The sequence below is a fragment of the Mytilus galloprovincialis genome, chromosome 5, assembly GCF_965363235.1.
Source record: "Mytilus galloprovincialis chromosome 5, xbMytGall1.hap1.1, whole genome shotgun sequence".
Taxonomy (NCBI): domain Eukaryota; kingdom Metazoa; phylum Mollusca; class Bivalvia; order Mytilida; family Mytilidae; genus Mytilus; species Mytilus galloprovincialis.
In genome coordinates this window covers 29,551,765-29,623,853 of record NC_134842.1, presented here as the reverse complement: position 1 = coordinate 29,623,853, position 72,089 = coordinate 29,551,765, and the positions used below count along the sequence as shown (strand labels likewise).

Sequence of the window (72,089 nt, the reverse complement as noted above, 5' to 3'; positions counted from 1 at the left end):
AAAATCAGATGTCTGTCTCTAGTTAAAATATGAGTTAAAATCATATGCATATCGCGATGATATAATGCTTCGTAATGTCTTCCCACACATTAAAGCAATGTTTGGAGAAAAAATATAGAAAAATATGATAAGCGATCATTTTTTTATCACAAATTGGTAAATTAAAGTAAACGTGAACTAAACTCGTTCGAAACACTAGCAAAGCAACACACGTAAAAAATGTCAATAAGGTAATCATACTAGTAAAATCTTCAAATGATCAGCAAGCTTTATGTATTTGTCTTTCTTTATCAACCATGATGTTTGTGCTTTTATAAAAACTTATCAATATGGATGAACATTTGCAATATTCCGATAATTAAACGACCGTCTGGACTTCAACATTGTCAGCACTGTCCCTTATAATTACAGATTCAAATCTTATTTCTCGAACTTTATGTTTTTTTTTTATCTTTTGTGTCGCTTACTATTCTATTTTATTTTAAAACGTTGCATGTTTTCACTTTTCTTTTAATTATTGTAGGCGAAACGACATTATTTCCAATGTTCGAGAGGCTGCCCTTGTGGCGTTAAACAAGATTGGAGGACCAAAGGCAAACGAAGCTATCAGAGTAACGGAAGTGCTCGAGAAGGAGATCCGAAGCATGAAATCAGCGTGATTGTCTATTATGGTTCCCTGCCTACAGAATCAGATAGCTTTAGTACAGTACCTATATTGCCAAGGTTATGTGGACCACATCGGTTGAAGGACGGGTTGACCATTCAACACATATTTCATATTTATATATTATTTATTTTAGTATTAAATATAAATGTATAAGCGTCAAGTATTTCTTTGTCACCGAAGACGAGACAGCATGTTCATTCATAGTTTCCAAGAAAGAAGGTATTACTGATCGATTTTTTTAAATACGAACACCCAGATCCTTGTGATCATATCTAAAGGTTTTCATTTGATAACGGTCAAATTTAGTGATGTACGTAAGAGTCCCTTCTTTATATATGATCATTGCGTCATTCTTGTAACTCATTAGTTAAGCTGGTTGGCTTTTTTTTTAAATTGTTGGAACAACTCTACATTTTTTGTATATGGTCTCTATTAAATTGTTGCGGGTATGATTTTAGGTAAATATTTTGTAAACATTACAGTTCGTACAACTTTTAGTTTGAGTTCAATCTATAGATATCACTAGGTAATAAAAGTTCACATCAATGAAGTACACTAGAAAAAATACTAAATTATACCTTTAAAAAATATATTTCATCGACATGGATATGGCAAATTAATAAAAATCACATCTATCTCATCGAAGGTATCATTGCCCCTAGAATATTAATATGATTTCAAGAGGGACCAGAAAAGAAAATGCCAAAGTGGCAAACTGGTGAGTTCAGCAAAAATAATATATAACACCATTTCCATATGAATAACACGAACACCAGATCACAAATTAAAACACAGAACCCTAAGATTGTGCATTGAGATGTTCTGTTAAACAAACAAAAATCCATGTACAATGTTTCGATGCAGAGTTTGAAACGTTTATGAACTTTCTTTTTTCTATAGAAGTATTTTCAATACTATGCCAAATGATTTTTCATCAAAATGTATTAAGAGTTATGATGGAAGAAATTGCTATCGGTAGTCCATACACTCAATCAGAAGACACTCAAATAGGCACTATAACTCCTCATTATGTTGTATACGGTTGTTAAGTGGGAGTACTTTACGAAATCGTAACCATCATCACAGTAGGTATAGTGTCCGGCTAGGATCGTGTTTTTTTCGAGTGATTCGATCGGGCTTTTTCGAGTGTGACCATTTTGTTTTTCGAGTGAATATGATTAAAAATGTAAACAAACAGACTTTTTTTCTAACAAGACGTGATATAGGAGCTTGAGTTTGATAGACAAGGTTATACATGTACATGATATGTTAGTATTTGAGATAAAAAGATATTATCATTCTGACATTGCTTTTCGTTAAAAAAAAAAGTTAAATTTAGTCTTACAATGCTTTTATTCCAAAATACTGAATAAAGCCATTACCATACACATACCAATGCAATTGTCGACGGAAATGCATACATGAAATCTATATATTCTTAGATATACAGACACTTTACAAAAACTATTGTTATTACTTTCAAAACGACATTTTGAGAATAAATTCATTTCTTCATGTCCGAACTTTTTCGAGAGCAGTCCAGGCTTATTAACACTCGTATTTTATAAATAAGTATCGTTCATTTGTATATACTTTTTCTCACATCTTATAAATTGCATGTACAGTATATATTCGTGATGTCAACAATATAATGTAAGCATAGACAATTTGAATTGAGACGTACATCCATATATTGTATAAGGTGAGATATATGTTTGGTTTTTAAAAGAGTATACATCCGAAATATTTCAATAACTATTTATCTTAAAAATGTTTAAATGCTACTACTGTGAGGAGGAGTCTGATTATACATATGGAATAATTGGTCATACAGCAACTAAAAACCATGAAAATTTCATTTCAATAAAAGAAAAGTGCCCAAAATATTGAAAATAAGGATATCGGTCAAGACAATTACTATGTTGTTCCTGATGTCGTTCGAAGCACTGGACAATCTAGCTGGTGATGGCATATACTATACACATTTTTGTCGAGCCTTCGATTTTAGTCGAAAAAGCGAGACATAGCGATCCTACATTCCGTCGTCGTCGGCGTCGTCGTCGTCGTCAGCGGCGTCCACAAATATTCACTCTGTGGTTAAAGTTTTTAAAATTTTAATAACTTTCTTAAATTAAACTATCCTGGAATTGTAAGAAACTTGGCCAGAAGCTTGTTTATGATCAGAAGATAGTATCCAGATGTAAATTTTGTAAAAATAAAATTCCATTTTTCCCGTATTTTACTTATAAATGGACTTAGTTTTTCTTCCAGTTAACATTACATACAGTCTGCAGTTAAAGTATTTAAAACATTTTTAAGATTCTTAAACTAGCCTGGATTTTTACCAAACTTGGACAGAAGCTTCTGACAATCAAAAGATAGTATCGAGAGGAATAATTTTATTGATTTTTTTCATCATTTTTGATGAGTGTGTGATTAACAGCAAAAGTAGGCGAGACACTGGGTTCCGCGGAACCTTTACAAATTTTTTATTTTTGAATCATTTCTAAAGAATCATATTAAGGCTTATGAACTATTCATTTCATTGTTGATTATATATGAAATTGTATTCAAATTTTGTGTTCAATGGCAATAAAAATGGGGTTGATTAAGTGTGTGTGTGTTGTTTTGTTTTTAAATTAATGGATTTTTTTTATTGGGGTGGGGGCAGGCCTCTTTTATTAGAATATCTTTTATTACATAACATAAAAAAATCACAGAAATACTGAACTCCGAGGAAAATTCAAAACAGAAAGTCCCTAATCAAATGGCAAAATCAAAGGATAAAACACATCAAACGAATGGACAACAACTGGCATATTCCTGACTTGGTACAGGCATTTTCAAAAGTAGAAAATGGTGGATTGAACCTGGTTTTATAGCGCTAAACCTCTCACTTGTACGACAGTCGCGTCAAATTTAATAATATTGATAATGCTGCGTGAAGAAAAAAACAGACACAATTGGTAAAAATGTCACAAATAAAGGTAAAAGTCTAATTCGGTAGGTCCGTTGAAAAGGGAACGGAATTGGAGTTACGACATAAGGAACATATCCGATATCATCTATTAAACAGATATTCCAAAACGGTGAACCAACTCGTGATTGCTTCCGTACAATTTACGAAGTGATGATTTCAGCTTCCCAAAACTTCACTATTGGGAAGCCGAAATCATCTCTTTCTTCGTAAAGTTTTGTTTTCAACCGACCCTCATAGTCAATTCATAGATATAAATCCTAATCAAGTGGCAAAATCAAGTGCTCAAACACATCAAACGAAGGGAAAACAACTGTCATATTCCTGACTCGGTACAGGCATTTCCTATGTAGAAAACGATGAATTGAACCTGGTTTTATAGCGCTAAACCTCTCACTGTTATGACAGTCGCATCAAATTCCGTTATTTTTACAACGATTTTTCTGATTCTTCACTGCTGTCTTTTAGGTTTCTTACTTTCTTCTTTATTCTCCGGGGTTCACCACAAGAAATATTATTAACTTCAAAATCAAAAGTAGCATGAAATGAAGTTAGAATGAATATGAGTATCCTGCACTATGTTCTAAACATCGTTTCGTTAAGGTCAAGTAATTTCTAAAGGAACAATTGAATGTATTTGTAGAACGCCATCCGAACAGAAAATTTGAATTAAATTAAATTTCTGTAAATTGAAAAAAAGCTTCATTTTGATAAACGTAGTAATATGTTTTTTGATGATTTATTGGGAATATATGATATTGTCCTTCACTTAATAACAGTTATAAACTAGAAAAAGTCATTTTTTAGAATATAGAATACCTTTTTTCGTTTTCAAATTTTCTGTAAAAAAACACCCGGACCATTTGTTTAAAAACCCGAACGATTTCACAGCTGCTCTCGAAAAACCCGGACAATAACAAATACTGAATTCTTTGGTTAAATACAAGGAAATTGTGCTTCTTTGTTGATCAGAACATATATAGTATACAATATAAGATGGGTAGTAATGTAAAAACTATTATAATTACGAAATAGCATGTAAGTGAACTTATCGCATGTTTTATCACTCGAAAAAGCCCGAACTACATTTGAAAACAATAGACCGATTCACTCGAAAAACCACGATCCTAGCCGGACACTATACCTACGGTGATCTTAGATATGTGAAAATAGAAGGCATCAAAGGTGGTTTGGTCTATATATCCAAAACCTTTAACCCAATTTTCAGAATAGGATTTGTATTCTTAAATATATATGTTTAATACTATTGATGGTGAATAGACTTAGATTAAACAAGAACTTACACGACATTTAATCAACCATATGGAGGAAGCATACAATTTTAAATACGACTTAGTAGAATCATCTGATCTCGTTTTATTTTGATCGTAAAATTTTGTAGCACACAAGGGACACATACAGTAACGGTTCTAGTTTTATCGTCAATAAAACCATGTAATTGATTCCTGCGAGAATATGTAGACTATGAATGGACTACAAATTAACTTTTTATTCGCAATTTCTTAATTGTACAATAATTAAACGTTTTATTTGCAAGACTAAGGAGAATAAATTAACACAAGTGTTTGTTTTACAACACTTGCATTACTAGTGACACTTTCCTACCATGAAATACAATTTTTAAAAGTACACGACATTACTATTGAGTAATTACAATGTATACGGTGAATTCAAATACATGTATATTATTCAGTAGTATACACGATTCGTCAATATCTCCATACGTTTATACTGATACGGACATAATATGTACATGCAATATCAATTACAGGGTTAAAAATCTTCTAAATTAAGTTAGATATTTTTAATGCAAATTGATGTTTCCTTCCAAAAGAAAATAAAACTGACTTGATGTAATTTCCGTGCAGACGATGCAATATTTACGAACCGTTTCAGAAGTAAATTCGTTCTGCATCTATTCAAACTGCATTAGCTCGCAGGCAAATATTTTCATTCCCAAAAACTATAGACTTGGACGTGTTTGGGTAAGATAAATACTGCAAGAGTATTTTTGTTAAAAACTCCTACATAGCTGATTTATTTAGACTTTTAACCGTTGTTATTCAATTTTGATTATTAGATTAAAACGTTTGAATTAAATATAAACTTTGGAAGCAGTTACACTAATGTTATGAAAAGGAAACCTGCATTAACCATAACATGGATTTTAAATGGAGAAATATCAAATACGACTTTCTATAAGGATTAGATTTCCAGCGTAAATGTCAAGAAGATATCAAAATAAATTTATGACGTACTTATATTAAATTGGATGTGTACTGATTGCTATTCTTATCTAGCAAGGCTATTTGAATAATTTGAAATTTGGCTTTGAAATAACTTTCAGCAACTACATGTACTCTTAATGATCACCCATTTAACCTCCAAAGGAGGATATGAAGGTTCTTTTAATTAAGTAAAAACCTTTTTGTGCGCATTTTTTTCCCGACGCTATCAATCAAATTGATTTTTTTCAAAATTAAATATAAGGCCAGGGGAAAATCTGGATTCAAAATATATTTTTTGTTATCTGCTTTTCCACAATATTTTTTTCCATCAAATTAGGGATCAAAATATATTTAGAAAAAAACATACCCCCATCCCTGTTTGATGGTGAAAGATCGTTCCCTTTTATCGTAAATGTGTGTCTTTTGTCTTTGTTAATTGTTAATTAGGACTTTTTATTTTGTGCTAGTATTTTGAGATGTTGCACCATTGTTCTAGTTAAATAGAGAGTTAAGGTCTCACAAATATGTTTAAGTTCGTCACATTCCTTATATATATATATATATATATATATTGTGAAAATGTTCCACGTCAGAAACCTGTCATTCAGGGGTTGTCATTGTTTAGTGTCTGTTATAATTGTTTTCAGTCATTTATATTTGGTTTTAGGTAGCATTAGCTATGCCTTAATTTATCGTTACAATTGTTTCACAATTTTTGTAGGTGTTCTTTGACTTTGTTGCTGGTAGAGAATCTGATTCTCTCTCGTTTAAGTGACGATCATACAACATATCTTTATATAGATATAAGAACATGTGGTATGAGTGCCAATTAGACAACTCACCATATATGTATATTCTTTTCACTTTACACGAATCATCATAGTAATGAAATGGATAAGTAATAAAGGGTATGAGGAATGGTTGAAAAAGTTATATATAATTGTGTGACAGTGCTGCAAAATAACGTTTTCGTAGTTTATCCATACGTACATGTACAACGTTTAAGATATCTTATAACAAATGTATCACGTGCATTGCAAACAACATGTAAATAGGGACTACTTATAAAGGGTGGAATCTTTAAAGCATAACTTAAGTACCATTCTGTGTTTACAGAAACGTATATATGTGTGCAAATCTTAACAAAAATAACCAAATTAAAACAAAACTCGAATTAGACACCAACATAAAAAACAAAACGAAAAAATGTAAAAACAAGACTATTAAACTACTGTAATATTTCCATCATTGCCAAGGTTTTTTTGAAGCAAATAGGTTGGCCATTCTGCACACCAATCATATTTATTTGGTCTTTTTTTTTTTAATTTTAGGATTAAATATCAATGTTATAAGAAAATACGTCAATGATTTCTTTGTGTGTCCCTTTGGGACGACTCTTTTTTATTTTAGGATTAAATATCAATGTTATAAGAAAATACGTCAAGTATTTCTTTGTGTGTCCCTTTGGGACGACTCTGAAGACGAGAAATAAAGTTCATTCATACTTTCCAAGGAAAAAACTAAGAGCTTAATGTTCGATTTTTTAAATATGAAAACTTAGATCCAGATCTAGATCTTAACTTTCCATTTGATTTGATAAATTTCAAATTTCGAGATGAGATTACATCATTTTTACGCCAACTGTATACTATATGTACATATTGTTAGTTTGAAAAAAAAAATGCCAGATAAGACTGATGAATATATTCTGCCATTCTGGTAACTTATGAAAAAGGTATGCCAAATAAGGGTCAGGAATAAATTCTGTATATATGATCCTTATGTCATTCTTGTAACTCATTAGTAATTGCATAGGCTTTTTTAAATTTGTGGATCAACTGTACATTTTTTGTATATGGTATATTAAATTGTTACGGACAATGTATGAGTTTGGTAAATATTTTGTAAAAACTGCAGTTGGTACAAATTTATGTAAGGGTTCAATCTGTCTAGGTAAGATATACATCTAGAAAAAATACTATATTGTTTGTACGTTTGAAATATGTATTATTGACATGGATTTACCAAATAACTAAAACTCACATCTATCTTATAGAATGAATCATTGCCCCTAGAATATTATTATGATTCCAAGAGGGAAAACAGAAATACCAAAGTGGCAAAGTTGTGAGTTCGGCAAAATCCAAAAACATACATACACTGAATACTATATACAAGTAAGATAAAAGGCAGGTATCAAAGTGGGTTTGGTCTAAGTAGCTATTTATCACATAAAAAACCCTTAACCAAATATCCAGCCTAGACTGTGTATTTTTATTTATATGTGTAATATTATTGATAATCAAATTATTTTTAACAGCAACTTACATGACATTTAATCAAATTAATATTGAGGAAACATACAATTTTAAATACAACTTGTAGTAAATCATCGGGTCTCGTTTTATTTTATCATAAAATTGTGTAGCACACAAGGGATACATAAAGTGAAGGTTGCAGTTTTATCGTCTATAATTGATTGATTGTTGGTTGCTTTAGGCCGCATTATTACCGTCTATAAAACAATGTCATTGATTCCTGTGAGAATATAGTTATGATAACTGGACTACAAATATACTTTTGATTCGCAATTTCTAATTCGTACAATAATTAATATTTCTATTTGCAATACAAAGAAAATAAATTAACACAATTGTTTTGTTTACAGCTGTTTCAAAACTAGTGACGCTTTCCTATTCTATAATATTTATGAATTTAAAAGCAGAAGCAATACATAATATATTGGTAAAGTGATAATAATAGTATCTTGAATATTGTCTGTGAATGCACTGCTATTAAATTAGCATATTTAGAGGTACAAAAGTGTATATAAGTTGATAGTCCCCGAAGGCAAAATCCTCCATGCATACGCTTTGGATGATGAAGAGAATTTTTAAGACGACATGTAATAATTTCTTTTAACATTAATATTGAAAATTCAAAGTATCGACAACAGGAAGTGATGATTTATACAGGTGCAAAAAGGAGCTCTTCAAATAATAACCTCTACTCTCTGCTGTCAAAATGTGAAGTCGGTCTGTTTTGTTGTTCCTGTGAAATATGTGACTGAAACATGTGTTGAAAGAACAGACGGACGAGCTTTTTGCAAATTAGCACCCAGTTTGATTGTGTATAACTTCTACAAATTTTCAAAAGTGCACGATATTACTATTGAGTAACTCCAAACTTCAGTGAATTTAAATATATTATTCAGTAGTATACACGATTCGTCAATATTCCCATACGTTCTTACTGATACTGATATTATATGTACATGCAATATCAATTACAGGGTTGAAAATCGTCTAAATTAAGTTAGATCTTTTTAAAGCAAATAGATAGATATTTCCTTCCGAAAGAAAGACAAAACTTACATGATGTAATTTCTGTGCAGACGCTGCGTTTTTATGAACTGTCACAGAGGTCAATTAGTTCCGATATGACAATAACTCCATCTGTTCAAACTTTATTAACCCTCTCAGGCAAATATTTTCATTCACAAAACTATAGACTTGGACGTGTTTGAGTGACATAAATATTGCAAGAGTATTTCTGTTCTGTTTACAACTCATACACAGCTTATTTGTTGTGGTTATTTAATTTTGATTATTAAATTGAAATGTTTGAATTAAATATAAACTTTGGTAGCAGTGTCACGATTTAATGAAATGGAAACACTCATTAATAGGCTTAACAAACCTGCTCGTGCATTTTTTATTGTTATTCAACGCAAATTTATTTTCTAAGATACCTGGGACGATCTTATTTCACAAAGAAAGGATTTTTATTGTCTACTTATTGTACCTCGAACTTATTAACCCGACGTAGGTCTTTAAGTTGAGGTTCAATTCAATTAAAGTTAATCGGGCATGACTTTTTTCATCTATTATTGTTCTAGCAAAAGTCACAAAAATGTTGTTAAAATCAGCCATGCGACTTATTTACAAAGATTAAGCTGACCTTTCTTGTTGTTTACACATTTCAATCATTCAACTCGTGCGTAGATCGTCTTTCCCTCTAATGTTTTTTAAAGTAAAAATAGCGGGGAATTCTCACTGCACCAGTCATCTGATATACATTCCTTTTATATTTTGATCCGACAAAGATGCGTATTTATATAACCAATAAGCCAAACGAACGCACCCATTTAGCAAGGGTATACCGTGGGACGGGAGAGGTCTAGAGATTTCAATTTTATACCCAAGCGAATCTTGGGGATAAAGGTATACATTAATGCCACAGCAACCCAAAGACACAGATAAATAAAGATATTTAGAGTCAACATTCGGTCTATTTTTATAGAACATTCCGTATACAGAATAATAAGCTCAAAACGGACCCATGACTAAATAATAGTTGTACGGAGTGAATTCAATAATATTTTCAGTCAAATATTATATATCCGAAAAGGCACATTTGATTTGATATTATTTACCGTCAAAGAAAATAATCCCAACAATCACAAGTGTTTGAATAGAAAATTTCACCTGCCATTTTTTAATTTTGATTGGTGAAAATTTAAGAAATTTTAATATATACATGTACCAGTAAACGAAAAACACTTCAAAGTATAATAGAATGGTAATGGATGACGACCAGCGGCGAATAAAATTAATATTCAAGACGATTACGTGTAAATATAATAAGAGTATTAACCCCGTTTTTTACTAGACTGACAAGCTGACTCGGTTTTGTTTATCGTGTAAGTTCACAAGATATTAGTTCGCAGGAAGAAAAGTCACCCGACCCGGACAAATTTCCGACCCTGAGCCGGCCAGTCTGTGCTCTTACTCTATGATGCCACGTGTTAAACGTTGAAATAGAATACCAATTTAATTAACGTCTGTTTGACCCGTTCGGGATATTCAAACAAATTTAATGACCTCCCGCTCTCAAGGCGAAAGCCCCCACACGAGACTAACCAGGAGAGCGGTAGTGATCGGTAGTACTGAATATTATACCAAAAACTAAAGTACAATACACAATACAGTGTCACAGAATTCTCACAATTTTCTTAAGCGAGCTAAAAGTATCAAACCTAAATTGGATGCGTGAAATGATATTGTAAACTACACGTAAACATGGATGATCGACTTCAGGGTAAATTTTATGGATCAAATTAAAAACTCTTGCACTTATTATTTGAGTGGTCTAAATATTGCCTGCTGTTTCAAGTCTTAATTTCTGTCCTTATCCAATATACCCTCATTTTCTAGTGGTATTTTAAAGTTTGACCTCCAACCTCACTGTCGACCTCTTATTGTACGACCTACCTATTGTATTTAAAATTTATGTGTTATAGTCATTAACAGGCATGAAATATTTGCTACTGTGCGTAAAGCAAACAACAATCAATCAATTTCTCTGTTACAGTACAAGTACTTAGCACACAAAGACAAGATCTTGTAAAATGCTATTATATAAAATTTCCATTTAAATTTTTATGTTGTTTTATTTTTATTTCATTTTTTGGGGGGGGGGGGGGTCTCTTCAGTTTATCACATAACTGACTGCTTATTCAAAAGTTTTAAATATTTTTTTACTATTGTTCTTTTCTAATGTTTAAATACGATTTATAACATGATTTTTTTTTTATCAGGCAAGGATAAAACTAAGAAAGATAAAAAGTTTTTTCAGGTGTATTTGCTTCATTTAAACATGAAAAGGGAATAACGGACAGCTAAATTATAGTGTTTGTTTTCATATAATATATTGAACTTGCGAATATATCTCACCCAACACGTTTTGATCGGGACAGTGAAGCCTAGTTTAATACGGTTTTACTCATTGAAGTTTGCATGCATATTTCTTATTTAAAAACACACAAATAAAGCAAGATCATTAATTAATTGGACTGAATAGACAAAACTAATTATTTTGCATTCGCATGTATCTTAATGTACGAAAATTACTAAATCAGAAACAAAAGGAACATTTACCGGATGAACATTGTGAGAGACCTTATGCATCTAGGACTGTCCGGTTAGAAGTTCTTAAACAAGCTGTTTAAAAAGCTAATTGTTGGAGGAGTTTACTTACTGTTTTCTAAGGTCTAATCTTTACGGTTCTATTTCATGACTACTGACAGATCAAAAACATCAAGTATATATAGCATGAAATTGTTGGGCATAATATTCATTGGTCAGTTATAAATGAGGTCTGTATGGGGGTCTTGATTGCCTGATTTATTAAATAAGAAATCGTTATTTTGAAAAGCTGGCTAAAAAATATAAGCCCTTCGGGCTCGGGGATCTGAACACCCCTTTCTGTTCGGAGGTCTTTTAATATCAATATTAACTTACCATTGAACTTTTACTACTACTAACATATGTTTTGAATGGAGAAATATAGAATGTGACTTCCTACCAAAATTGGATATTCCACTACTGTAAATGTCAAGAAAATATAAAAATAAATTCATGACGTACTTATATTAAATTGGATGTGTACTGATTGCTATCTAGGAAAACAAGGTTATTTGTATGATTTTAAATTGGGCTTTGAAATAGATTTCAGCAACTGCAAGTACTCTTAAAGAGGCAACCATTAAATGGGGTATGGGTTTTTTTTCTGGGTAAGAAACAGATTCTAAAGGAAAGCGCTTACATTTATTCAGTTATCGACGCTGTAAAACGATTTTTTTTTTAATTTAACACTATAAGGTATAGAAATTATGGAATTATGACATTTTGTTGTCATCTGCTTTACTTTAATAATATTTTGTTCATCAAATTAAGAATATCTTAGGACAAAAAAAAACATAACCCTCACCCTTTCAGGTTTAAAAATTGTCGTTTCATTAGATCGATTCTGTTTGTCTTTCATGTCTGTTATATTGTTTTGTATTTAGGAGTCATAAGGACTGATCTTACATTGTACTTATTTGTATAGTGTGCTCTTATTCTGTGATGTTAACTTGCATTGCCAACATTTAGTTGCAAGATGTTAAAAGTGGTAATTCTTTAAAAAGGTGAAATTTATAAAGTATAATGTTAGTACCATTCTGTTTAACAGAAACTTAAATATGTATGCAAGTCTTTAAATATAACCATTGTAGAAAGGGGAAATAGTTCAAAAACACCAATAATTATTATTCTTAATTTCTTTTTATTTAATTAACACCAGAAAAAAATAAAAATGATGAATTTGACTTTTGAAAAATATGCTACCTTGTTTCTTATCATTCTATATGGTTAGAGTCCTATGATACATGTAAGTTCAATATTTGAAAAATATTAAGCTAGTCATGGTGTTAAATATATATATATATATATATATATATATATATATATATATATATATATATATATATATATATATATAAAAAGAAAATTGAAAAAAAATAAAATAAGAATTACGAAAACATAAATAAAAGAAAAATAATAACCATAGGAAAACAGTGTACATCGTAGCAGCATGTCATTTACTGTTTTAAGAACGTGATTGTGCAGGAGGTAAAATCGTTGAATATTATAAATGTATTTGCTTTTCCACCAAAAAGTTGAGTTTTTAGTGGTGAAGCTGCAAATAAAATTGTAAGTCTGGGTTTTATATAATAACCACCTAGGGATCCACAAAGGAACGTTGTCATCTTCCACACCCGAAGCAAATCCACTACAATAAGATCACAATATGATGATAATAGAAAACGAATGAAATACTAATATGTCATAAAGAGTAATAGTTTTAAGAATAGAAGGGAGAAGTGTGATCTTGTCACAAACATTGTTTGACAGGCTGAATCCCATTGATTTAAATTTCATACTGACTTCTTCAAATAATAAAATACCACTAGAAACCTATTCTACAAATTTATAAAAGCATATGTCCCACGGCTCTAGTGTTAGATGAAAATAATGAACGGACATCTATATGTCAGAAATCAAGTCAGACAAACATCAATAATACAGAATATTTCTTGTTTGTTATGTATCGGTCGGTCAGCATCTCGTATGGTCATTTGTAACACATACAACATAACAGATTTCAGCTAATTGATTTCCATTACATTACTAAATAGTCCATTTTCCAACAAACACGAGGGAATTCTAGGAACTATCAACCTGATTTATGTTAATTAAAACCGTTTCCGTTTTATTTAATACAATAATTTCAATAAGGCTGTAGTATTATGAGTACCGTGTTTAAATAAAACAAAAATACCATGAAATTGAAAACTTATTGATGTAGAGAGCAGCGATGAACAAACTTGACAAGCAATACAATCAATCTGACAGAGGATTCTACACATAATGACTCAATTACATCTAGTGGTGTTCACTGTATGTCTGGTAAGTTATTTTTTGTTTTGTCATAATTTTAGAAATATTTTTTGCTTTCTGTAAAAATTATTTTTTTAATCTAAAACTAGAAAACTTTTTAAATATCGTTGCATCGCTTATTTACCTTTACATACCCTGAAAAGGGACAATACATGTACAATGCTTTGTTCAGTTGTAATAATAGTTGGTCTTTTCAAAAATTACCCTACCGACGTAATTATACTTTTCTGCAACCATTCCCATTTAGTTTAAACAAAAAATGAGGCGTTTTAGATGCTTTACGGTTTTTAGGTAAAATTATGGGCTGTAAAAATATAAGATTCATCATAAATTGAAGGACGACGGACACACATTTGACCAAATTGAAAAATTGAAAATAATTTTCGATCCAAATATGGCATTACAGTCATATAAAACGATTAGCGTTTTCGCAATACAGATTCACTTAAAAATGTGGTAAACTAATTGAATGTTCGTGTGTCTTACTGTCTGTCCAACATCTCTGTCTGTCATTTTGTTCATGACAATTTGAAATACGACAACTCGTATTGAGTGCTAGCTGCGGACCGTAGATTTTATGGATCTTATGATATATTTTTACAGTTTGAAGATCATAGATTCCTAACATTCATATCCCATTCAACCTGGACTATTATAACGGACCTATTATTTATATATTTTATCCAGATTGCCGCTTCCATTTTTACGATGTTTCTCTCTAGTTGTATTTGAAGAAAATTGTCTTCGTGTTTGTGTTTCTTTCTTTCTTTTAATTTCTCTTTTTCTTGACTTCAACTTAGATTTGTGCTTGACCCTTTTGAACTGGTTAGGCTGTAATGAGCTCTGACGTGCACGTTCAAAAAGTATAAGAAACCATATCCTGTCATTTGTTACTTGGCTATAACTTACTTCTTCCTTTCTGGATAAAAAAATGAATTAACAAATCGAAATATCCGTCATATTGTTTTCATGTAAAACTAAAAACCCCGGATTTCAAACGCAATCAAAGATTCAGAGCTCTAAGTGATTTTTTACCGACATATTCAAACTTTACTTTATTTAAAAATATTTTCAATAAATTTCTACAAATCATGTATGCATACTTGAATTTTCGCAACCCCACACCCTGTTTTTTTCGGCTCAAACGTGCACCATTTTCTTCCTAAAATCACACATCTTTTACATAAAGGCAACAGTAGTATACCGCGCGCTGTTCGAAATTCATAAATCGATAGAGAAAAACAAATCCGGGCTACAAACTAAAACTGAGGGAAACGTATTAAATATGAGAGAACTACGACACAACAGAAACACAACACTAAACTGTAACACACACAGAAACGAACTAAAATGTAACAATTGCCATTTTCCTGACTTGGTACAGGGCATTTTAAAATACTCTATTGTTTCAGGGAGTATTATAATATCTACCTCTCTCTATATGTAAATGGTGAGCAGATATCCTACATCTTGTAAGACTTCGTTCTGATCTGTTACAGTATTTAAGCATTGCTTTAATCATGTTTAAATAGAATGGCAGTCTCCTAACTCATTTAACACTGCAAAGTTAGTACTTTTTATAGCTAAATATACAGAATTTGGTATGAGGTTTTTTTAGCAGAGTAAATATTGTCAAATACAAAAACTATTCCATTTATAACTTTGGGTTAAAGGCACCCTATATCTTAGATGGCTTGAAGGTATGATTAAAAACATGAATGCTTGTTTTGAATGAAGGATGCAATGATAGATATTACATGTAATCAAATCACTACAAACCAGTAAAAGTATGAAATGGCCCATATCTTTACTCAACTGTACAAATTTATACTCGACTCGACCAGTCTGAATTGACCTGAATTTTACTTGATGTCCCTCGACCCCAATCTTAACTATACGGTCCGAGACCACAATTGTCGTCCCTTGATTTTTGTGATTTTCGTTGCTTCGAATATAGTCCCTAGTGTTAACAGAGCGTTACTTGCTATTAATTTTTATACCCCTTCCAAATTTATTTCTCCGTGTTTAATACCAAAAATTGAAGGTGGTGAAAAATGTGGGTCCCGAATTTTTAAGGAAAGTAGTGATTTGGTCCAGCTGAAAAAGGTTAAAAATTAGCAGTTCGGAAGCGGTCAAAAGATTTCAAGACGCCCTAAACATAAAATTGTCCATATTTTGAGTTAGAGCCGATGAAGTTTTCTATAATTTTGATATCATTTGTCCCAAAAGTAGTACAACACACTGTTAAAATTTCATTTAGAAAGCGCAGGCGGGATTTTTTTTAATTTTCATTTATGTTCTAAAAGAAATGCACTACGAAATAATTGTAGTCCCGGACCATACGCTACTATACTGATATGTACTTGATCCTTATCTTTGCTATTGAAAATAGTCTGAACTATTACTCGACCAGTCTGAAACAGTCTTAACGCATTGTCGACCAATACTTGACCAGTTCTCGACCTATTTTTGTCAGTCTGAACCATACTCGGTCAAAGGTCTGAACAATACTCGACCAGTCAGAATCATTCTTAACCAAATGACCGCTATTTTTTTTTTTTTTATTATTTTTTTTTTTTTTAATTCTGACTGTTAGAATAACTTACAATTGACATGACAAAAGCCACAATAAAACAGATGTTTTACAACACTCGTAAATTTCAGTTTAACCGATCATACCGTATTCTGTTGTCATAAAATTAGTTTGTCATATCTAAAGCTAAGGTAAATGCTTCGATTACATACACTTTTTACAAGTGTTAACACTAATCATAAAACCAAATTGCAATGAAAACACGATTATTTTATTTTACTGCGGAAAGTATCGAAAAAAAACATCTAAATGGCGATAGATTGAATAGTTATAAAATAAAAACGCAAAGGTAGATTTTTAATAAGGGGAACAAACAAGCTAACAGAATTATCATAATTGCCGGTAATCGTCAGAAAATAAAGTTACCATTTATTTATTCAGACGAAGAAAAATATATAACTGTGTTAGTTGCATAAAGAAAAGGTGTGGATTTCCTTTGCATTTTGTAATAATTTATAGGCTTTAAGGTATTGTGTCACACACAAAAGAGGTTAATACCTTATAACTCCTTAACCATGAATATGAATGTTTTAATCTGCAGACAATTCTAACTTGTGAAACTTTATAAGGTGTCGAAATATTGCTTTTTCAAATTGTTAATTTAACGTCAACACAGCGCTTTTTACGGTTTTGAAAACATTGTAATTCTAAAGAGAAATCTTGGTCAATATACGAGTTTGGATTCAAGTTAAAAGAACACTGCATTCGTTATACATCTATAATTATGTAAATAATTGTACAGAATATATTCTCATAAAAAAGGGAAAGGGTCGATAGAGAAAACGGTAAAGAAAATAGTAAATTTAGGTTAAAAGTACTAGTAGATATTTTACCTTTATAATTTACTTATATTTTCATTCTATATTTTACTGAAATATTCGTTACTTCCATTTAAAAAAAGTCTTACAACTTAAATGATTGAATATTTACCTCGAAGTAAAACACAAAAAATAAATCAAAAGTCGTATCGGGTTTGTAGTCATTGTGATTCAGATCAAAAGCTAAAATCCAAAGAAAATTTAACCCGATCGCGATCCATAGACAAATTAAAGAAAATATGATTCCATTGAGTTAAGCAACCTGTTTCAATAATATACGCTGTTAGGGTTCTCGCTAAGGATTTTTGAAGGCGAGTCCAAGGATTGGTCATTTTTGGCCATGGTGAGTCCAATAGAAAGAAGAAGATTTTTTATTGCAATATAATTTATAATTTTAGTCTCCCAGACCTTATAGAGCAATGCAATGGCATTGAATTCAGATTACTTTAATACTTTTGCTATAAAATGATGATATGTGCGTTCAGTTTATAAAAATATTTCAATCTTGATGCATCTTTGGACTCCCCAGTTTTGAAAATGGTCAGTCAAGACAGATTTTCATGAGTCCAGATCTCATGGACTCGCCTGAGTGAGAACCCTGGGCTTTTTAAGCTACCATTCTGGAAGTTAAATGCGTTTTGTTGTTATATTAAAGTGTATACATCATAGCATAACCATAATCTATTGCTATAAGTGACGCGGATGAAAATGTTTAACAGATATGCTTACCTCTGGAAGACTACTTCCTATAATCGAGTTGATAGAACGTGCCACTGGAAAAAAGGGGCGAAAGATACCAGAGGGACAGTCAAACTCATAAATCGACAATAAACTGACAACGCCATGGCAAAAAATGAAAGGACAAGTCACTTTTTCCAGAAAATATGTGATAAGGTGAGGGGGAAATATCAGAAATATGTTACAGTGGAGATCACTTCTAACCTCTCATTAGAACTGTCAGAATATTCTGTCATAGAACTGTTCTAACCTGTCCTAGAACAGTTCTACCTAGAACTGTTCTAAGTAGAACTGTCAGAATCAGTTCTAGGTAGAACTGACTAAATCAGTTCTAGGTAGAACTGTCAGGATCAGTTCTAGGGTAGAACTGTCTAAATCAGTAGAACTGTCCAAATCAGTTCTAACCGTAGAACTGTCAGCAGAACTGACTAAATCAGTCAGGACTGTAGAACAGTTCTAAATGACGTCACTGCAGTAAGGACACTTTAGAATTTAGAAGAAATAAATCACTTCCAATTACTTTGCTATATAATAGCAGATTTTCTCTATTTTTTACTGATCAAACGTTCCATGTACAAATATCGAAGTGAATAGAAGGTTATCCAACTCATCGGAGAAATATTTTTATAAGATTGCATACGGAAACATCATTGTTTACGTTTGTTCGTTCCCCGTTTTTAACAGTCTCTTCCTAAATATAACTCTACATTTAATTCATGGAATTTTAATCGTAATTTACCTTGTTTGCCTTGGATTTACATTCATTTAAGATTCTGTTTTGACAAATGTTCAAACGGAAATTGTACAGTGGATGAATTATGGGATATTAATGAAAAAAGTGTTGTATAACTTAAAAAAAACTATATACATTTGCACCATCTCGTCAATTTAGCCAGACTTATCCATAACGATTATAAATTATATCTGGGAGTCTGGAACTCAGAAAAATATACTCGATCTGAACATGAATGAAACATTTGCCCCTGGACGTTCGCATCGGCTACAAACAAAGTCATGCATTTTTCTTTGCCTTCTTCAAATTATATTAACAGTAAATTATTCCAAGAAGAGAACTTCCCATACATGTACTTTTTATTTTTAAAATAAAGTATATGAATCAGTCATGTGAGTGTTGGATGATGTCGTTAAATAGTTTTGTTTTAAACAAAACCATCACAAACTACTGACTTAAACATGTTAAAACGTCACTTTAGTGACGGTTCATACACCTTATCGCTATTTGTCCGCATTACTGGATATCACACAGGTTCCCATAAATTTTTGACGTCACAAAACAAAATATCTGACGCCATAATGGAAAAGTGATTGTTGTATGCGTCAAAAGTTCAAGCGGCCGGGTTAGCCTGGGATTTACGATAAGGTGTATTATGGGTACAGAGAGGAAATAAAGGCGTGCTAAATTCTTAGATATGGTATAAATACACCTTGTCGCTATTTGTCTGCCATTACTGGATATCACACAGGTTCCCGTAAAATTTTGACGTCATAAAATAAAATATTTGACGCCACAATGGGAAAGTGATTGTTGTATGAGTCAAAAGTTCAAGAGGCCGGGTCAGCCAGGATTAGCGATAAGGTGTATTGTGTTTCAAAGTTGGTGTCATTTTTATCATACGATCCGTTCTCACATAGAAATATTATTGGTTTACAATGAGGCCATATATATTTACATGATAAAGTAAAAGTGTAAATAAGTTCAGTTTTGGTTAATGCGGTCAAATAATTTTGTTAAAACGACTCAATCTGATATATCGAAACTACTGAAATTTGTTTACAATTCAATATTTTGAATAAAAAGAGGACTTGGTGATACTCTAAATTGATGTGGAAATTTTTTTGTAGCCAATGTGTTCCAATATTCATTGATATTGCTGTCATTTGAATTGTACAATCCATCGTAATATGTATTACTATAAGTGATTAAGTATTCGGCTATATATATATTAAGATTTACATGACAAAGTGTAAATATGGTTAGTTTTGGTTGATGCTATCACATATGGTCAGTTTTGGTTGATGCTGTCAAATATGGTCAGTTTTGGTTGATGCGGACGAATAATTTTGTTATATTCATGAGTCAGTCTGAGATATCAAAACTACTGAAATTAGTTTACAATTCAAAATTTTGATTAAAAAGAGGACATACTGGCACTATAAACTGATGTGAGCATAATTTTGTTTTCCAATATTGCTTTCATTTATATTAAACAATCCACCTGATATAAAAATATAAGTGATTTACTTTGCGGCTATTAAGATTGACATCATGTACATAATAAAGTGCAAATATGGTCAGTTTTGGTTGATGCGGACAAATTATTTTGTTATACCAGTCAGTCTGAGGTATCAAAACAATCAATCTAATTAAAATTAAAGCCTTGATGCGCGACATATCAGAACAGGAGCAATTAAAGGATTTCATTTTAATTAGATTGGAAAACAAAACTGATATTTGTTTATGATGCAATATTTTGAATAAAAAGAGGTCATGCTGGTATTCTTAATTGATGCAAATGAAATTTAGTTAGCATTGTGTTCCAATATTTCTATCATTTGTATTTTCATGATTTTACAATCCATCCTTACATAAAAATATTACAGATTTACTACATGTACTATGCGACTATAAGAGTTCTATAAAAAAGAGCAAATATGGTCAGTTTTGGTTGATGCGGTCAAATATGGTCAGTTTTGGTTGATGCTGTCAAATATGGTCAGTTTTGATTGATGCAGATAAATAATTTTGTTACATGAGTCAGTCTGAGGTATGAAAACTACTGATATTTGTTTCTGATGCGATATTTTGAATAAAAATAGGAAATGCTGGCACTCTCAATTGATGCGAGAAAAAAAATTGTTGTCATTTATTTCCAATATTGTAGTTATTTATATACTACAGTCCCTCTTGACCAAAATTATAACTGAATTACTGTGCAGCTATTTTATAGATTTACATAAAAAAAAAAGCAAATATGGTAAGTTTTGGTTGATGCGGTCAAAAGATTTTATTACACGACTCAGTCTGAAGTATGAAAACTACTGATATTTGTTTATGATTCCATAATTTGAATAAAAAGAGGACATGCTCATTGGCGGATCAAAGGGGGGGGGGAGTGGGGGTCCAGGAGTTGGAGCTCCCTTTTTTTTACGATCAATGCATTTGAATGGGAGCATATAGTTTGAACCCCCCTTTAATCATTGTTGGAACTCCCACCCCCTTTTTATAATGGCTGGATCTGCCCCTGCATGCTGGCACTATAAATTGATGCGAACAAAATTGTTTTCCAATATTGCTGTAACTTGTATAGTACAGTCCCTCTTGACCTAAAATTAAAACTGAAGTACTGTGCAGCTATATAGATTTGCAGAAAGAAAGAGCAAATAATGTCAGTTTAGATTGATGTGGTCAAAAGATTTTTGTTAATCAGGTCCGTCCGAGGTATGAAAACTACTCGTAAACAGAAATTACATTTGATTAATGAGGTCAGATAATTTTGTTATGTGATAACGAGCCATCCTGACTCCCGGAATAACAAATGTAAAACAATTTAAATAATACCCCCCCCCCCCCCCAATAATACTAACGGCCTAATTTATGATCACTGAATTACGGGCTCCTGACTTGGAACAGGCACATACATGCAGAATATGGCGGGGTTAAACATGTTCTCTTGCCGATTATAAATCTGAAATAAAACCGGCAAAATAGTAAAACTCTATATAATATTAATCGCTATTTTGCCGAAGCCTTTATATTTAGACAAATATTTCTTAAAACTTATAAATCAATTCTAGCCGTAGAATTTATAAATCCGACAATTTTAGCCGTAGAACTGTTCTAGAAGTAGAACTGACCAAAGATTTGGTCAGTTCTAGCTAGAACTGACTAAAACTGTTCTAGGGTAGAACTGTCAGGATCAGTTCTAGCTAGAACTGTCTAAATCAGTTCTAGGTAGAACTGACCAAATCAGTTCTAGCTAGAACAGTTCTAACCTAGAACTGACTAAAAGGTGTCAGGCTGACAGTTCTACATACTGTTCTAGAACAGTTCTCCTGACAGATTCTGACAGAATTTATGAGAGGTTAGAACTGATCTCCACTGTATAATGTTAATTAAGTTTCCAATATTTGTTATATGAAGATCTCTGTATTTCCCCTAAACAATATTTCCCCAGCCGTAAGAGTGGCCGTAAGTAAATAATAGGTGAACTGAATTTTTATGTGCATATTGTTCTGCGTTTACTTTTCTACTTTGGCTAGAGGTATAGGGGAAGAGTTGAGATCTCATAATAAAACATGTTTAATCCCGCCGCATTTTTGCGCCTGTCCCAAGTCAGGAGCCTCTGGCCTTTGTTAGTCTTGTATTATTTTTAATTTTAGTTTCTTGTGTACAATTTGGAATTTAGTATGGCGGTCATTATCACTGAACTAGTGTATATATATTTGTTTAGGGGCCAGCTGAAGGACGCCTCCGGGTGAGGGAATTTCTCGCTGCATTGTCTGTTCTATGGTCGGGTTGTTGTCTCTTTGACACATTCCCCATTTCCATTCTAAATTTTAGATAAGAAATGTTAGTCTCAGATCTGATCTCCGACCAAAGGTGATACTTTTAGATTGTGGCGGAATGTGATAATTCTCGAAAATATGGGATTAGGTTACATTTTGTCCTATGCAATATCTGAAAAGGTATAAATTTCAAAAACAAAATAAAATCGAAAAGGATGCGATAAAAAGCTGCACCTCCTATCAATTAAGTTTCGTTCAAACGAGATGCTTACAAATTGGCAAATTACGGTTCGCTTGCTTTCACCAGCTCGACGTCAAATAAATCGAAAAAGAAAAAAACAAATATGGCATTAAGTCCTACTGAATAATTGAAGCAGTAGATATAAACATTATCTCATTCCGGTTAGTTTCATGACAAATAAGCGTGCTAATTTTGTTTAAAATGATAAATGGAGACATTTATTATCGTTTAGATCTAACGTTTGTAAAGGCTATCGAGATCGTGTATTTTCATTAATAAACCTAACAATGGTTTACATTGCAGAAATTTGTGAGCAAGTATTGAAAAATCTATAAAATGAACATAAATATTTGATATTTATTGAATTTCTCATCAAAACATACTAAAACAATGCAAAAATGAAACTATTGTTACTGTTTATGATTTGAAATGATGTATCCTAGATTAATTTACTAGACAGTTAGATTAAAAGTAACGCGCGTAATATAACATAGTCAGCTGGGAATCTGTATTTCGTAATTTCCGCTAAAGGATGCTACGCTTTTCTATCAATTTCAATGTACAAAGCTAGCCGTAATTATACCGTTTTGCATTATCATCATTACTGAACTATTTGCAATCAATGTTTAAGGAAATCATACACCAGCGCAGGGATGTTATAAATTTTACACGTGGGCTATAAATGAAATTTTATTATTGTTTTTCATGTTAATATTCCATTGTATAAAATTCCCGTAAACAATCTGCGTTTTAGATGAGTACTGGAACATATCGATACATAAATACACAAAAGCATGAATTTGAAGATTTTTGGTTTATTGCTTCAGTTCACAGTTTGCTTGGTAAGAATACTATTTTAGTAATTTATAATTAAAGTACTTTTCTATGTACTGATAATAGAACCAAGTAGTACTGTCAACGTAATTAGGGGTGAGTTATTAGAGAATTTTTGTTAGAAAAATCATTTGGGATCTGACCTTAAATGTAATTGCCTAGTGACGGAATTTTATTAGATTTTGACAGAAATGTTACATTATAGAAATATATGTACAAGAACTTATCGTAAATTGTGTCATTAATGAATATTGACGGCCCTATATTCTTTTCGTTTCTTTCCCAGAGGCTTGGTGACAACAATTTAACTAATAGTTAAACAAAATCAATTATGTTTCCGAAAAAAGAGATACATATAGTTTAACTTCAACCATGTCATATTATTTCAATATCTATTTCACTCATAATTAAGTTTAAACAGTTTAAACAGATAACATTGCTTTGCACACGATGATTATATTGAATAATTGTTGTTTGTTTAATGTCTAGTGGCAGATAGTTCATGGATGTACCGAAAGACAAGACAGTGTAAGACATTTTGGTATTTAAAACAGTATTTAACCAGATAAGAGGAAATGTAGTTCCTTTAACAGGATCCGTCTACAAAAGATTTTTCTAAGACGGTCATACTCGGAGACGCGTTTTATCTTCAAAAGATTTTTCAAAAACAGTCAAATCCAAAACCCGCGTTTTGTCTACAAAAGGTTGTTCAAAGACGGTCGAAGCCAAAACCCGCGTTGTGTTTTATCAAAAAAGTTAAAAAGGTCAACTTGATAAAGTACAAAATCGTATAGCACTGAGGACCCGAAATTTCAATGTGAATATCTCTAGTCAGTGTAGTAATCTCGAATAAAGTTCATATAAAATCTGATTTATTATCATGCAGATCATGCAGTGGATTTTTAAAAAAAATTTTTTTCTTTTTTTTTGGTTTTAACTCACATATACATGTATCTCAAAGAAAAATGTGCCTTGTTGTCTCATTTGGGTTAATTTCATCAGACAAAAAAAAGAACAAAGCGGGTGGTATTTAGTGATTAGAGAGTCTACCTCTGTCTCGCTTTTGTATTCGTACTAGACTGCACATGAAACGATTCACAGAAATAAGAAAAAATACTTTAACATAATCTTCTTTTGCACTTTTTTTCTTTTTATAAATTGGGGTTTAAAATTTACTTTGGGATGACATTGACACAGTCATATTTGCATTCATCCGTTTACATGAAGCACATTTGTATTCCCTCAGATTCTTTACCATACTATGCCATTGTTAATCTTTTGATTTGTTATTCGGTCCATTTATTTTTATGGGTTCCTCTTGCAAAAAGTCATGAACCTTCAAATTGCTTTGTTTAGAGGTACATGAAATCACTTTGTATTTTAATTCACAGCTTTTCGAAAACCCCATTATCCTAATTAAAATTTGTTAACGCTATATATATATATATCTCAGAATCTTCACAATAAAATGTCATTTTGCACATCTAAGTTTTTGTTTTGTATCTTAAGTTTATTTATTGTTACCCTTATCAAAGCATCGCCTTTGCAAAGGGGCAAGGGATCTGAGTACATCTAAAGAAGATATTGCGTTTCTTTTGGAGGCATGCACTGCTCCCATTTGCGTTTCAAACACAGCTAGCTTACATAAACTAGGTCGGGACCTTTTTAAAATATCTTACTATACGGTATATGAGTTTTTCGGTCATAAAAATTTTGAGCACGATTTTTGTACTCAGACTTAAGAATCAACCAATCAAAATACTGGATTTTGTGTTTCGAGCATGATTTTTGTGCTCCGAGCACTGAGCAAAGTTTTATGACTTCAACCCCAGACGTTGACCTATTATTACTTTTATCTTGTATATTTTAGCCCTTGTGAATAGATCACATTGTGTTTCATAGCCTATCAGCAACATCTCTATATATACGCAATATACTTAATATATAAAGTTCTAGTAATTCAGTGTGATTGTAACATTAGAAAGCAGTGGATAAAACTGAGTGTTTGATCTTTGTTTAATGTTGCGTCAAGCTCTTACATTTATCGACAAATGTTTGTTTGATTACGAGTATTTGCATTGTTAAAACGTAAACATATTTCTGAATTATATGACGTAGAACGGTTCCATTTAATTAAAAAAAGAGTCTGCGGTTGTTTTTGCAAATAAACGAAATTGCAGTTCAAATTTGTATATTTGAAGCGTCTGGCTATACGGTGAAATCAATACTGTATGATGTTAAATAAATGTAATTTGTTTCGCTGTGATCATGATGACATTTTTAAAATCAATTAATGTTAGCGAAATGTAGTACTCTCCGGTTTACCTAATATATGTATAATAAAATAATAGCAAAATATGTGCAAACCAAACTTTTCTTGAACAGTAAAATTGAGAATGGAAATGGAGAATGTGTCAAAGAGACAACAACCCGACCATAGAGCAGACAACAGCAGAAGTTCACCAACAGGTCTTCAATGCAGCGAGAAATTCCCGCACCCGGAAGCGTCCTTCAGCTGGCCCCTAAACAAATATATATACTAGTTCAGTGATAATGAACGCCATACTTAACTCCAAATTGTACACAAGAAACTAAATTTAAAAATTATACAGGACTAACAAAGGCCAGAGGCTCCTGACTTGGGACATGCGCAAACATGCGGTGGGGTTAAACATGTGTTCTTATGAGATCTCAACCCTCCCCCTATACCTATTATAGCCAATGCAGAAAAGTAAACGTATAACAATACGCACATTAACATTCAGTTCAAGAGAAGTGCAAGTCTGATATCAGAAGTTGTATTCAAAGAAAATAAACAAAATGACAATAATACATAAATAACAACAGACTACTAGCAGTTAACTGACATGCCAGCTCCAGACTTCGTTTGAATTGTTTTACATTGTCTTATCGGGGCCTTTTATAGCTGACTATGCGGTATGGGCTTTGCTCATTGTTGAAGGCCGTACGGTGACCTATAGTTGTTAATGTCTGTGTCATTTTGGTCTTTTGTGGATAGTTGTCTCATTGGCAATAATACCACATCTTCTTTTTTATATTCAAGTTGTTATCACACATTTGGTCTATATCCTTTTTTTTTTTATTTATATCAAAGAACATATTTAGTACTCGTACAATGTACTTCGTCATACTGCATGTCTCGTGTCAAATGAAAAATATTAAAAATGAAAACAGCAGTTATAAATGTCATGCATCCAAAGAGAACTCCTGTATTTATTTGTATCAAGTACGTTTAAACTTGAACATTTGAAAGCCATTAACCTATAGACAGAAACAGTGGAACAGCTGTATGACTATATGACCAAAAAGGACATAAAACAATAGCGAAATCCAACTAAGGTCTCTTTACATTTCGAGTTTGAAATTTGCATTTTTAAATTTATATTTCTGATCACATGCTATTTAGATGTACTGTAACTATTAATTATGTAAGCTAGTTTTTATATTTAAGAATACTAGTAGATTACCTTAGCCATATTTGGCATAACTTTTTGAAATTTTGGATCCTCAATGCTCTTCAACTTTGTACTTGTTTGGCTTTATAAATATTTTGATCTGAGCGTTTATGATGTAGACGAAAAATATATAGAAATAGAAACCAGCATTGAAAACTTTCTTAGTAATGTTATTAGTTAATGCTTTATAAAAATCGAATTGATTCCCGATTTGATTATTTCATCAAAACTTTGGTCCAAAAGCACGATTAATAAAAGCCCCTCCCCCTCCAAAGGTGTTGTGAGAAGTGTGAAATTGTTAATCCATGTCTGATAGATTGTCTCGGCATGTGTACATACCAGTCAATATATGACTAGGATAATTTCGTGAATTGTATTTTCTGAAATTACAGTTTCTGCCTTTGTCGATTTACATCGTGATATATCTAACGTTACGTCGAATCGAGTTTGCAACTAAAATTGACCATAGTTTAATTCAACGTATTACACTCCTCTCAGTTTTTAATTATTCTGTCAGTATGTTGTCGATGATTAAATTGCTGTTGTTCGTATCGTATAACAAACCAGTGATAATTATAGCTAGTCTCTGAGGAAATCAAAGTACGATCAGCGTATAAGACGTATTAATCATTGCATAAGGATGCCACTTCCCGGATATTGTCCTTTAACAAAGAGAGAACTTCCTGTTTACCAAAATTGACGATCGCCATGTACGTTCGTCTGTACTTTTCAGTAATAAAGGAAAACACATTGCAGCGTTGTATGAGTGGTACATCTGTACTGATTTAAGCACAATGGCATGCATTTTACATTTTCATTTGCTAAATGTTATTTTATGAATAATGTACGTGCTGTACTAAAATAACGTCAATTCATTAACTATTGCTTAATATATTGAAAATGAAAATTTCGTTAATTTTCTTCACATTTGCTCAAATTTGCTATTTTCCTTTTTAAAGGGACCGGATAAGATTTAAAACAAAACGATGTTACTGCATGCATAGTGAAGCAAAACAACAAATACCAATCTACTAGAAATTAATCAAATTCTTTTTTTATATTTAGTTTCAGACATTTATCAATGGACAACAGTATAAAGGTACGTAAATATCTTACGAATTTATGATCAGAACCAATATTGATACTATGCAAACTCGAAGAAAATATCCAAACATCATCATTTTAAAGCAAATTCTAGCAAAAAATATATGTCTCGTTTAAGATGTGTTCATTGTCTCAACGTGAATTTGAAAGAAAAGAACAAATAGAACAAGAAAATAATATCAAAAATGTCAAAAACTTGTTATTTTCAGTGTTTGCAAATGTTTTTGTTAAGTTTTATGAACGGAAAGAACCATGTCATTTTGCATACAAGGATGTCATGACGTCTATTACAACAGTTCGCTTATGAAGACACAACAGGAACATACATTGTATAACCCTTTTCTCATAACACAAATGTTCTTAAATGGCACGTGGTATATCTCTACCTTCAGAAACAAGCGTATTTCTGTGAAAGAGTTGAATAATAAGATATACAGTAACTAGTCTAATCAAGCCATATATTATATATTAATATATATATAAGTTCCTTTATCCAAAAGCTTTCCCGAACCTGTCGCTGGGCATCACTCCAGTGAATGTTCTGTTCAATTACTAGAATTTTCATGCGGTTAAAGTCATCAGGTTTGTGACCCGACTGTCTGAAGTGCTGAGAAACTGGGAGAAGTGGCTTCTTAGAGATATCACTCCTATGGCCATTGAGGCGTTTGTGGAAAGGCTGCTTTGACTCACCAACATATTGGAGGCCACAAACCGAACATTCTAGTATGTAAATAACATTCATACTTTTGCAGGTAACATTGCAAAATATCTTATAGTTATTTTCGGTTGCCTTACTGTGAAATGTTGATGAATGCTGCATCTGTAGGCAGCATTTGCAGCGTTTTTCTTCTCCCAGTTTCTCAGCACTTCAGACAGTCGGGTCACAAACCTGATGACTTTAACCGCATGAAAATTCTAGTAATTGAACAGAACATTCACTGGAGTGATGCCCAGCGACAGGTTCGGGAAAGCTTTTGGATAAAGGAACTTAATGTACATCATCCAAACGGCATCAATAAAAAATACTAACAGTTTTGTTTTTCACTCATTTTATTGTTAATATACACAGTCACGTATATTGAATTATAGTGTTTTGTTTATATTATTATATTCAGGATTTTGGACTAAAATCAATCGACCAAAACTTACCTGTATTATTACTGATCGATTTTTACACCATATACATTATGTATCAGTATTGTTAAAACTTATGACACAGAAGAAGGCCATTTGTTGAGCCGAAATATTTGTCAACACGATTTATAACAACATTTTCGTATAATAACATCTTATATCAGTACCGTTGTTCAAATTTTTAGACTGATATATTTTTTTCCTTATCTGCATAGTATCGCCTATTCTAGACGATCCGGTACGTAGTAAATTTACTGGTTGGTCTGTTATTAAATCGTGTTGACAAATATTTCAGCTCAACAAATGGCCTTCTTCTGTGTCATAAGTTTTAACAATATATCAAATATTTCGGCTCAACAAATGACCTTCTTCTGTGTCATAAGTTTTAACAATATATCAAATATTTCGGCTCAACAAATGGCCTTCTTCTGTGTCACAAGTTTTAACAATATTTTGAAAACTTGTGACACAAAAGAAGGCCATTTGTTGAACCGAAATATTTGTCAACACGATTTAATAACAACATTTTCGTATAATAACATCTTATATCAGTACCGTTGTGCAAATTTTTAGACTGATATATATATATATATATATATATATATATATATATGTGTGTGTGTGTACTTATAACTATATAACCACACCATGTTTTATCGTATTCATTGTTTATTCTTAGGGGATTAAAGAAACATTTTTATCTGGTAACTCTTATACTATACCATTAAGACTTTTAAAAGAATAAGTTAGCACATGTCAATTGCAAAGACCAAATGTTGACCTCTATTTGACTTTTTGTTTCGTTGACATATACCCCACATATTTTGTCATTCATACACAAATACAAACACTTCTTCAGCTATAGACTACATCATTATCAATATATATGCGATGTATAAAGTGACTGTATCATTCTCCTGTAATTAGATCAGCATTTGACAAGTGCTCGAAAATCAACTGTCATCTACAAAATATGACCTTGAGTACCACCTTTCTTGTTACTTGTCTATTTATTCCTTTACTATAACAGCCTAACAGGTCACTTGTCGTTATGTTATATCGGATTACAATTCATAAGAGAGCCTGCAGATAACATATACAAGGCCATTATACAAAACTGTACGAATTTACTGTAATATATAAAGCTCTTCAGCATGTGTTGAAATATATACATAGAATGTTGTGTTTTTTGTGTCTAACATGATTTTCGTGGAAGCATCAACGCAAAAACATGGGAAAAAGAGAAGAAAATAACAATTGTAATAGCTAGGATATTGTCTAAAGGTTTCGCAGTCTTAATTTTAAACAATTGAATAATTCATAAACTGACATTTTATATATTCAAAATGTATCATTTACATGGAAATAATGTATGTCTATACAATACAACGGTTTCTGTCTTACTGCCAAGAAATAATTTAAAGTAGTTTCCGGAGGGATACTACACAAATGAATGCATTTTCCCCCCTATATATTACTTAAAGCCTCTATTTGATACGAACTGATCGGGTTTAACTACTACATTATGCAAGACGTATTCAATTCATGTTAGGTTGGATGAATGGAGCAATCGATTTACATATTGGTAGTTGCACTATTATAGATACATCAAATTCCAAAAGGTGAATCGCTCTTTTAAAATTCATCTTTCGATGTAGATTTTTAATAATATTCAAAATTTTAAGCTAAAGATTATAGTGTTGACTTTTCATTGAAGAGATTTATTTTCACATTCCTTCTTATATCTACAAACTCAGTGTCCTTTTTGAATAGCTACATGTAATCTATAAACTTTAAGATTCCATCAATTGATTTCATTACATAAGACCAGGTGTTAAATACTGATTTTTTATTTATTGTAGAATGTGGCGGCAAGCCAGCAGATATCATGTTTGCCCTGGATTCGTCTGCCAGCATTTCATTCAAGGATTTCCAGAAAGAAATAAACTTTACACAGAACTTAATAAAGATATTTGATATTGGCTCAGACAAAACTCGAGTTGGGCTTGTCACATTTAGGTACGTTATGAATTTGTCAAATACAATATATTGATTGAAATAATATATTTGTTATAATTTTCAAATCAAAACAGGAAGTTATTGGGTTACGTATCACGGATAACATCGATTTAAATGTTTACATGATATCAAAGAAATGACAAGTCACTTAAGCCCAGGTAGTATTCCGAAGGCAAACAAACCTTTTGTCTCATTACAATCTGCCATCGTCATATATTTAAATTACAAATAAACTACCTGCAGTGCGTACCTGAAATCAAACTCAACGCAATTTAGTACTGATATCAATTCATGTCATCCTACACTTTATATGCTGATATTCATTCATGGCGTCCTATACTTATATCAAACTCAAAGCATTTTAGTACTGATATCAATTCATGTCATCCTACACGTTAAATCAAACTCAAAGCATGTTAGTACTGATATCAATTTATGTCATCCTACACTTTATATCAAACTCAAAGCCTTTTAGTACTGATATCAATTCATGTCATCCTAGACTTTATATCAAACTCAAAGCATGTTAGTACTGATATCAAATCATGTCATCCTACACTTTATATCAAACTCAAAGCATGTTAGTACTGATATCAATTCATGTCATCCTACACTTTATATCAAACTCAAAGCCTTTTAGTACTGATATCAATTCATGTCATCCTACACTTTATATCAAACTCAAAGCATGTTAGTACTGATATCAATTTATGTCGTCCTACACTTTATATCAAACTCAAAGAATTTTAGTACTGATATCAAATCATGTCATCCTACACTTTATATCAAACTCAAGGCATGTTAGTCCTGATATCAATTCATGTCATCCTACACTTTATATCAAACTCAAGGCATGTAAGTACTGATATCAATTCATGTCATCCTACACTTTATATCAAACTCAAAGCATTTTAGTACTGATATCAATTCATGTCATCCTACACTTTATATCATTAGTACTGATATCAATTTATGTCGTCCTACACTTTATATCAAACTCAAAGAATTTTAGTACTGATATCAAATCATGTCATCCTACACTTTATATCAAACTCAAGGCATGTTAGTCCTGATATCAATTCATGTCATCCTACACTTTATATCAAACTCAAGGCATGTAAGTACTGATATCAATTCATATCATCCTACACTTTATATCAAACTCAAAGCATTTTAGTACTGATATCAATTCATGTCATCCTACACTTTATATCAAACTCAAAGCATGTTAGTACTGATATCAATTCGTGTCATCCTACACTTTATATCAAACTCAAAGCCTTTTAGTACTGATATCAATTCATGTCATCCTACACGTTATATTAAACTCAAAGCATGTTAGTACTGGTATCAAATCATGTCATCCTACACGTTAAATCAAACTCAAGGCATGTTAGTACTGATATCAATTTATGTCATCCTACACGTTCAATCAAACTCAAAGCCTTTTAGTACTGATATCAATTCATGTCATCATCCTACACTTTATATCAAACTCAAAGCATTTTAGTACTGATATCAATTCATGTCATCCTACACTTTATATCAAACTTAAAGCATGTTAGTACTGATATAAAATCATGTCATCCTACACGTTAAATCAAACTCAGGGCATTTTAGTACTTATATCAATTCATTTTATCCTACACTTTATATCAAACTCAAAGCATGTTAGTACTGATATCAATTCATGTCATCCTACACTTTATATCAAACTCAAAGCATTTTAATTAGTACTTATATCAATTCATGTCATCCTACACTTTATATCAAACTCATAGCATTTTAGTACTGATATCAATTCATGTCATCCTACACTTTATGTCAAACTCAAAGCCTTTTAGTACTGATATCAAATCATGTCATCCTACACTTTATATCAAACTCAAAGCATGTTAGTACTGATATCAATTCATGTCATCATCCTACACTTTATATCAAACTCAAAGCCTTTTAGTACTGATATCAATTCATGTCATTGTACACTTTATATCAAACTCAAAGCCTTTTAGTACTGATATCAATTCATGTCATCCTACACTTTATATCAAACTCAAAGCATTTTAGTACTGATATCAATTCATGTCATCCTACACGTTAAATCAAACTCAAGGCATGTTAGTACTGATATCAATTCATGTCATCCTACACTTTATATCAAACTCAAAGCATTTTAATTAGTACTTATATCAATTCATGTCATCCTACACTTTATATCAAACTCATAGCATTTTAGTACTGATATCAATTCATGTCATCCTACACTTTATGTCAAACTCAAAGCCTTTTAGTACTGATATCAAATCATGTCATCCTACACTTTATATCAAACTCAAAGCATGTTAGTACTGATATCAATTCATGTCATCATCCTACACTTTATATCAAACTCAAAGCCTTTTAGTACTGATATCAATTCATGTCATTGTACACTGTATATCAAACTCAAAGCCTTTTAGTACTGATATCAATTCATGTCATCTTACACTTTATATCAAACTCAAAGCCTTTTAGTACTGATATCAATGCATGTCGTCCTACACTTTATATCAAACTCAAAGAATTTTAGTACTGATATCAAATCATGTCATCCTACACTTTATATCAAACTCAAGGCATGTAAGTACTGATATCGATTCATGTCGTCCTACACTTTATATCAAACTCAAAGCATTTTAGTACTGATATCAAATCATATCATCCTACACTTTATATCAAACTCAAGGCATGTAAGTACTGATATCAAATCATGTCATCCTACACTTTATATCAAACTCAAAGCATTTTAGTACTGATATCAATTCATGTCATCCTACACTTTATATCAAACTCAAAGCATGTTAGTACTGATATCAATTCATGTCATCCTACACTTTATATCAAACTCAAAGCCTTTTAGTACTGATATCCATTCATGTCATCCTACACGTTATATCAAACTCAAAGCATGTTAGTACTGGTATCAAATCATGTCATCCTACACGTTAAATCAAACTCAAGGCATGTTAGCACTGATACCAATTTATGTCATCCTACACGTTAAATCAAACTCAAAGCCTTTTAGTACTGATACCAATTCATGTCATCATCCTACACTTTATATCAAACTCAAAGCATTTTAGTACTGATATCAATTCATGTCATCCTACACTTTATATCAAACTTAAAGCATGTTAGTACTGATATAAAATCATGTCATCCTACACGTTAAATCAAACTCAGGGCATTTCAGTACTTATATCAATTCATTTTATCCTACACTTTATATCAAACTCAAAGCATGTTAGTACTGATATCAATTTATGTCATCCTACACTTTATATCAAACTCAAAGCATTTTAATTAGTACTTATATCAATTCATGTCATCCTACACTTTATATCAAACTCATAGCATTTTAGTACTAATATCAATTCATGTCATCCTACACTTTATGTCAAACTCAAAGCCTTTTAGTACTGATATCAAATCATGTCATCTTACACTTTATATCAAATTCAAAGCATGTTAGTACTGATATCAATTCATGTGATCATCATACACTTTATATCAAACTCAAAGCCTTTTAGTACTGATATCAATTCATGTCATTGTACACTTTATATCAAACTCAAAGCCTTTTAGTACTGATATCAATTCATGTCATCCTACACTTTATATCAAACTCAAAGCATTTTAGTACTGACATCAATTCATGTCATCCTACACTTTATATCGAACTCAAAGCATGTTAGCACTGATATCAAATCATGTCATCCTACACTTTATATCAAACTCAAAGCATGTTAGTCTTGATATCAATTCATGTCATCCTACACTTTATATCAAACTCAAAGCCTTTTAGTACTGATATCAATTCATGTCATCCTACACGTTAAATCAAACTCAAGGCATGTTAGTACTGATATCAATTTATGTCATCCTACACTTTATATCAAACTCAAAGCCTTTTAGCACTGATATCAATTCATGTCATCCTACACTTTATATCGAACTCAAAGCATGTTAGTACTGATATCAAATCATGTCATCTTACACTTTATATCAAACTCAAAGCATGTTAGTCTTGATATCAATTCATGTCATCCTACACTTTATATCAAACTCAAAGCCTTTTAGTACTGATATCAATTCATCTCGTCCTACACTTTATATCAAACTTAAAGCATGTTAGTACTTATATCAATTTATGTCATCCTACAATTTATATCAAACTCAAAGCATTTTAGTACTGACATCAAATCATGTCATCCTACACTTTATATCAAACTCAAAGCATGTTAGTACTGATATCAATTCATGTCATTCTACACTTTATATCAAACTCAAAGCCTTTTAGTACTGATATCAATTCATGTCATCCTACACTTTATATCAAACTCAAAGCATTTTAGTACTGATATCAATTCATGTCATCCTACACGTTAAATCAAACTCAAGGCATGTTAGTAATGATATCAATTTATGTCATCCTACACTTTATATCAAACTCAAAGCCTTTTAGTACTGATATCAATTCATGTCATTGTACACTTTATATCAAACTCAAAGCCTTTTAGTACTGATATCAATTCATGTCATCCTACACTTTATATCAAACTTAAAGTATTTTAGTACTGATATCAATTCATGTCATCCTACACTTTATATCAAACTCAAAGCCTTTTAGTACTGATATCAATTCATGTCATCCTACACTTTATATCAAACTCAAAGCATGTTAGTACTGATATCAAATCATGTCATCCTACACTTTATATCAAACTCAAAGCCTTTTAGTACTGATATCAATTCATGTCATCCTACACTTTATATCAAACTCAAAGCCTTTTAGTACTGATATCAATTCATGTCATCCTACACTTTATATCAAACTCAAAGCATGTTAGTACTGATATCAATTTATGTCGTCCTACACTTTATATCAAACTCAAAGCATTTTAGTACTGATATCAAATCATGTCATCCTACACTTTATATCAAACTCAAAGCCTTTTAGTACTGATATCAATGCATGTCGTCCTACACTTTATATCAAACTCAAAGCCTTTTAGTACTGATATCAATTCATGTCATCCTACACTTTATATCAAACTCAAAGCCTTTTAGTACTGATATCAATTCATGTCATCCTACACTTTATATCAAACTCAAAGCCTTTTAGTACTTATATCAATTCATGTCATCCTACACTTTATATCAAACTCAAAGCCTTTTAGTACTGATATCAATGCATGTCGTCCTACACTTTATATCAAACTCAAAGCATGTTAGTACTGATATCAATTCATGTCATCCTACACTTTATATCAAACTCAAAGCATTTTAATTAGTACTGATATCAATTCATGTCATCCTACACTTTATATCAAACTCAAGGCATGTAAGTACTGATATCAATTCATGTCATCCTACACTTTATATCAAACTCAAAGCATTTTAGTACTGATATCAATTCATGTCATCCTACACTTTATATCAAACTCAAAGCATGTTAGTACTGATATCAATTCATGTCATCCTACACTTTATATCAAACTCAAAGCCTTTTAGTACTGATATCAATTCATGTCATCCTACACGGTATATCAAACTCAAAGCATGTTAGTACTGGTATCAAATCATGTCATCCTGCACGTCAAATCAAACTTAAGGCATGTTAGTACTGATATCAATTTATGTCATTCTACACTTTATATCAAACTCAAAGCATTTTAGTACTTATATCAATTCATGTCATCCTACACGGTATATCAAACTCAAAACATGTTAGAACTTATATCAATTGATAATTTAATTTTGGATGTAACGCGTCTTCTGATTGGCTGACGTTATTTTGTTATCAGACTATAGACATAATTTAGTCATGTGACCGTGACGTCATCAACGTTTTCAAGGTTTTCTACGGTTTAAAATGGAATTTAGAATTAAATTATAAGAAATGACTGTAATATTTTTTCTGTCTATTCGAAATAACATAAAAAATGTGGTGCACACTGTTAAATAACCCGCTACGCGCGTTATTCAGTGTGCACCAAATTTTTTATGTTATTTCTTCATAGACAGAAAAAATATTACAGTCACTCCTTAAATGTCATCATCCTACACGTTATATCAAACTCAAAGCATGTTAGTACTGATATCAATTCATGTCATCCTACACTTTATATCAAACTCAAAGCATTTTAGTACTGATATCAAATCATGTCATCCTACACTTTATATCAAACTCAAGGCATGTAAGTACTGATATCGATTCATGTCGTCCTACACTTTATATCAAACTCAAAGCATTTTAGTACTGATATCAATTCATGTCATCCTACACTTTATGTCAAACTCAAAGCATTTTAGTACTGATATCAATTCATGTCATCCTACACTTTATATCAAACTCAAAGCATGTTAGTACTGGTATCAAATCATGTCATCCTACACTTTATATCAAACTCAAGGCATGTAAGTACTGATATCGATTCATGTCATCCTACACTTTATATCAAACTCAAAGCATTTTAGTACTGATATCAATTCATGTCATCCTACACTTTATATCAAACTCAAAGCATGTTAGTACTGGTATCAAATCATGTCATCCTACACTTTATATTATTGTTTGTTCTGTATAGAAGGTGTGTCATACAGCGATATAACAAATAATACGGTTAGACATCTGAGAAATATAAAGAACAAACCGTGTATGTAGGATTCCGATACACACAAAAAAACACATTCGTGGCGTTTGGCTATTGTCTGTTCTATGGTCGGGTTGTTGTCGCTTTGACACATTCCCCATTTCCTTTCTCAATTTTACACTAACCTATTCATCTTGACTATAAGGGACTATAAGTTAGTTCACTATTTCCCAACTTAAATAGATGCAATGGTCGAACAACAATAGTTTAATTGTACTTTTTTATCAATATAAAGTCTCCTATTAAAGCAATAACGAAAATATTTGGAGGATACTGATTTGTAATATGTTATAAGCAATATAAACATTTAGCTGAATGCGAAAAAATAAACCATTGTTTATCAATTTTTGGCAGTGGAATCATATTGATCTCTATATTTGTTGCTAACCGTCAGTAAATGTGTTAACAAAACAACGATTTTTATTTCAATACGTCTTTGAAAAAAAATAGGCTGTGTGAAACACTTTTCTGGTTAAACCTGTCACTCACATTCATTAATATTAGACAGTATGTACTAAATGGACATACTAATATAAATAGTTCGGTCACTTCACTTTGAAATGTAAATAACTAACATTTCCAGATTACTGTATCTTATTTACTGAGAAATTTCATTATTTTGAAACAATTTCTACGAAAGCAGAATGCGGCCATATCAATTATTCACTTTTTTACTTTTTTTTAAATAAATAACTTGAATAATTCTGTGGCCTTTAGCCTCTTTTGCATTGAGCAATCGAAACTACGGTCACCATTATAAACTATTGACCAATACAACGTCTGTGTCTCAACTCAATACCTTTATTCGCTACATTCACCGTCTTACAAATGTAGATCTTTAGATACTATAATACTCGTATTACTATGATTAGTAAATTTATACCTGATTGATCTTTTATTTTATTTTGTTTTGAATGCACGAGGACAAGACATCTATAAAAGGTCTTAATTATACAATTATAAATATGATATTGTGTTTCCGCTTCTCTCTTTTCCCTGTGATTTCTAATTAGGCATTTATCATACTGGTACAACAAACGGCTATGAAACCTATATTAATCTTCCATGTCTTCTGTTGATATAATAAAAGGAGATAAAGAGAAAATGACAATAACTTAAGATAGAAACCCTTATAACACTAACACTAAAAGTCATATAGAGTCTTCGTCAATATACAATGGGCAGGGTCTCTAATCTGTTCAATATTTGTTCTTTCTCTACCAAAGAAAAACTATGATCTTTCACAATGTTTTATAAATCATGTAATATTTGCATTATCTTCGAATTTGTAGTACAACAGTTGTCCCAGTACTCCGAGTGGGAGAGTTTGAAACTAAAGTGGACATTTTGGAAAAGACAAACGGAATACAGTTTCAAGGAGGTAACACCAACACTGCAGAAGCACTAAGTTACATTCGACAGAAAGGTTTTAAAGCCACTGAGTCAAAAGATCGACCTAAGATAGCCATTATATTGACCGATGGTCAGTCCAATGACGTAGTTCGGACAATAACGGAAGCTGCAAAGACAAAGACAGATGGAATAACCGTATTTGTCATTGGAATAGGGTCACAGGTTAGCGTTTACTTCAGATATACGTATACCGGTATGCAAGAAGTAAATACAAAAAGGAAAATGTTGTATGATTGCCAATGAGACAACTCTCAACAAGAGACCAAATTAAATAGAAATAAACAGGTATTATAGGTCACCGCACGGCCTTCAACAATGAGCAAAGTAAACACCGCATAGTCAGATGTAAAGGGCCCAAAATCACAAATGTAAAACAATTCAAACGAGACGTTTATTTACTATAATTGTAACCTTATGGGGGACTGTACGGAGTTTACAGAAAAAAATATTCAATAGTGGTACAAATCAGCAAAAAGGAGAGAGAAAAGAACAAATGATAATCATGATAATGATATGCTAAAATAAAAAAACCGAGAATAATACAAAATATAAAAAGAATGGAGAAATTTAGATTAACCTAGAAAATTAAATCAATTAAAGAGCAGATTGCTCTGAGGGATACGATTGCCATCGTTTTCATTGACACATGTATACATATAGCTGGATAATATTATTTTCAAACTAATTCAACTGCACATGTAAAATGTAATTTACGTAATCTGAATAGTTACAAAATAGCCAATCCCGGATACAAGTGTAACAGTCTGAACAATGTACTTATTGTGTTTTATTTTTTACTATCAATTCCAAGTTTACTTTCCACTGAGACTCAGAGTGAGATAAGGTATTTCACTTCGTATCTTATCACCTATAATTTTTCCTACGTTAATTTTAGGAGGAACCCCATTCCTAATTCTTTAAATATTTAATTTCCTTTGGGTCAGTGGTCATGACTCCTTTCCGTACACATTCCTCGGTTTAAATTGCGATCGTTTTTAATATGATACGACGTTTATCGATAGAACGAGTTAATTTTTCTCGACGTGTTGTATCGTATTTAGATTCAGAATTGACGAAAGTCACTTCCGGAAGGGAGACAACTCGAAACGATAATATGGAAGACTTCATTTCGCCTGAAGGGGTGTTGTTGTTACACCTTTGCGATGTGGACTACATTTATTTTAATTTAAATGATGCATATGATTTAAAATTATGCAACAACAGTAACCCTCAATAGCCGACATACATAGAAAGGACCCCGTGAGTATTAAATTAATCAATTGAGTGGGGAATCCAGAGCAACCATTCAATCTAATACCCCTTGAAGTCAAGAAAACTATACGCATGCACATAATTACCTAGTAAACAAACCCTGAAGCAAGAACGTATATTAAATGTTAATTTAACAACCTAGATGGTTCTCTATTTCTTTATGGACGTACAATATCAAATATCAGTTTCATAACGGTGACATATATAAGAAAAACTCCACTTCAGTTCTTATATGACAGAAATAGATTTATTGGAATTCAGAGAACTCTCGCATTTTTATCAAAACTGGGGAATTTCCTCTGACGTGTTTCTAAATTTATAAAAACACTAAATATAAATACTGCTTACATTTGTAATTCTGATTTCCGTGTTGTTAAAAACACGCATATAAGTCAAGGGAAATATCAAACATGAAGATTATGAAAGGAACATTATAGAAAGTTGTTTAAGTTCAATCCCTTTGTTTGTTTTTACCTTTTAAAGCAAGACAATCATAAGAATCTGAGATGCTCCTTAATGTTTAGAATAAAACGGTTGACGTGAGGGCATGGCCCTGAGCCAATGGTATTAGTCTACAGATTGCTTAATGCAATCGTATCCCCCCCACCCCCCCAAAAAAAATGAAGGACCACCTTGCAGACCCTCCTGTATGTGTTTGTGACATGTTATGTCAGTATGTTCTTTATATTGATTAAAATAAACTTTGTGCCATTCGGGATACAAATTTTCATGCAAATATGGCTTTCGGAAGAGTCAAAATCGAATAAACTACCACTTCTATAATACGACGAAGACGAGGGGGATTTTATACAGATCAGAGATACTTTTCACAAAAATTCTTACAATTAAATTTGATCGTACTAAGTTGTTCGTCATAAACGGAAATTTGCATGACTATTCTGTTATTCCTCAGTAGTACCCGAACGATGCACAAAGAAGTAAGGTTGATTTATTAAGCGGATGGAGCTAATATTTTCACAATCAAACACAATAAAATTATATGACGGAATTAAATGATTAGTTTTTTTCTGTCAATTCAAGATCAGCATCTGTATACATGTACATATATAGCAATGAGTTGTAAGATGATTACCTCTATAGAACCATGGTATTTCACAATTTAATATTCATCATATATGTTTACTTGTTAGTCGACTCGTGCTGCATTTCAACTGTTTTGATTCAGAATTTGATAAGAATTTCTTATATATTCTTGGCTTTTAAAAATTTGGCTTCAGGAGTACCTAATTGAGGTAATTTGAAATCTAGAAAAGCGCATCGGACAATGAAATTGATAAAGTGTTGTTTTTATTTTTAGGTAGATGAACAGGAGCTGGAAGCTATAGCAACCAAACCATTGTCACATTATATGTTAAAGATTGGAAACTTTGATGCATTGGACTCAATCAAAGATGAGCTGGCGATAAAGGCATGTGAAGGTAATGCATCACGTGTTTGTCATCGATTAGATCGCAGTAATGTAAATTAGCCTCGATATGATTTTATATACAAAATGACAGACATTTTTTTCTTTTAAAAGTCAACGGGGATATGAGGCATATGTCAATGAGATAGCAACGTAAAAAAATACCAATATGTATTTTAAAAGAATTGCCGCCTTCAACAACAGAAAAGTGTACATGCAACCTTGAAAGTATTAATTTTATCGTCTAAACAATTTAAACAGAAAAAAAAGTAAAACCACAAAACTTCTGAACTCCGAAGAAAAATCAAAACGGAAAGTCCCTAATCAAAACATTTAAAAAATGGACAACACCTGACTTGGTACAGACATTTTCTTATGTAGAAAATTGTGGATTCAGCCTAGTTTTATAGCTAGCTAAACCTTTAACTTGTATGACTCTCAATGCTCTGCTCGTGCTAATATATGTATTCTATTTCAAATTAACACCTTCAAAACAATATGGAAAAAGGACATACATGTTTAGTCCCCTGCGATCTTATATATGAATGAATAAACCATCAAATTAATTCACCATTCAAGGTACATGTAGCAATGCATCATTCCAATATCAATGAAGCTTTATGTGTCTGAAGATACTTGTCTGCGTAGTTTTTGGATACTAGTATTATTGGCAATGTATCATAAGATAAGTTAACAATTTTGAAAGGTACAATCAAGAAAATTCCATTAAAACACATAACATTGACATTATATTGTTTTTAGTTGTACCCGTGACACCAGCGCCACCGACCGAGCCCATGATGAATGACGACGAAGTACTTTATGGAGAAGGCAGTAAGTTATTTTACTTTGTTAAAATTTATAAAGGAACAGTATGATATAAAAATCAATGCAGTTCAGTAATTTTTAGTAACTTCAGTGGATACTTTTTTTTATAAAAGCAAACTTAAAACATTTTAAAACTGATGAATGCATTTTTTTACTCATAAGTGCTATACACTTACATATATAATTATAGTCTTAATGTTTCATGTCCAAAATTCAATGAATTATGAAGTTCTATAAGTCTTATGCACACTAATTATAATATGAACTATTTTCTATTATGTAGCATGTTCTCCTGCCAAACCTATGAGCATTGCATATGCTGTGGATACGTCATCGATTGGTGCGGAAAATGCGTACTTCGTAATGGTGTTAATAAATAGAATCGCATCGAGGCTCCGAATGGACAAGCAACAAATCAGCTTAAGTGTCTTGACAAGTTCGTGTGGGCTCCAATCACAAGATGGTGGCCTTATAGACCATGTTCATGACCAGAAATCGTTACAGAACAGTCTGGACACCATGACATCAGCCTCGTTTCAAAGCATACTTCGAGATATGAGACAGAAAATTCAATCGGACAAAGGTATAAAGGTTGGCTTCATCTTTCTCAGTCGACCACTGAGCAAGGAAGAATTTCACAAGTCTGAACTGGAATCCAGGCGGGCTAAATTTAAGAAAATTCACATATTTGTAGTGGGGATTGGGTCACGTTTGGATGAGTCGCAAGCAATTGGTTTGACAGTAGAAAAGAATCATTACATGCATACTGATTCGTATGATACCCTGTACGAGCTGGAAGGGCCTATCTTGTACCGCATATGTAAACTTAATTAACATCCAAATTGGATATAGCATACATTAAAATTCCAAGACTTACTGAAGCTAAAATAAACGGTATACAAATATTATGTAAAGATAATCCATCAAAAGAGTGAAATTTTTAGCTTGGGACAGTAGTTTTTTTATTTCTGTTCACCGGCGAAAATCCTAGCTTGGGAGTGTAGTGTACATACAAATTTTATTGAATGAAATGAAAAGAAAAAGATTATTTGTGATAATAAAACAAAAATAAAATCGCAGCTACACCGAAAGACTTGGTGATGTTTCTGTATTTATTGTTCTATTGAATTGTATTTTATAATGACATTTACCTCATATAGTAAGATGGCCTTTGGGATCTGACATTTCAACTAATGAGGCACCAAATGAATTTGAAAAAAAAAATACTCTCATTATACAAAGATCAATGGAAACAAAATAATTATAATCCAGATTAAAACCAAAAAAATAAATACCGCAGACACTATTTAAAGTATCTAGTACTACTGACATTTAAGTCCACAACACGGAAACATTATATAAATATGAATCTTGCATTGTACGATGAATTGGAGACGCTACTTCACTATAAACATCCATCTAAATACATTATTCCGATTCACGAATCAACCATTAAATTAATGTTCTTTCTTCTAAACACCCCCATACCAATTGAACATTTTAGGAATTCAACATTCGTCTTTGAGGGCCCTCATGGGGTTTTTGATTATGTGATTACTTGGCTGTTTTTTTAATGATTATTTGATTATTAAGCCAAATATTTCATGATTATTTGATTACCTAGGACTGTATTTTTAGTTTATGATTATTTGATTACTAAAGATAAGCAAATATTTAATGATTATGTGATTATATTGGCAAAAAAATGGTGATTATGTGATTACTAGGACCCCCCATGAGGGGCCTCGTCTTTGTAAATTGTAAATTATTCATATGCCAATCAAATTGTCAAAAAAAATCATTGACATTCCAATTGTTACCAGTAACAATAATTTGAGCTCACAACTCCAAGATAATCTTCGTATTTTTATTTCTGTTGTACTACATGTATACCAATGTCAAGTTACCTTCAAAAGATTTAGACCCCAAAGGCTGACTGCAGTTATTGGCATACTATATTTCTCCTGACATGTAGCAAAACCCAGTGGCAGATCCAGAACTTTTATAAGGATTACGGCTCTCTGATAGGCCTAAATGGGGGGGGGGGGGGGGGACGCTCCAATCATGTTTCAGTAATTCCCTATATAATCAACCAAATGTTTCCAACAAAAAGAGAACCCGGGTCCCCCAATGCTCCCCCTGGAATTGTCTATGAAACCCTTGGGAAAAAGAGACAAACCTTTGCGAAAGGTATTGATACGCAGCTACAATTTGTACGTCTGGTCGGAATGGGAAAGTTAGATCTGAAGTGTCGTGTAGTGTAATTTTCTCTACTCGTAGAATAATCCTTGCAACAATTCTTTTAGGATTATGTAGTGGAACTCATGCACTTCTACATATACTGTAAATTTGTAGTTACTATCAACATTTACCTCCCTTTACCCCGGTCTACCAACTGCTTAGTATGCTAAACATAGCTATTTGTTGTTATCTTGTTTTCATCTTTAATTCGTATGAAATATATGCCAATAGACGGGACGTTAATAAAGCAGCATTCATCATCAAGAGCAGTTTTTTTAAATAGTATATTTATACATGTCAAATGTACAAATTAGCATTTAATTGAACAACATGATTTCATTGCATATACATATTCACAATCAGTTCATTTTAACACACTATAAGAACAAAGATATAAAGTGGTTTTCTTCTCGTTTTATACATATATCAATCTGGGGTAACGAATTAAGTAAATCAGTGCGTATATGTTTGCTTCAATTGGTCCGTTGCTGTCATCAAACTGTGTTGTTCATCGCTGGATGTTTTGGATGTAAGATCATTTGTGCATGTAAGAACTTTGGCTACAAATAGATTAAGCAAACGACATGAATATACATAATATTATAATTCAGATATATCATTAATTTACATGCAAAAGAAAATTTCAATATGTTTTATTGGGACCTTTTTTCACAACTTTATTACCGAGGTTTAAATGTATTTTAAATGTGTTGCTTACGTCAAGGTATTAGTCTCAACTTAATATGTTTGAAGATTGCACATAGTACCTTGAAGTTCAAAAATATATCGTATGATCATATGGGTTTTATAATAGCATATCACTATTTTCATATCAATTGAAAAGGTAAAGACTAAGATTGGAACTCTACATTAAAGTTTGTGCGTTAGAAAAGCAGATAAATCATGTCTGAAGCATAACAAAGTTTAAATATTTTACAACAACTATGGGACGACATCAAAAGTTCAATGTAGAATAAAAAACTAAATGCATATAGTTTTTTCACTGACCCCTACTCCCCCTTCTTAACCCCTTCGTAAATTTTGCGGACGCCATCACGAGTTGGTTGACCGTTATGGAATAACCGTTTCACAAATGATATCGGATATGTTCCTTACGTCGTAACTACAACCCCCTTCCCTTTCATGAATGTGACCTACCGAATAATCTATTTACCGGATTTGTTATCACATAAGCAACTCGACCGATGCCACATGTGGAGCAGGATCTACTTACCCTTCCGGAGCACATGAGATCACCCCTAGCTTTTTGGTGGGGTTCGTGTTGTTTATTCTTTAGTTTTCTATGTTGTGTTATGTGTGCTGTTGTTTGTTTGTCTTTTTTATTTTTAGCCATGGCGTTGTCAGTTTGTTTTAGATTTATGAGTTTAACTGTCCCTTTCGTATCTTTCGTCCCTCTTTTTTAATTTAATCTGGGAAAAATTGATTGACCAATAAGGATAAATACTGTAAATTCAGAAATTATTGCGTGCATTTATTATTGCGATTTTGTCGTTTACAACTCAGTCGCATTTTTCGCAATAATAAAAACCTCGCATTAATTTCTGAATTTACAGTAAGTTAAAATGTAGATTTTGGCTTATAACTCTGAAACCAAAGCTTTTAAAGCAAATCTGGCATAGTAAAATTGTTGATCAAGTCAAGATCTATCTGCCCAGATGAATCGGATAACTGGTTGTTGGGTTGCTGCCCCTGAATTGGTGATTTTAGGGAAATTTTGCCGTTTTTGGTTATTATCTTGAACATTATTATAGATAGAGATAAACTGTAAAAAGCAATAATGTTCAGCAAAGTAAGATCTACAAACAATTCAACATAACTTAAATGGTCAGTTAACCCCTTAAGGAGTTATTGCCCTTTATAGTCATTGTTTACCAATTTTCGTAAATTTTTGCAATCTTTTACAAAAATCTTCTCCTCTGAAACTACTGAGCAAGATTTTACCAAACTTAGCCACAATCATTATAAGGGTATCGTAATTAAAAAATGTGTGCGGTGACCCAGCCAACCAACCACGATGGCCGCTATCGCTAAAAATAGAACATAGGGGTTGAATGTAGATTTTGGCTTATATCTCTGAAACCAAAGCATTTAGAGCAAATCTGACGAGGTGTTAAACTGTTAATCAAGTCAATATCTATCTGCCCTGAAATTTTTCAGATGAATTGGACAACTGGTTGTTATGTTGATGCCCCCCCCCCCCCTTTGGTAATTTGTAGAGAAATTTTGCCGTTTTTGGTTATCTTGAATACTATTATAGACAAGAGATAAACTGTAAACAGCAATAATGTTCATCAAGTAAGATATAAAAATAAGTCAACATGACCAAAGTAGTCAGTTAACCCCTTAAGAAGTCATTTTTGCCCTTTATAGTCATTTTTTACAATTTACATTAATGTGTCAATGGTAAATTTATGTAAATTTTTACAAAATATTTTCCTCTGTAACTAAAGGGCCTAGTTTATTATAGGTAGAGAAAATTGTAAGTAGCAAGAATGTTCAGTAAAGTAAGATCTACAAACACATCACCATCACCAAAACACAATTTTTTCATAAATCCATCTTTGTCCTTTGTTTAATATGCACATAGACCAAGGTGAGCGACACAGGCTCTTATAAGAGCCTCTAGATTGAGGTTGTCCCTATCATATTCAACATATTGAACTTAAAATCAGACGGTTGCATATCAATTAGAATGCAATGCTTGTGTACATTATGATATTGCACAAATACCTTTTAATTTTCCCCATAATATTATTTTCCCTTATTTAAAAACTTACTTTTCCATCAACTATCTTCTCTTTCATATACATTCCGGTCATCGAGTTGTCGTCCTTACTCTTGAAAATCGTTGTGTTGGTCATTACTTTTGTCCCATTTACGGTTTTGACCTACAACAATATTTTTAATATTCACAATATTTAGATGTTATTGTGTGTTGCCTCGACTGTATGGGTATTGCTCAATATTGAAGGCTGTATGTCGTATGATGACCTATAGTTGCTTAAGTTCACTTCATTTTGAACTCTGTTGGATAGTTGCTTTAGTCCTATTTATGTTTTTGACCTACAAAACAATAGTTACTTTTGTTTGCTTCTTAAGCTTTATGGTATGTGTATGGCTCATTATTGAAGGTCGTATGGTGACCTATATATAGTTGCTTTACTACACAGCATTTTTAGACTCTGTTGGATCGGTGTCTCGTCGTTACTAATTTTTTTTATAAAGAGTAAATATGGTTGTAGGATTAAATATAATTTTATAAAATTGAATATATAAATTAAACACTCAGTGGATGTAGTCAACATTTGCACAGATGAGCACCAAAAAACCTGCCAAAGCATATTTATAGAGTAAACTTTTACCAACTTTTTATCGTGTATCATCTATATCAAGTTTGTGGTGGTTTTTTCACATCTCCCGTCATTACTGTTTTTTAAAACGCACGCACAAAGCGGCATAACTCAATAGTTACTTTAAAAAATATCAAGTATGCCATGTTCAACTTCTGATATTCAAATTGAAGATAAACATCATTGTGCAATCAATATCTACTTCTGATCATAAGAAAACTGCAAATATGCTTACAGACGGTCATCAGAACAGAAGGTGAGGAGTTTTTGGGTACTTATTGTTTATAATTCAGTACGTCAGACGCGCGTTTCGTCTACATAAGACTCATCAGTGACGCTCATATCAAAATACGTCTACATAAGACTCATCAGTGACGCTCATATCAAAATATTTATAAAGCCAAGGAATTACAAAGTTGAAGAGCAATAAGGGAGCTACCATTTGATTTTTATGGGGGGGGGGGGGGGGCTAGGATGAAATTTGAAAAAAATAGGCAGGACAGGAGTTTTGAGTAAAAAAAAAGTCAGGACGACAATTTAGGTAAAAAAAGGTCAGGATAAACTAAAAAAAAAAAGGCAGGACCGATTAGAGTGAAAAATAAAAAGGCAGGACAGAGATTACAGCTAAAAAAAATGCAGGACAGAGATTACAGCTAAAAAAAATGCAGGACAAAATTTTTCATCCTAGCCCCCCTCCCATAAAAATCAAATGGTAGCTCCCTAAGACAGTTCTTCTTAGACAAATGATAAATGCCTAGTCAATGAAGCTCGACTTCAATTTATTTGAACATGAAAATCTTTAATATTCAAATGTTGAAGAGCTGATCATGCTGATCAAACTCAAAAAGAGACCGGACAAGGAACCAAAACTATGCATTAGGGTGAAACATTACTAAATTCAAAATGATTTCCAAATTCTGTGTTATAGTAAATTTCAAATAAACAATCCCCTGTTTCAAGTTAGTACAAAAGTATGATAATCTTAATCCCTAAAGGCGAAAACTTACGTCTGAGAAAGATTTGTTATAATTATCTGGATATTGGTCCAATATTGTATTGATGTGGTTCGAAGACTTCATTTGATTTTGTAGTGTCTCGCTTATTTCATTGCTTATATTCGACATAACCAGAAGAATTACTGTTAAATTTCTATCACCATCTTTCAATAAATTTAGGAAATCTACAATTGTAAACAAAATTCATTAGTTTATTAGAAATTTCGCACTTTAGAAAGTTTGTTTGCAGGTAAAATAAAAATGACAACAGCAACCAACCATGCTTCTCGTTATATCTTTTCAACCAAGTATTTTCTTGTTTTATTGGAAGAAAACACAAAAACGACTCAATGTAAATGCAACTTTAGTATTATATAGGATGCACATAGAATGCCACTTGCATGTGTAATGATAAGTTGCATGCCTGGTTGCTGAGACGGGAGATACATGCTTTCCTGTGTCAACGCCTGTTACAATTTTATCATATGAGTTAGACTTATGTTAAGCATACATTGTGTTGTAATAAAGATGTCGGCAGTTTGTGTTTGACATATCATTAAAATCGGCTTTTGTCTATTATGACAGGCCAGCGGGCGGGATGACATGGTATCTTGTCCTAGTCATATTTATTAATTGATTTATGTCTGCTTAACGTCCAATGGCAAATATCCCATGCATATTTAGGGAAACTCAGTTCATTGTAACGTCAAGTTTTGTCAGTTAAATGAATCATATTCATGGCTGAGCAGGAAGAGCTCATTTTGATTTCTAGATCCTGTCAATCTAATTAAAAACCGATCTCTCATCGCTCCCGTTTTCTGATATGTCGCGTGCTCCGCGTGCTCCCACGCGACATATCAGAAAACGGAAGCGATGAGAGATCTGTTTTTAATTAGATTGAGATTCTGTTTGGGGTGAATTTGATCGGTTATGATATATATTACTTATATAATTATAATATGTATAACGAGTCGCTAATTTTTGAAAGAATACAACAATTTACATAATAAACAAACTCTACGTTTTGTTGAATTTGTTTTAACTAAGCTTTTCTAGATACATCATTCATATACATTTGTGGATGTGGTTTTTGAAACACTTTACTGCACTTTAAAGATCGCTTTTTAAAAGTGAAAAGACCTTTTTCGTTTGGTTGTTGTCTCATATATGTACAGTATATATATGTTACAGTGAATTTGTATAATCAGTGATTATGTAGAATGATCCCTGAATTTTTCAGGGATTATGTAGAATCACTGGCCAGTTTAAGGATTATATATAATCACTAAAATTTTCAGGGATTTGGTATAATCACTAGAAAAAAAGTCAGGGATTATACATAATAACTGAAATGAAGAAATAATTTTAATTTATAAAGAAAATGAATAAAAGTCAAATAATTTATGCTATGAATGCTCATAATAAAACAGCATTACACTGTATAAACATAAACTGTAAAAGGTTAAGCACAAAATATCAAAATGATAACACTATTTTTTTTAAATGTTAGGCACAATATATTAAAATGTTAAACTCAATATATTAAAATATATGCCTCACATCTGTTATTACCACAATATCCACATTTTAGAAACCACTTTCATTCACATATCGAATCAAATTGTATGACCCGCTTAAGAGAAATAAAGTGTTCAGTAAAAACATCTGTAGGTACCCCCCAAAAGGGAATTAGCAATACCGAACTGGTTCGAGCAAGAAACCATGTTTTTTGGCCAGGCGATATCCTTTTTCAGACTTTTGGTGAACAAATATCATTAAGTTTTTTGGTATCCCGTTTCCTTTTTTACCCTGTGGAATCATTTTAAGAGAATATTACACCAAATGCCAGTTTCCTCTTAACTTTTGTTCTAATTGTCAAGCCTTAGTTTTTCTATACATTTAGATGCGTAAGTTCTCTCTGTTTAAATTTCTTGTTCATTTGAACAAAAACAAAACAAAAAAAAAAACAAAAAAAAAAAAACCAGATGTTCCATAATCGTCTTCACCATTTGTTTTCCATGTACTACAAATAACATGCTCTGTGGATTTACAAATAGAACATGAATATCCATTGGACTCTGGCTTTTAATAAACAAACAAACATGTAAAGTTATCGCTTTAAAGTGAATCTTGATAATATTAATTTTGAAAGTCACCAACTTTATCTCTAAACCTTCAGTTGGTTGTATCTTTAAGATCATCCTCTGTGTTTAAAAGCAAAATTACTTCATCTTCAAGGAATATGAAAGTATGATTTACTTGTGTCTAATCCATTTTGCTTTAATTCAGCAAATAAAATATGTTTAAACTAACTATGAAAGTAAAAAATGATGATTAGTCTATATGTAGTTTTCTTTTTTATCAGACAAAGCATCCTTAAATTATTCATAATCCCTGAAAAAATATTAGGGAATTTGTAGAATAATTATTAAAATGTTCAGTGATTATGTAAAAAAATCACTGGTCATTTTCAGGGATTATATATAATTACTAATGAGTTTAGTGATTCTACATATTCCCTGAAAAATCAGGGATTCTACATAATCCCTGATTATACAAATTCACTGTAACATATACACTCAATCTGGCTGCTTTCATTGCTACATGTTTGTAAAGTGAGAATTCAAACGTTCATTTTTTACAATAACTATAGGTTAATAATCCGATTACAAAAATTACAAACATTTATAAAAGTAATCATGAAAACAAACCATCAATCTATACACATTGTTGAAAAAAGCTTCTACATTAAAATTGAAATTGATTTATATATTTAAACAGGGTTTGCAATATACTTACCCGTTAAAAACCCAAACGGATTTTTAGAAAGATCGTCGACTTGATATCTGTTTATATTGGCTCCAAAACTTAATAATATAAATGAAACAAACGTGACGAAAAAGAACATATTCGAAAAAGATACATCCATGTGTATACGAAAAATTATAGAAATGATATCATACAAAATATCAGGACATATGTTACATCTTTAATATACTTACAAACTGGGGATCGACTTATAATAGATCAATATAATATGGAAACACGTGTTCACTAACTGCGTAAATTCTTTTCTGATTGGAAAATACTGTTTATTCATTTTTTTAAGTATCTAATAATGATGACTTGTATAATTTGTAAAAAATACCATTACCACATGCATCGATTCAGAGCTCCAGATAAGCTGCGTATTTGCGTGATCACGCAATAAAAATAATTAAAAACCCAATGCAATTGCCCATTGCAGGGTTCAATAACCCAATTAATTCAAAGGAAAACCCAATTATATGCCAAAACCATGAGTTTTTAACGCTTTTACTCGCTATCGTTTGCGTTATTTACCCTTATCTGATCACAGTCGTAGCGTAAATCTATTTTATAATATTTATAATTGGAAATGTCCTACCGTTCTAAAAATAGAGCCCTGCATCACGTAGCTGAAATGGGTCCCTGTTGGAATTTTCCGTTGATCAACAGGTACACGTGAATATGAAAACATTTCGATCTTCTCGGCGTTTATCCAATTAGCGTGTGTCATGTTGTCATATTTTTTCGAATTGCTTGGGACTTGTCATAACATACATATATGTTATGATGGTATGATACTAAACCCCTAACGGGAAGGATTGTGCCTGATGTTCATATGATGAAATCATAATCTTTCAGTCAGTTTAGTTGAAGTCTGGAGCTGGCATGTCAGTTAACTGCTAGTAGTCTGTTGTTATTTATGTATTATTGTCATTTTGTTTATTTTCTTTGGTTACATCTTCTGACATCAGACTCGGATTTCTCTTGAACTGAATTTTAATGTGCGTATTGTTATGCGTTTACTTTACTACATTGGTTAGAGGTATAGGGGGAGGGTTGAGATCTCACAAACATGTTTAACCCCGCCGCATTTTTGCGCCTGTCCCAAGTCAGGAGCCTCTGGCCTTTGTTAGTCTTGTATTATTTTAATTTTAGTTTCTTGTGTACAATTTGGAAATTAGTATGGCGTTCATTATCACTGGACTAGTATATATTTGTTTAGGGGCCAGCTGAAGGACGCCTCCGGGTGCGGGAATTTCTCGCTACATTGAAGACCTGTTGGTGACCCTCTGCTGTTGTTTTTTATTTGGGCGGGTTGTTGTCTCTTTGACACATTCCCCATTTCCATTCTCAATTTTAATGATTTAAAACGAAAGTAAATGTCCGCATGTTTTCATCTTCTTTCTTTTTGATAGCTTAGGGAAAGTTATGATAATAACAAAATTCAGCTAGTGTTTTTATGAAGCATCCATCAAACGCACGTGCGTGTTTGCATACCTTAACGAGAACATAGCTAGATAGATAAACACGGGGTTACGTCAAAAACAAAATCAGTTGTAAAAAATGAAAGGTATATCTCAAATCTGGGAACTACTTATTATTTTTTTTTTAAAAGTAGGTCTGGCAAATAGGTGAAAGTCCTGGCAAAACTTTCTTACAGCACCTAAATTTCACATAAAAATCTAAACACTTAACCGGCCCACGCCTACCCCAACTAAACTGTAGGGTTATCATATGGGATCTAGAAAGGTAATTAGTTACTGTCCAACTAATGACACCAGTTGCAGTTTATATAAGTTGTGAGAAAATAAAAAACTGGAAGAACGTTTAAAACGGGACATAAATAAAATGTACAATTGCTGGTCAGTGAATAAACTAAATAAAACAGCTAGCACATACTTAAGATGGAAAAACATCTAAGGTTGATATAATGTGATTATGCCTGAATATTCAATATTGTGTTGATGAAAAAAACCCAATACATAAAGGAGCTTAGTGGTTAAAAACCCAATTTGATATTTGCTGAGGGGTGAACTGAAATTGATAATGCAATTAAAAATCTTTATTACCCAATTACGTAAAAAAATGGTGGGTAAAAACCCCAATTTGTGAATTCTTATCTGGAGCTCTGATCGATTTCATGTCTCATTACTTTTGGTATAGGGGTTATTAACCGTGTATAAAAGCTTATTTATATACACTAGTAAACAATGAAGGATTTGACATCGACGACCCATACGGCATATGTCGTGCTTCAACATCCAATCTAAAGAGGCAATGGAAGCAGCCATCATGTCAGAACGGACACTCCGTACCGGTCACAACATCGCAGTCGGAGTAAGTTGAAAGCAAACAGAAAAACAGATCCAAATCTGTAACCAGGGGTGTGGAAATATTTGTTGTGAGCACTTGTCGCTGGGCAAGTAAAACTAAAAATTTAACTTGTCCGGAAAATTTTTTACTTGCCCTGATGATCCCAATAAATATTGAAGTATTTCTTGTTAGCTAATATATGATTCTTACTTAGCACTATTGTGCATCACAAACAAATGAAATTCATTTGTTTATATGTGTCAAAAATTATGAAAAGTAGGAAATGGGTTAACATCAATGGGACAGAAACCTAACAGCAAACCAACCAATGAAATGACATGTAAAGGACAATTTTGCGGCAGTTTTGGAATAAAAATTGTAGCCAGTAGGTACATAATAATTATACTAAATTTGAGGACAGTGATTGAAGAAATGTAAACTAAATAATAGATTAACTATTGATTTTGTGGTGTTTCTCTCAACTGACACACTTGTTTTTTCTTGATTATTTATTATTGTCTTGATGTGCAATTAAAGCGTCCCTTCTATTTACCAGTTTGACAACATATATATTATGTTCACCTTTCATCTATAAATAAGACAAAAACTTTTATTTTCCGAATTTCCATCTATAGATATCCTGGGGCAATCTGATATCCACGATGTCTGAAATTCTCGCTTCCGTTTTTTTTTTTTTTTTTAAATACTCTGTGTCCTCCGTTTGCATTTAAGGTTTTCTACTCGACTCATGATTCTTTTTGCCTTGCTTGCCCAGCTTTTTATTAAGTACATGTTTTTGTCAATCTGAATCTCGATACAAAATTTAAAGAAATGACACTTCCAGTAAATGATGGATGAAACTTAATCGACCATCCCGCCTTACGGGTCAATGGACAAAGCCAATGCAATGTTACGCGACTCTGGTTCGCATACTTATTTTTATTTATTTTGGTAATCGATCTATTTCCGGTATCGTGTAATATTTATCGTCATGAACATTGATCAATCGTAACTACTCGGCCATTCTCGCTACGCAGTACAATAGCCTCGTATGCACTACGGAGAAATTCTTCTTAAATTGTTGGCCGGAATTGTAGTGATCCGCGACACAAAGAAGTTCTATCCTCCAGGTGGCGCTATAATTTGGTTACATATCACAGAGTAATCAAGAACTTTAACTCTGCCAAATATTTTGGCGCGAAAGAAGGAGCAAAGTAAATAAGTAATGGTAAAAAATTTGTACCATTCCAGTCGAAAAAATATAAAATTCAATCGGATCGGAAAATTTTCCGGACAGGAGCAAGTTAAATCAGTAGTGGTAAAAAAAATGTACCAGTCCAGTCGAAAAAATATAATTTTGAATCGAATCGGAAAATTTTCCGGACAATGATTCCTCCGCCTAATGCATACGAGGTTATTTCTTCGTGCAACCAGAAAGGCCGAGTTGTTCCGATTGGAACATTGATGTTTTCACTTGCTGAACATTGGTTTATTTTTCATAAATTAAACATCTTTATACGTTTTGAAATTAATTTTATGTTTTTGTTGGATTTGAAACTTTGTCTTGTATATTTTTTTACTTGCCCACGGGCAACCAAGACAAAAATAATTACTTGTCCGGTTGTTCAAATGTACGAGTCGGGCGAGTCGGGCATAGCATTTCCACACTCCTGGACTAACTTAAGTACATCAGTCTACAATATCCAAAAGAATAGCTGGACGGTAAAACCTTTCATATTATAAACAGTTAAAATAACGCGGTGTTTGTAACAGACCTAACTGGTTTTTTTTTCATTATTTGGTAAAAACTTAACCATAATGGCATTCAATCTTGATGGGGTTTTTTCCCTCAAATTTGAAGCAAATAGATATACATGTATAAGTATAACGTAGTACAATGATCAGCATGTATACAGTCATAGTTGGTCAGATCAAATTGTTTACCCCAGTAATATATTTTTCCTTTTTTTAAATATCTTATTAATCATAGATCAACGTTTAACAATTTAAAAACTTCGTAAGTAAAATTACATGGATTTGTAGGTATAGTATATAAATCCTAGAAAATAACAAAGAAATTAGGTCAGGTCACGTTTCCGGAATATTTTAAAGGGGCACTAGCTGTCAAATTCATGTTAACCGATTTTAATCAAATTCTCATACTTGATTTATAATAATGTAAAACATATAGTCTAGACGCGATCTAAATAATTATCGAGTTGATCTCTAAAGTCATTGGATGACCATATAAGCGATGTAAACATAAATATAGATCTAAATAGATTAAGCAAATTCGTGCTGTTGGGTTATTCTAGGTCTTTTTAATTTCATATTATCAATGAAAAATAAATGTTTATCATCGTTTTTACCTGTGTAAGAAAGATTTTTTTCTGGATCGAATCAGTCAATCAAATGATTTACCTTTGTTTCACTTTTAATGTTGACATTCTTTTCCTTTAAATCACTTTTAATGTGATATGATCTATGTCTGCTGTTTAAGTGTTGACATCCGTCATATTTTTCTACTATATCAAAAAATTCTATATAAATTTTAAAATTTTATTTTAGACTAACTTTTTTTCGGAAATCATAGTTTTCAATCCCCAAATCGATGTAGAATAGACAAAACTTGCAGCGATTTAGATACCTGTGTTCAAATATGTTGGTATAAAGTAATGTAAAGTAATGTAGTTTTTTTAGACAAGTAACAGAGAACCAGTCCCAGGGTATATTATATCCGGTGGTGATGAGTGTACAGTATATGGTATATATAACTCTGACGTATGTATAGTATAGTATATATCTTAACCAATTCACGGCCGTTTGTTAACATAGTTACTTAAATCATCGTCAGGCACTGGTGCTTACGTATATATATATATATATATATAAGTGACTAAGAATGTAACTTTAACACACTAATGAGTGTTATAAAATTAGTTGTTATATTTTATATATTATTCACGCAATATTTCGCTAAACAAATTAGCTTCATCGGGCGTGTGCATCTAACTAGATGAGATCGGATGCATGACAAAAAATATCTTTGCAGCTTGAGCTACACAAAAATTGTGTAAAAGTTTAACATATGAATTTATTGATAGTCTATATAAAACATGTTAATCGAACTCCGAAACAGCGGTTACGTCCTCTTTACTACGCTACGTTGACTTTAACCACTGCCACCAACTCCTAGCGCTAGCGTAGGTTTTTTTCAACATCCTTAAAAAAAAAATATGTCTATTTTTTTTTTATTTGTATGGAATTTTTTTACTATATTAATAATTGAATACAGATTTTAACTACAATATAAGCTACCAGTAATTTTTAGAAAATGATATTTTAAACTGGAGATATATTTTGGTGTATGTATACTTATTTGACCCTTGTCAAATCCAACATGGATGTTACAGAGACGATACGGAACGTACAGTGTCAGCTGTATCCACAGTTGACACTGAAATATGAACAAATTTCCTCCATAGAAAACATTCTCCAGGGAAATAATATTATAGTCAATTTGCCTGTTGGGTTTGGAAAAGTATAATATTCCATGTGTTGCCCAGTGAGTAATTAATTCCACCATCAACTGATCAAACAATGAAACATCGTAAAAATATATATTTTTGTACACTAACTTTTATTATAAGTCGATCTTGACGGCTCTTTTAAATATTTGTCCAGTCCTAAATCGGGTTCGGAACACCACCTAACAAAAAGAATCCCTCAGGCCTGAAATCAGCAACTGTCCCTCGGCTCAGACAAGGGCCAAGTCTGAAAGTGATCATTTATTTTATATTAAAAAGAAAAACATAACTTAAATGTGGAAACATTCATTGTAGATGAGTTCAAATAATTGTGAAGTCTGGCAAGGCTATTTTATCTTCAAAAATACAGATGTGTGCCCTTTTGTAACAAAAATGGGTTTTTACAACAAGATTGAAATGTACCCCTAGTTTAGCGAAGCAACGTCACCACTGTTTCGGAGTTTGAGACGAAATGGGAGATAACTCTTGTCAGTCGGAAACTTCCGGGACTGTAACTAAATGTTTCTAAAATAATGTTTTTGCGAAAGACTTAACAATGACGTCACAGGCAAATATTAAACACGTGCCTAATTTTATAAATGAATTTTCAAACTATATACATGTAAAGAAGATTTACAAAATATAAATAATGGTAATATTTTAGACTGTGGATGTTATCTCATTTGCAATCATAGCTCAACTCCTATTTTTATATTCTACAAATAGAAATAAGATGTGGTACTGTATAAGTTCAAATCAGGCAACTCTATCAGCCAAGTCACAATGTGTTAAAATTAAACCATTATATGTCAAAGTACGGCCTTCAACAAGGAGTCTTGGCTCAGACCGAATACCAAGCCATAAAGGATCAAAAATTGACTTAGTGTAAAGCAATAAAAAAATTCAAACATAAAAACCAACGGTTTAATTTATCAAACAAACGACAGTTGTTTCTTTTTAGTAAATTCACGTGGCTAAACTCATCCAAAAACATACTTGGTCATTATAAAATAAATGGAACAGTTATAACAAAAATAATTTGAATTCTAAATATTTATTTGATCAGTGAGTGATATTACCACTTAGTGTTCATCCTAAAATCTTTCAACCCCACATCGCGAGATAAAAATAAGTTCTTGGGACGACTTTTATTCTTCTAGAATGAAAATGTAAATGCGCATGCTTTCCATTTCTCACAACACTAATAAATGAGGCACCTTTTCTATCTAAGGAGTTGAATATGTCTTGTGCAGTTCTAATGACGTTTCTGTATCCCTTCCACCAATTTCCAACACGTTTTGTCTCGGCTACTGCTTTCAAATTCTTCTCAGCTTTTGCTAAGTTCATGACTGAATGGCTCTTGTCCACACTAGCCACTACTATGTTTCTTCCATTTTTCCTAAATTTGATGTGTCCTCCACCAACCCCTACCCAATGATTGGCACCGCCCCATATGGGGTCATAGGCGAGAACAATCCAGTCCCGCCAGTAGTATTTCCCGCCAAGGAAATTAAATAGTCCAGTGGCAAATTGGCCATTTGTCTGACCACTGTTTGTAGCAGCGTATGCGTCAATATCCTTCCCGGATTGGGGGTGATATTTTAAATTAGCGCACTGGTAGTCAATTTGCTCGAACTTCCGTTTCACTTCTTTTATTCTCTTTTCCCAATCAGATTTCATAAAATTTGCATTGTGGGTAAATCTGTTAACAAAAAGATAGCCCAATTCAACTTTTACAGCTTGCAAGAGAAGTTGCATTACACCGAGTAGAAATACCTGAGTCTTTTTGCGGTCATTTTCGGTATACCGCAAAACGGAAGTACCAAGATCCTCTTGAAATGTACCTTGCTTTTGGACGATGGCTTGATACAATTTTGTGCCACTATTCTGAAAATCACCTTCATAATTCGCAATAAAAATTGTCTTCCTGTTTTCAACAGCAACCTGCGGAACAGCATAAATATATTGAAACTCTCGCGACACAGCATTGATCCTTTGTTCTAGTTGCCCGAAATTGATTGCAACAATATTCCACTTAATCAATCGCTCGATATCGTTAAATCGATTATCCACTCTATCCAAACGATTGTCGATATTTTTCATCATATTTTTCATGAAAGCCAACTCCTCAGACTCTGATGGAATGAACGCCATGACGACCCCTATAAATGGACCTAATGCACCAAGGTAGGGACCAATACCTTTTGCGATCTTTGTTAAAGACATTCTGAATTCCTTCTTTTCAAGCAGTTCCGCTATCCCTTTTGCAAGTTCAAGGCCAGCAGTAACTTGTTGTTTTTCATCCGGAGTCATGTTGTGGATAGGCGAGGGAAACATCAATAGAGTTACCAAGAAGGACCATTTAGATGCGAACTCTGAAAAATAAGGATAAAAGTAAAATGACAATTTAATTAAATAAATACATACAAATGGCGTATAGAGTATTCAATAAATAAATGTTTCAGGAAACTAAAAATCAGCCAACTATATATATACTGTACAAAAAATCAGTTACATAAATACATGGTTGCTTATATGTTGAGCATATGATAATGTGAATATTTCTTTTTGTGCGACAGTTCATTTTGGTTCCTATCCGTAGGATATTGCAATAACAAGCAATAAAACACCCAAGTGCCGGGTGAAAATTGCAGGATTAAAAAAATCTGTGATCTATAAGTTGTTTCAAACTCCTATATCATTTGGTATAGGTGGAATGTTGACTCGTTGTTTTATAAGATTTTAGGCGAAACGCAAGAAAAAAAAGATAAAATATGAAACAACTCTAATATTGAGTAAGTAGATTGACGATTTCAGTTATTTCACTTATTTGAAGATCTCGTCTTGCTGTCAGATCAGTTTTGCCATTTGAAGTTTCTCTATATCTTTTTTATTTTATTTTTGAAGATAATAGGCAAACTGAAAAAAGTAGTGAAATGCATTGTTTAAGGACAATAACTCCTACAAGAAACTGTCGAAGAGTTATCATAATGACGTGAACAGATAATAGTTTTAGCGCAACATTCTGCATATTCCTGTCCTTATCCGATTCTTCATTGATAGCGGTTTTCAAATTAGACAAAACCACATTCCCCCTATGTTCTATTTTGAGCCAGGTTGGCAGGCGGGGTCATCGGACACATTTTGTATAAACTTAATTGTCCCAATGATGATTGTGCACTAACATTAAATTTGAATCGGTTCATAGATGATCTTTCTATAGGAAAATGAACGACGAAAACAGACGACGGACTTCAAGTATTACAATTTTAGGTAAGGCTGCAATCTAGCGGTGTCTGGACATTTTTTTAATCGTTTTAACAATTCAGGTGATGTATGTTTTTGAAAGTGACAGTGTAATAGAATAAATCTATTAGCGAATGAAACAATACATGGTGTGAATTCCGATAAGTTCGTCTAAATTGGCAGAGCTGGTGAAAACATGCCCATCAAAATACAAAAAAGATTTTTTATCTTTCTGAAACTTAAAATGCATTTAACTTTTATATATCTAGTGTACTATGCCAGGCATAATTAAGCAAATATAAATATGGACCAATCCAAGTACACCTTATATGGTGCTTCTAGGGTGCGCTCGACACGAGTGACTCTGCACAAAGTATTTTGGGTCCGTGTAACACTCATCAATTCAAAATTATAACAAGTTTTGAAATTTTGGAATTTTAGACTTTGATCAAAGTTTTAAAATATCAAAATTCCAAATTGTGTAAAAGTTTTGAAATTTTGAAATTTTAACTATTTTAATAATTAAAATTCTAAATATCGTTTTTAAATTTGATAATTCAAAAATTTGACCAAACTTTTAAGACACTAAACGTAACGGCTCTGGTTATAATCATTCTTAGTTAGGAATAAATAGAAAGAAATATATCAAATCATTTTTAATTGTCAAAATTAATAATTAAAAGAAGAGGTCGTTTTTTTATAAAACATATTTGACATCACATGGGATAACAGTATCCTACAATTTTAGGTTGTGCATCTATTATAAAATTCTTTAAACCGGCATTAACTAAGTTGATTTAAATCTCTAATTTAAGGTTAGCGTTTGAAATAACTGTGTCCCCAGTGCCCAACGTTTAGTTATAACAGTGAAAACTGATCAACTCGAAGTAGGCCAAATAGTATTATTATTCGCCTTTTTGACGAAAAAAAGCGCTTCGGTCGCATGCAACTTCAAACGTTTTGTTTTCTTTTTTATCGATTGTATAACGATAATATATTGTCTTTTTTGATTGATTTCAGTTCCAAGTGTTGCTACGGAAGGAATACTTAAGTTACTTCATGGTGTCGCAATGAACGTTGTGCATGCTAGGTGTGCTTCAGCTGGCCCCTAGACAAAAAAGTGTACTGGTTCAGTGATGGTTCAGTGATAAAAGACGTCATACTAAAACACAAGACAAAAAGGTCAGAGGCTCCTTGATTGGGACAGGCGCACAAATGCGGCGGGGTTAAACATGTTTCGCGAAATCACAACCCTCTCCCTATACCTCTAGCCAATGTAGAATAAACAAACACACAGCAATACGCACAGTAAAATGCAATTTAAACGAAACCCAAGTTCTATGTCAGAATAGGAAACAAAAAAAAAACAAAATGGCAATGATAATAAATAAACAAAGAACTACTTTATATCAAAAGAGGGACGAAAGATACCAAAGGGACAGTCAAACTCATAAATCTAAAACAAACTGACAACGCCATGGCTAAAAATGAAAAAGACAAACAAACAACAGCACACACGACACAACATAGAAAACAAAAGAATAAACAACACGAACCCCACAAGTGTCAGTAACTGCTAGCTATATCAAGCTAGCAGTTACTGACATATGCCAGCTCCAGATCTCAATTGAACTGATTGAAATATTATGTCTTCATCATATGAATAACAAGCACAATCCTTCCCTGTTGTGTTTATTGCTAATTTGTTTCTGAACATTCATGAAATATTTGTCACTGGCAACTCAAAATCGTTAATTCAAAACAGGTTCTTTACATACAAATTACAAAGAAACTCATGATTCAACTCCCTCGGGCAAAGTTGCCCTTATAGATGGATTTTGATATGTTTACCTTCACTTTGGCCAAACACCTCTTCATTTGTTTCGTTCTTGTATTAATTACTTCCAAATATTCAGTTTTCAGCGCTCCGTATACGTAGGTGAATGCATTACTTAAAATTCAGCGTTTTCCATTGTACTGGTTTTTCGAGAGCAACATTGGTGTATGGCCAAAAATTGAAAAATCCATCATGCAGCTGACAGCGTGACACTCTCTTAATTTTACACGCCCCATTCTGACTGGACGTACCTGTTCTTTTACTTTTCTCAAAGTTGATGATCGTACAATAACTTAAAAATACACAAATAACAAATGCGGAACAATCATATCCCATAATACAAAAAGCAAATCCTTTTTCCTTTTATTTGCTTTTTAACAGTGGCTGGATTAGGGCCCCTAATTGAGGTACGTATATGATAAATGCATATACTTTTTAAAACGCATAAGTCTAAATGTTGTCTAATACCCTAGTCCCACTAGGCCACGATCGCACTACGATCTGTGAAAAAAATGCAAATTTTGATGATCGTAGTGCGATCGTGTAGATCGCAGTAAGGTCGTATCACGGTCGTGGTGAGGTCTTCAAGATCGTGAAGAGCGTGGCCAACTTTGAACATGTTCAAAACAATCGTGGTGCGGTCGTGGCGAAATCAGGTCGTAGTAGAAGCGTAGTGAGAGCGCACTAAGATCGTAGTAAGATCGCAAAGGTCGCTGTACAATCGTAGCGAGAGCGTAGCGAGAGCGTAGCGAAAGCGTGATTCTATTCGGAGAGACTGCGCTACGATCGCACAGCGACGTTATCACGACCTCACTACGACCATCATGTTCTCACTGCGACCCAACTACGCTTCCTCTACGACTATACCACGCTGTTCAAGACCATAGTACGATTCTAGTACGCCCTTGCCGTCCTCATCACGCTCTTCTTACGACCTGACTACGTTCACACTACGACCATCATTCTCATTGTCATTTTCACATAAAATGTATAAAAAAGCTCCCTAGATTTTGTTTGTTTGAATGTAATTATCCATTTGCTCTAACGGCTCAACCATGCTTCTCGTTTTTATATAGATTAGACCGTTGGTTTTCCCATTTAAATGGTTTAACAATAGTACTATTTTTGGTCCTTTATAACGTGCTGATTGATGCGAGCCAAGGCTCCGCGTTGAAGGCCGTACCTTGGCCTATAATGGTTTACTTTTATAAATTGTTACTTGGATGGAGAGTTGTCTCATTGGATACCACATCTTCCTATATATATTGATACATCTATGTCATCTCTGTTATCGTTCACTAAAATATCGTCATTGAGCTTCATCGACCAGCAATAGGTTGTATTTAGGTTGGATTGGTCGGTCCGACATCTCTGCTTGATCAGGATTCGTTACTTTGCTCCCTCTGCCTCTACATCAACTCCTACCACTATGCCCACGTGTTCTAGTAGATTTTGGTGGCATGACTGTATTGTTTCCGAGAAATCTACGATTCAATCAGAAATAGAAGGAATTGAACTGTATTGATATGGAACACGATGTTGACGTTATTGCTGAGAACGTAGTAAGATCGCGCTATGAGTATGAACGTAGTATAATCGTGGTAAGAACGTGTAATAATCGCAGTAAGATCGTGTTGCAATCGGATAACTCGTGGTATGGTCGTAGTGAGAACGTGAAGAGCGTAGAAAGATCTTGATAAGCGTAGTGAGATCGCAGAATAAGCGCGGTGAGAACGTGGTGTAATCGTAGCGGGATCTTTGTAGAAGCGTAGAGAGGACGTAGTAGCATCGTGAAAGCAACGAAAATTTACATTTTCATGCCGCTCATACCGCGACCTCACCACGATCTAAATTTATTTTAGATCGCGGTGAGCGTGGTGCGATCGTGGTCTAGTGGGACTGGGGCTTAAGGGAGCAACTATTTAACTTCAAAAGTAGGGATATGGTTGTTTTGTCGAAGTGAGAAAACAAAATCGCGCTATTGCTTAAAGTTCAGTAGAAAATATTTGTAAATACTCAACCTAACCATAATATTTGACCTACTGCGAGTTGGTCAGTTTTAACTGTTACTCCTGAAATATGGGTGCTGGGAAAACACACAAGTAAAATGGTCATTATCACAGCCAAGGTCTTGTTTTGAAATGAATTCTCTTCTTTAGAGAAATATTTATTTTGTCATCCAATTTTTCACCGCTTACAACTGTCTGTCTGTGATTTCATTTTATACATTAACTTTTAAGTATCAGTATGTTTTCATTTCATTTTGTTTCGTTTCGTTTTGCAGTTTACAGCTACCCCTCGTTTCAACCCTTTTCTGTTTTTGATATCTTAATCAAAAATCTAAAAAATCAAACTTCCAAAAAGTGGAATAATAAAAATTGCACGTCAGGTTTAGTATTTTTAATATTTGATCAAATTTTTAAATTATCAAATTTAAAAACGATATTAGAATATAATATTTCAATTATTTGGTTAAAATTTCAAAATTTTAAAACTTTTGCGCAATTTGGAATTTTGATATTTTAAAACTTTGATAAAAATTCCAAAAATCTAAAATTTCAAAACTTTTTAAAACTTTGAATTGATAAGTGTTACACGGACCATTTTGTAAATGTAAAGGTTGTTTATGACTTTTGGTAAACAATAAACACTTAGCTAATCAAGGACCTGGACAAACAATCGAGTAATCTTATTTTTAAAATTTTATAACGAAATCTGTTTATATAAGTCTGTGGTTTTTCAGCAAAAATCTTGGATTTATTTGCCCAAAAATACCTGTTTGCTTTGACCGAAGTTTCCCTTTATAATATGTCCAAAAAGGCACATCTCTATTACAATCATTTATTTTTTTTTTGATGCTTTGATAACATTACACTTTGAAATTTTGTAATACAATTAGATACAGAAGGGGGGGTCATAAGCCTCAATTAAAAAATTCCGCAATTTTTTTATGTACAGTAACTCCAGATTATTTTTTTTTTTTGTATTAAGATAACCATGATATTCGTCAATTCCTTCTGAAATGAAGATATGCCTTCTTTTTGATCGACGAAAGATGCAGTGGCATATCCACAGGCGGGGTCCGGGGGTTGAAACCCCACTTCTATTGACGATCAATGTATTTGAATGGGGTCATATAGTAGGACCCCCTTTTATCCTGGGTTTGGACCACCTTTAAAAAATGGCTGGATCTGCCCCTGATTTCCACTATTCTATTATGACCCTATCATATGTAAAGTATATTTTAGTACTTACCCAGTTTAATCTTAACCATTCTGTTATCTGTTTGCTTAGACCACTTTAAATTTCAAGCGTTCGTTGGTTCGCTTGCAATTAAAGCGTCTCTGCCTAATCAAATGGTTTTCCAATGTGAGATTCAATGTTAATAAAAGAATTACACAAAAGAAACTTTTTCCCGCGTTTAAAATTCGTGCAGCATAAGTTCAAACCCGTTACATAACATAAGTTATGGGTTAAATTCGGAGCAATGGTAAATGTTTATAAAAAGACATCAACAAATACGCTTGAGTAACTATCAGAATTAAACTTTTACTCATATTATAGCAAATTTACCTGACGATATCTGGATATGGATCTTAACACGTACTTGTGATTTGTTTAAAACCGGTTTTAACGAAGAAATGTCGAAATGTTCAGAACTTAATTTAATCTGTTTTTGGGTAAGATGGTGCAAGCATACGATTTTTATTGCGTCTTACACTTTGAGAAGCGAATAATCTTTAGCTACTTTATTTAAATATTGTGTAAAAACGTTAATTATGAGCTATGAGAGTCAAGTGGCTCAAGCATTTTACTGAGGAAGTTTTAAAAAAATGCAAATAAATATTTTAACAGTGGGTTAGATTTCATTAGTCTTTACTATCTATAGATTAACAACTTTTGGTTATATTTATAATTTAGAATCATCATTGAAGGGGGAGCGCGATTGCACAGTTAATTAATTATATTGATGTGCCATTTGTATGCAAGAGTGACATTCCGTTGTATTATGTGCCAATTCGAAAAAGTTATGCGAGTATTGTCTCCCTTTAACAGGTTCATTATTTCATAATTAAGTTTAGGTTTCTGATATAAATTTGAATAGTTACAAAATGTATCAATTCAATATATTTCAGTTTTTGTTATTGGTGTATCAAAAACATTGATGTACGAATATAATTTCATAAATTTGAAACGTTTAAAATGATTACATACCAATATAAAGAACCGTTCATCATTTTTTAAAAACACTATGATTCTCATTTGAATTATTTATCTTCCCTTCATGATAGATTGATTGGGAAATGAACCAGAGTTATCTAAAGGTAATCACAGAGAGGGACTAGCAAGCAATTTTTGATTGTAGCATATTTAACGTTAAAACAACTTTCCACTGTAAACAAATGTTACTTTATACAAATATAAGGACCTTGTTAGCTAAATCTACAAATTTTATTAGATATTATGAATTTTTATTACAATAGATTAATATGCTACATATTAGAGAGTGAGCAAAACACCTCGAATTTGGCAAAAATAGTTAATAGCTGGTAACAGTTAGCACCAACTTTAACTGAGAAACATATATCAGGGGTGTAAAATATTTAATAGCACTTAACAATCATATTGAAAAATCAAAAAATGTTAAAGCCACACCAAATAAATTTCCAGTTCTTCGGACACTTTACTTGAAAAACGGAAGCGAGCGAACGATTTTATTTTTTCTAAATTGAAATTTTGGCAAGCGAAAGGGTTTTTTTCACAAACAAGCGTTATTATTTTTTGAAATATTAAAAAAGAAAATTTATGAAAAACACGTTATGCAAGCGAGCGATTAGAAATTTGCACAGTTTTTGATGCTTCTAGTTTTCATATATCTCATATCCTAGTTCTTGTATTACCGTACTTTGCTTCTCAATTTGTTCTTTGGCAATCTGTTGAATCTTTTCACAACATTTCCAAGTATAAAATGGTTAATTTATAACAAACCTACAACTTTGTGTAGCCTTATCAAATAAATATGATCCTGCTAATCATGAAATGTGCAACAGCTTTGAGCAGATCACAGACAATATTTCATATGGAATTTTGAATATTTCATAAGGGACAATGTTTTATGTTACAGTCGCCCCTGCAAATATATATTTATCTCTACCTCGCCACGTTCTGTATGAGTCTGGCCCAAGTCAGGAGCCTCTTATTGAATGGTTGTTGATCATATTTGTTTTTCAACAATTGTTTTGTAATTTGTTCTTTAGTAGTTTTGGTGTACCACTGATTTACAAGTTTACGTGGTAGGGTCGGAAGACCTCTAACTTGTAAAAGCCCGCAACATTATGTATGTGCCTGTTCAAAAAAGGGATCCTGTAATTCAGTGGTAGTCGTGTTTTGCTAACTGTGTGTCGTATCTGTTTTTCAATTTATTACTTTATACATACATTTTTAAAATACGTCGTTTTTCTCGTTTGGATTGTTTTACGTTTGTCATGTCAGGCCTAAGGGGCTATTATAGTTTGCTATGTGTCAAGGGTTTTGCTCATTGTTGAAAGTCATACGGTGACCTATGTAGTTGCTTACACATGTGGGTCGTATTTGGTTTTCATTTATTGCTTTGTATACATTCATTACGTCGGGGTTTTTTCTTGGTTGAATTATTTTACATTTGTCATATCAGGGGCTTTTATAGTGTGCTTTGAGTCATGGGTTTTGCTCATTGTTGAAAGTCATACGGTGACCTTTGTAGTGTCTAACACTCTACGTCATTTGGTCTCTGATGGAGAGGTATCTCATTGACAATCATTTGGTCTCTGATGGAGAGGTATCTCATTGACAATCATGTCTCACCCTATTTTTATACGATCCATTCAAAATGTCTGTGATTTTTGTTTTATAATGTACATTACAATGTCAAGCAATTCTTAAAATTGAGAATGGATTTGGGGAATATGTCAAAGAGACAACAACCCGACCACACAGCAGACAACACGAGAAGTCCACCATCAAAGCAGCGAGAAACTTCCATATCCAAAGGTGTGCTTCAGCTGGCCCCAAAACAAAAATCGTTTTATTGCCATCATAATCATGCTATTCAATAACGAGTAAGAAGCAAAATTTCGCATTATGTGATAGATTTGAAGTTCAAATTGATCAAGTTATTATAAATACTCCATTTTTGAACCTGTATGGAATCAACATGCTAGTCAGAGTAAATTATGATATAAATGATTCTTGAAAAAAAACATTATAGTCTAAACGGTGTTACTATAGACAGAATGTGCTAAGTAATATTTTCTACATAAGAATGAAATAATACTTGTATGCGCCGAGTTTGCTGAGGACAATGCGTTATAGAGCTTTGCTTATGTTTTGCAATCCGCTTATATTTTCATTTTTATGTGTAATCAATGCAAGCTTTACTTTAATAATAAATGATAGAGTTGCAATTAGGTAAGCCTTGTTAACGATACTCTTTAGTTTGAAGTGTAGAATTTTTCGAAATAAACTGTCGCTTTTTTTTCAGATTTCGAGACAGACTAAAGCTTGGAAGAATAATGGTATATTTCAGCAGTGTTCATGACCTTAGAGTGTGTAAAAATTCATAAAACCGTGATTTCCGGTTTAAACTAAGTATGTAGGTAAAGTACTGAACATGTTAAGTACAAAATGTAAGTTTTTATTATAATAACTATTTAAAATATCATTCCACTGCATCTTGTAGATTTATGTCTATAGATTTACAAGTTTCTTCAGCATCACCATATGATTCTTCGTCACTACTGTGTGTTTCAACAGTGCCACCTTCTCCAAGATCTCGTTCGTCTACAGTGCCACCTTCTCCGAGATCTCGTTCTATTACAGTATCATCTGTTGCTTCAGAGCTTGCGTCTGTTTCGGGGTTAGAAAGTCTATGTAACACGGCAAATCCTGATAATGGTCTGTGGTAATCAACGTTTTCATGTTCGGACGGCGGAAGAACGGCTGGATATTCTGGCGGTAAATCATATGTTACTGATTTGAGAGGCGATGGAGGACGAGGTGGCTTTTCCTGTTTGCCTTTGGTTCTAAATTTGAAATCGTTCAGTTCTTTAGCACTGTGACGAATGTTACTATTATAAACTACATCATTGAATCCTGAAAAGTCAACTTCCCATCTCCCGTTACCAGCATCGAATTGTTCTATGCGATCAAATCGATGTCCCCAAAGAAGTTCACATGGCAAATATGATGATCTTGCTTGACAATATTCTCCAGTTGATTCTAATGTTCCCTCTGCATAAATTATAATTTCATACTTTTCATTTGTCAAGTTTGAAGGACGAATGTTCCATAAGGGACTACTTTCGGTAATTTTATGACTAAGAACCATTGGCCACATGAGAACAATTTTGTCGCCCATGTCGTTGGCCTCGAACTCTAGACTATGGAGATACAAAGGATAAGTCTTCCCCTCCTCTGTAACTCGTTTCTTCACTAATACACCGTGCACTTTTGCATCTACTAAATGGCTTTGTCTCATATCACCAATCCGTACCTGTAAAATTAAAGAAAGTTTAAGATTTAAAAAAGATAAATACATGAAATAATTATGCATGTAAACATTTATTTATTTAGATTTTTCACTTTAAGTTATTCTATTTATTGTAGTGCTTATCTTATTGCTTATATTTCACCCCGGCGATAGTATTTTCATGTTGTCTGAATTTGGCTGGTTATGAACTTCTTGATAAGTTTTATACCTGTGATCTATGTCATATAATGTATCTGAAGAACGACTCGAAAGCTGATGAATTTGTAATAAAATTATCAGTTAAATCAGAATATATAACAGTCTATGTAGAAAGGGAGATAACTTACTATTTATTATACCAAAACATATTACAATTTGTTATATTCCGGCTTTCTTTTTGTGCAAATGATTGATGGATTGTGATTGTTTAACGCACTTAGTTGCAATAATATCAGCCAAAGTTTTAACATATGAACAGGTTAACAAATAGTTTTTATCACGTGAAATGAACGGACAGTGAAGATAAAGAGAAGAACGAGTTCGACATTTATCGAACAATTCACCAGAAACACCTGTAAATTACTAATGGTATGGGGTTTTCAGAACAAAGAAGTCCGATAGCAATATCATTTGATAGATAATAAAACCACATGTTGCAAAAGCATATTAAAAAAATAGATATACAGGTTTTACAGCTACTAACTTGTCAATCAATAATTTTTCATATCTATTTTTTATTATTCTAGGAAGATAATAAGGTATAGATTTTGACACATTCCACTTTCAAGCACAAGAATGGTATTAAATATATACCTCATTGAAATATGGCGCCTTGATCAATTTAGTCAAATATAAATGTAGGAATAATGTAAAATCATCTTCCTTTAAATATTTGGAGTAGAGTATATAAGCAATTAAAGAGTTCCCTTGTCTAAAGTTCCATGCTCGTTA

General features: G+C 32.5%; 4 protein-coding genes and 1 long non-coding RNA gene across 6 annotated transcripts in view; 2 read left to right on the top strand and 3 right to left on the bottom strand.

Moving 5' to 3' along the window:
• LOC143075573 (uncharacterized) overlaps positions 1-820 on the top strand; it is a 14,339-nt gene extending 13,519 nt beyond the window's left edge. The window contains exon 10 of the mRNA XM_076251041.1: positions 524-820. Coding sequence (XP_076107156.1) covers positions 524-659 — 136 coding nt within the window. The 3' untranslated portion in view covers positions 660-820. The remainder of the gene's footprint in view (positions 1-523) is intronic.
• A 13,157-nt stretch (positions 821-13,977) lies between these two features.
• LOC143075571 (matrilin-1-like) lies at positions 13,978-44,384 on the top strand. 2 transcript variants are annotated; one of them, XM_076251040.1, is made up of 7 exons: positions 13,978-14,184; positions 28,468-28,501; positions 31,503-31,659; positions 39,647-39,929; positions 42,358-42,478; positions 43,228-43,299; positions 43,577-44,384. In XM_076251040.1, the coding sequence occupies exons 1-7, from the start codon at positions 14,146-14,148 to the stop codon at positions 44,125-44,127; spliced, it is 1,257 nt and encodes a 418-aa protein (XP_076107155.1). In that variant the 5' UTR covers positions 13,978-14,145; the 3' UTR covers positions 44,128-44,384. The 2 variants fall into 2 exon arrangements, with proteins under 2 accessions (XP_076107155.1, XP_076107154.1); XM_076251039.1 differs by lacking the exon at positions 13,978-14,184 and adding an exon at positions 23,756-23,934.
• Positions 44,385-45,850: 1,466 nt separating this feature from the next.
• Positions 45,851-52,857, bottom strand: LOC143075572 (uncharacterized). Its single transcript, XR_012978350.1, has 4 exons — positions 52,700-52,857; positions 49,913-50,085; positions 48,333-48,443; positions 45,851-46,094 (listed from the first exon to the last, which is right to left on the bottom strand). It is a non-coding gene; the product is annotated as an uncharacterized LOC143075572 (long non-coding RNA).
• A 6,729-nt stretch (positions 52,858-59,586) lies between these two features.
• LOC143075570 (uncharacterized) lies at positions 59,587-67,051 on the bottom strand. Its single transcript, XM_076251038.1, has 2 exons — positions 66,887-67,051; positions 59,587-60,923 (listed from the first exon to the last, which is right to left on the bottom strand). Exons 1-2 carry the CDS (start codon positions 66,903-66,905, stop codon positions 59,653-59,655), a joined length of 1,290 nt encoding a protein of 429 aa, XP_076107153.1. The 5' UTR covers positions 66,906-67,051; the 3' UTR covers positions 59,587-59,652.
• A 3,237-nt stretch (positions 67,052-70,288) lies between these two features.
• LOC143074432 (G protein-activated inward rectifier potassium channel 4-like) overlaps positions 70,289-72,089 on the bottom strand; it is a 2,703-nt gene continuing 902 nt past the window's right edge. The window contains exon 2 of the mRNA XM_076249892.1: positions 70,289-71,162. Within this exon, the coding sequence (XP_076106007.1) occupies positions 70,329-71,162 (834 nt within the window). The 3' untranslated portion in view covers positions 70,289-70,328. The remainder of the gene's footprint in view (positions 71,163-72,089) is intronic.

Excerpts from the sequence above, each read along its gene's own strand:
- LOC143075571 (XM_076251039.1), top strand. The coding sequence starts at position 23,887 with ATGAATTTGAAGATTTTTGGTTTATTGCTTCAGTTCACAGTTTGCTTG. Across the intron at positions 28,502-31,502 it reads CAATGGACAACAGTATAAAG|AATGTGGCGGCAAGCCAGCA; the intron begins GTACGTAAATAT and ends TATTTATTGTAG. Across the intron at positions 31,660-39,646 it reads GTTGGGCTTGTCACATTTAG|TACAACAGTTGTCCCAGTAC; the intron begins GTACGTTATGAA and ends TCGAATTTGTAG.